We start from the raw sequence: 72,089 nt of genomic DNA, 5'->3' as shown, positions 1-72,089 counted from the left end.
TAGTCAATCATGTGTAAAAATGTTTATATAAATAGCCAACAGGTATAATAAAGGTACAATGATGAAAAATGCGACTTAACTGTTGATGTTATATTTCATACGTTGTCAAATTTTCGTGAACTGATGGGACTATTTTGCTTTCAAACATGCTGTGAAGCGTTCCACATTAGGGCAAATCTAAAAATCTAATTAACTATTTAATTAAAACTGCATATTTGTATTTAAGTATATGGTCTACCGGCACGTCGTCACAATCCTGATCTTATAGTTCAGAGCAAAGGCTAGTTAGAAAATAAATGACAAATTGAGGCACTTTACAAACCTTCCCAAACACAAAATATCTGTCTACCAAAAGGAAATATCTGCCAAGAAACAAAGCATGCAGACTAATCAAACAGACAAAGGTCTCAAAAATAAAGACAAAGGTCAAACATGCAAACTCCTTAAAATTTAAGGTCAAAATTGTTCTGGCCTTACCGTAATCTTTCAAAATTCAAAGAACTTCTCAGATGAAGCACAATCCCAGAATGCATCTCTCTTGCATCATGGAACTCATAGGGGGACGAATATGAAATAATTATCAAATTATGTGTCTTTTCATATTGTATGCCTACCTTGGAAAGTTACTAAAACACAATAAATATAAACACACGAATCGAAAATAGTGATAGTAGGATTTAGTGATGCAAACATTATTTCTTACAAGTAGATTGTCAAGTGATGAGACTGTTGAGGTTCATATCACTAAGAAAATATATTAAGAATATCATAAATATTAACCAAAACTACACCAGGAATCATATAAGAATATTGACCAACAGATACGTCCAGAATATAACAAGTGCATAATATTTTAACCAAAGGCGATGATGACTGCATTGTGAGGTACGTGATATGTAGATTTATATTGTGCCCTGACATCTTGTTCATAATTTAGACCGTACTTTTATATAATTGTCATTTGTAAACAACATAATTACTCAAATTTTAATATCAAGACCTCGCTTTATTTACGAACTAAGAATATTCTGTATGCAAACATTTGACATTTTGATATAATTTTCCACTAGAGATGACCCACATATATCAAATGTTAGGCATTCGTTCGCCTCATAGGTCACGTGGAAGTCAATACATAAATAGAGTTCATGTAAACAAAGTCTTCGTTCATGTTTCATATCAGCCTGTAGGAATCAGTAATTGGAGTTTGTAGTGGTGTTCAGATATAATTTTCGAGGAATTTTTGTAAACATCATTCACTGAATTACTAAAGTGCTCACTTGCTGGATTAACACATTATTTTGGGATTTTTGTAAATCCACTTAAATACATTTCTGGATTAAACAATTCTGTTACATTAAGACATTGAAGATTTTCATAATTAATTCGGAACATTCTATACATTTTAACTTAATTTACAACACTGTGTCTTTGGACTTTTCAGATTCTATTTTTGGGAAATACAGTTGTGTTGAAGTTTCCTTACATTACTGGTTTCACTTTCATTATGTTGCATAGTTAAAGACCATAGAGTCATAACAAAAGTATTACCTATCCTTACAGAAGCACACAAACCGCTCATCGAGATCATAGTGAAGTCTATGTAATTGTCAATCCCTGGTGTGTTGTCTGGGTATGTAAACAACTTATTTAAGCCATTGCAAGTTAAACGTTCTGAGAAAGATGAGGAACTTAAGGCTTTGAAACTTGCTGCTGGTGAGCTGGAGTATAAGCTGGAAAACATGGAGTAATATTCCAGCAGGAAAAGTATCAAGATTTACTAATTGCTTTTGACTCTAGGGTCGGAACGTAAGGATTTAAACACAAATGACCTAGTTTGCACTTTGCTCCATGATACACTCAAAATTGACTACGAATTTTATGATATCCGGCATTTTCAGGATGGAGAGAGAGTGACAAAGCTTCAATCATTTCAAAACAAGGCCTAAAATAAGAAATCCAAAGTAATTTATAGATTCAATGCTATAAAATGAAAGTCAATGTACTGTACCAAAGAAGAGTGTTGAAAGGCAGTGCAGATAAACTTTTTGTTACAGAGGACCTCACAAAAGCAATGCATTCTGTGGTAAAGAAATTGTAATAACTTAAGGTTGTAGATACGATTTAATCGTTTTGGACATATGATGATATAATTTTCTGGAATGACATTACTTCTGGCGAAAGACATGAAGTCAAAAGATCCAAAGATCTTTGCTCCTTCATCCGATATTTCAGCTGAGTATTGAGATAGTTAAGGAAGGCAAGATGATGCTGTAGCAGCATAATTTGTCACCCTTTTCAACTATTTCATCAACAAATATCTTAACCGCAATTGCTTTCGACAAATCCAAACAATGACCTAATTGCAGTTGACAATTATATCCTAATATGAAATTATAGTCTTAAGAGAGTGTGTTTCCCTTTGGTGTTGATTCTGTTACTCATCTGTCCGCCTCTCGTTTCTCTTCTTTGGTACTGCCTGTACCCTTGACTCCATGTTCTCCTTGCACTTCAGGAACTCTCTTCCACCTTCCTTCTGGTACTACGCCTCCACCCAAACTGCTTAAGTCACAATAGACCTCGCACGTGATCTCAAAGTGTCTTCCTTCTCTCCGAGTCTCGGGTGGCGCCTCTCTCTTCCACCAGGAAATCTTGCTCAGATGCCTTTTGTTCCAAAATCCAAACTAGAATTTCAAACAAATTCTTTCCGAATATGCTCTCGGAGTATGCTCTGGGAGTATATCTAATCGCTGAGAACTTCATTGCGAACTTCTACTTACGAGATACACATCTGTACTAATTTTCCAAAATCAATGCAGCTGAAATAACGTCTTAATTGCGCGGAAAACTCCGCCCTAAACTTGAATCTCTCGGATCCGATTAACTACGGCCCAATGTCTTTGAAAACAGTCATGGGGTAAATTCACACTTACCTGTTGTTCTCGAATTCCCGGTCGTGACATCCCCAACTGAATGCAGAACAAACAAAGGCGTCTCTACTCGGACGTAGAATTCTTTTTTAATTTACCATGAACAGGTCGTTGCGTAATGGTTACACAACAGACAGGCAGTTTCCTTGTTCATAATTCGGTCTATAGTCGTAATCTTACGTAACACATGCTAACATATCCATGTGTTTTGGCTACGAATTAACTATAAGAAAATATGTGCAAATTTTCCCAACGTGACACCGAAACACGCCGTCTAAATATCGATATATTTCTATACAGAAATCTACGACATAATTAATGAAGTAATTATTGATACTTCTTACTAATTGATGCATATATAATTATTATGTGAACATACACATCATAACCCAATGCAAGTAAAATAATGTAACATAATCTACTTAACTCAGTTATATATAAAATTCAGCCAGGATACCATCTTAAATTTCGAAGCTCTCAAATTCCAAATTCAAAGTTTTGTAATGGGTCATTCCGATCCCATGGAATACTCGGGGTAACTTTCCTTTGAATCCACTTCCATTCACCCAGGGTCCTTGTAACTAGAACAAGGCGGTTACATAATAATATCTCTCCGAATTCTCTAGTGCACTGCCGAATTGAATGAAATCTCCTACTAATGACCTGTAAGACCGAAAAAAGCCCTTTCCATCTTTTCTCCAATCTGCTTGCCACGACTCGAAGTAAACCCCGGCTTTTCACATTTGTCTTTGAGTTAACTAACATGTGGATGAAAAGCTAGTTTACAGTAGAAAATGGTTCCTAATATGTTTTGCATCATCAAGACTATGAAAACGCGGCAGAAATTGTATTTTATGAGGAACAGCTTGCCTCCTTTGAAATCATCAAAATTTCTTGAAAAACGTGTACGTATTGAAGATATTAAGGGTTACTTTATCGTTGTCTTTTAAAAATAATTTCCAGCAGGCAAACAGCGATTGGATTATGTTGGTTAAGTAGAAGCCTAACGTTAACAAAACCTGCATTAATTTTAGGCGAATCCATTTTATTATGGTGTCCGACACAATAATGACTGTGATTTGAACGGGATATCAAGGGCTTTTCCAGTGTCCATACCTTCTGGACTCCCAACCTAATTATAAATCATGATACGATCGTCATATCCTTTGGGAAATCAAGTAGATGGTTTAATCGTGCCCTTGTTTGTCATTATCTTGTTAAGATCATGCATTATCAACAAAGCTAGTGGTATTTTTATAAATTTGGAGAGCCTGTTCTCTTTCTGAGAGTCGAGAATCTGCTGTGGCATACTGGATCTACGCCTACTGGACTGTTAGTTTGCATTCTTTAATTTCGTCATTGGCTGCATTATAGTAGTTTTGTATTTAAACATTATATGCCCTCATTGTTACATTGTCACACTGATTATATATATTGCATATAGATGGTGTTGATGCGTATCAATTTTTGTCTTGACCACAATCCTAAAAACAAACTTTTAGTGAAGATATTTGTAACAAAATCTATCCCTAGGACAAACTCGAATCTACTTTAATAGTGCAAATTTCATTCAAATAATTGATATGTCAACTGATAGTCCTACGCCTCCTTCATACGCTTAACGTTTCATGGTTAAATTAGAAGAAAAAAAACTATTTTCTTGAAAACCAGAATCTTTGTTTAGTTAAGATTTTTTTAGCTGACATCTTTATGGTCCGCATCAGTGGCATAGATACCGCAGTCGAGGCCACTACAATGTGATAGAGGGGCCCGTTTAAGAGGGGGCATAAAATGGGGAGTGATATTCTTTTAATTTTCGCAAAGGCGGAGGGGGGGGTCTATATGTGATATTGTTGTCTCGAACCAATCAGAATAAAAACTACAACAATTTATTGATCGTTGTTTGGTGTTCATGGAATGAAATGTTCCGTTAATGCTATATCTGTTCATGTTCATGAATATACCTCTTAGAAATAAGAGCATTTAGAAAAGTTATGTCTTGACTATGTTGCTTCTTTGTCAATTTATAGCAATACAAAATAACGTACTCTTTCTACTTGTAATATATTTACTTGGGAAGAGATAATGATTTCTGATCTGTCTTATCAGAAACTTGATTCCTAAAGCTTGTGCGAGTCTAGAATTTGGAAGACCTCGTATTTGACTGAAATAGTTTATGTTTTTAAACCACAAGAAAGCGTAGTGGATGAGCTAACGAACATTCGTCAGCTGTACGAACAGCGTTTTCTAAAGTTTCCAACCTGTGTTTATCAAGATAGGTGTTAACCTCACTATGGACGTAATTCTTGTACTATTCAACGAATACGAGTTATCAGAGACTTTCATAATAATCACTAATTTTCTTGAATAAGCAACACTTTTCAAATAATTGCTCTTTTTCACTTGCAAATTAGGCATAGGTTTGTCCAGGTTTTTTTATTTCCTAAAGTTTTGTCGATAAGTCTCAAGTGCTAACTAATAACCCTTCAAGATGCATTCCTTAAACAGTTCATGAACAGCACTCAGCTGTACAAACTGGGAAGGGAAGATGTCACGAGCTTTCCCAAAACGTTGACTTTGTAATGAGAGGGTTAAGTGCTGTCTTGGCCATTTCAAATGTTTCAGGGAGTCTACCCGTTCCTGAATAGAATTTGAAATAAACTCCAAACTTAAATGGCATTGTAAAAGCTTTTTGGTTTCACTCATTATTCCTAAGATGTGAAATAATACATGGGACTTAAAGACTTTCGAGAAAAAATGGCTTTACAATTTCAAAACCAAAGTTGTCTGGAATATTTTAGAGAAATCACAAGGACAAGGCTCCAATTTTCTGCCATGACATTATGGTCTTAAACACGGTAAAAAACCAAAATAATTTGTAAAAGTCAACAAATATTTCCCTTAAATACGAAGTGGAAATGTAACGAATAACATACGACATTCCTAATCAAATTCAAATTAGTCCTAGACTTTCTAACTCGAGTCATAATGATTAAAGTTCTGAATAATGTTTGAATCTCACTATCAATCCAAGTCTTTATTTCAAAGAATCTTAATTTAAATGAGGTCTTTGTATTACCAGGAAATAAATAATTTGAATAAATTAATTTAGATCAAAATTAAATACTTGACACAACATTAAAACTGATTTATCCTTCAGATGTTATTGAAAGAACAAAAATCTTTCCCGTTATAAAGAATTTAAACTAATCTACCTGACCTAGGTCAAAAGTAGCATTTTCTATAATAAAATAAAATATTACCTAATGGACAATTCCATTACAGAAGGTTTCACATGTTTTCAAAATAAAATCTTGGTTATAATTAGAAGGCCTGTTATTTATAATAAAGAATATGGTAAACACAATGTCCTTTAAGATAATAATCCAAAGATATGTATCATAAAGTAGGAGAAAGGTAGACAATGTTATTTGCAAAAATGTCACTAATTTTGGACAGGACCAGTAATACAATTTTACTGTACCCAAATCATATAATCAATAAAAAAACCAGAAAAAAAATTTAACAGACGATGCAAATTAAATAAGGTTAACACATGCAAATAGCTATTGTGCATGGAGAGATAAATCGACTGTTGAATGGAATTTCTGTTATTCATCTAGATATATTCTGTCCAAATGACCTTAAGAATATAAGATTGAATAAATAAATATATATATATATATATATATATATATATATATATATATATATATATATATATATATATATATATATATATATATATATATATATATATATATATATAGATAGATAGATAGATAGATAGATAGATAGATAGATAAGATGGGCTGTACTTTTAAATGTAAGCGAAGTAATAACTAGGTGAAAAATGTTACAGTCATTAAAAACAGAATTACATACATATAGTTGTCTCTCTTTAACCAATGGCAAAGAAAAGGTGGAACTGCTACGCGAATACAATATGATACATCGAAGGTTTCTTGATTACGGAAAGACGCATTCTATTAAAAAAGATAAAGAAAGCAGGACGTGCTGCATTTACAATTTTCAAAAAAACTGCACAGACATGACACAACCACTTGCATGGTCGTCAGATTTGCCTAAGTCATACGATATTATTCTTGCAATAAATCATTAATATATATATTTGAAAACTCCGTGTAGAATTCGCAAAAAGTTAGTACAGCGTAGAACTTTTTCTTCCTTCGTTTATTCTTGAGGGAGTATCAATGGTGATTACAATTTTAAACACAAACAGGGGTTGCCATATGATCCTGACGTGTTTGATATTATTACAGTGATCAATAAGTCAACTATAATGAAGTTGGAAGTCAGAACAATTTTTGATTTGTAGCATGTAATTCTAAGTAATTTAAAACATTTATCACAAATTAATTTTCAGGCAAACTACTTCCCAAACTGTGCACCATTAGTATATTTGCTACGTAATTTCAGTATTGGTACCATGTGCCTGTTGTCTGCAATCACTGGGAACCCTGAAAGATGGAAATATTAAAATAATCATGGATATTGTTTAAAATTATAATTTATGTTCACGAGACTTTTAGTTCACCAGGCCGTAATGAGGCGTGAGTTTATGAAATTGCCCTGCGCCCGTCGTCATCTGTCGTTCGGCATCAGTCGTCCTCCTCTGGTCGTCAGTCGTCCATCGTTCATCGTCTGTCCGTCAATAAATGCTTGTTACCACTCTTGAGTACATATCTGTGATCCACTTTACATCAAAACTTGCAAGATGTATTTATATTAACGCAGTAAAATTAGGAATAGTTTGATAATGAGGCGCATGCTAATGAGGCGACATTGAATCTGATAGGCGGCATTTTTTACCCTCCTGGAAGCTACATTTTCTTACTGTGATCAAACTTGGATATATTTTTATATCTCCAAGGTTTCTGACAAATGCGATAATGAGAGATTAACGCATACTAATAGGACTACCTTGGGTCTGATTGGCTTAGTGTATTGCCCTTATGGGAATCATATTTCTTGAAATATGGGTTTACATTACAAAGATCATTGACGGGCTCGATAAAGCGTGAGAAAAACTCATTTTCTTGAAGTAATCTTACGTCTGATTAGCTTACGTTGTTAAGACTCAAACGGGTTGTACTTCTGATTTTGTTTCCATCACACATGAACTATATATTTGAATTTTCAAGATCTCGTACGACTTCAAAAATGAGCGAAATCCACTCATACTAACTGGGTGACTTTGAATCTGATTGACTGAGCTTGTTATCCCTAATGGAAGTCATATTTCTCATCTGATGTTTATTAAACGTGGACTGCATGCTTATATCATCAAGATCTTGGACACGTTTAAGAAGAATGAGGTAATCATGCATCTGATATTATTGCCATTCTTATCTGATTTTGATGAAACAATAAATATGGGCAGATAATGAATAACTTGGGTGGGTTGAACCATGAGTGAGGTCCACTGATATTGATGAAGTATTCTAGCATTTGATTGGATTTGCTTGTTACCATCCTATAAGCCATAACTGTGATCTGATTCTAATCAAATTCACAATATATGCTTATATCATCAGATCTTCGATAATATTTACATGATGAAAGATTCACGCAAATTATTGGGGGTGATCATGGATATAATTGACGGAAAGTTATTTCCACTCTAAAATCATAATTCCGATCCGATTTTGGGCTTAAATTATTACAATATATCGTGGAATAGTATGGCCAACATTTTCGCATATTAATGAGGTGATCTTCCAAATGATTGACATTTCACCACTTGAAAGAATTAATATATGATTCAAGTTTAACCAGACTTAGTAAATCATAATATCTCAATATGTTGGATAATTGTATTTTGGGAGCCAAGCTCTCTCTCTCTCTCTCTCTCTCTCTCTCTCTCTCTCTATATATATATATATATATATATATATATATATATATATATATATATATAAACTGGTGACGTGTTTTGACCAGACTTTAGTCAAACTCGGTAAACTGGCCTATGTCATCAAAATCTGGCTTGATTATTATTATGTGAAGAATTCTGGCATATTATTTGATTTGCCTTTATATCTGATTTGTATTTTTGTCAACTATCTAACTATGTCTGATCAGATATTTGATCAAACTTATTAAATAGTCTTATGTTATCAAGAATCTGGAATATTTGATTAGGTACACGATCTAAGATATTATTTAGACAATATTGTATTTCACTGGCTGAGTTCCTCGCCTCATCAGAGACCGAATTCTAATCGTTGTGTGCTCCATCTGAAGTTTGTATTTGTCATCGCATTAAACATATCCTATCATAAGCTAGATATGTGCATGATAAAAAGATACCTTGCATCTGATAGGCAGCTCTTGTTACTATTCTAGAACTAGTTTGTATATTTCTATGAAACTCAGTAAATTGTTTGATATATATTTCTATATTTCTCATCCAATTTCAATTAATGCACGGTAAATTATGAATGAAAGGTGAGTGATACCAGCAAACTTGGGCCTCTTGTTTTGATTGTAATGCTTGAATTGTGCGTGTTTGTTACCAGCTCGGATTTTTCTGGACAATTATGGTATTGTTTTATTACTCCTACAGAAGATAAGGGGACATATGTGTTGTTCTAGATTTTAGGCAAGGAGTGAAATGTTATGTATGGACCGTATTTGAGACTAGCTTAAAACTGGGCTTCAATCAAGTTAATTTTTTCTGGATTAGTTCTTTGAAACACCCAAAACTATGGAACACTGAATACGATTAGTGAATTGGATACTAGGAACAAAGTCAAAACAGCATCTTAGGCAAGTCATTATGATATAGGAAAATACATTTATATACATAGTCACCGCCAATTTCGACTACGTCAGTCCATTTTGACGTACACAAGTATCACTGGATACTGGATGTGGTGCCTCACACCCATTTTAGTTAACAAGAGGTATATTATATTTGTTGAATATCATGATGACGAAGATGTACATGTGGGATTATTATTGTAAAGTATATGTACGGCACTAGCTAATCTTTGTCTTTGATCAAGTTTTATGACGGCCTTATCAGTCATGAATCTATATTTAAATTTAAGACATGATAAGGCTAACCGGACGTCAAAACAATGCACAGTAACCAAAAGGCAGTGTCTGAGTTTTGTACATTTTAAATCATATCAAACGAATTTTTAAAAACAAATGCATAGTCTGTTGGTAGCATAGGGCAGTACTTTAGAGACAAGTTGAGAAATCGTATGATAACTAAGTTTTTTTCCCGACATTTTGCGACATTCTGGTGTCTAGATGTGAAATTGTATGTTACACAATGTCCATAGAATTGATACTATGGTTCACATGAGCAACAATTGATACTATGGTTCACATGAGCAACAATTGATACTATGGTTCACATGAGCAACAATTGATACTATGGTTCACATGAGCGACAATGATACTATGGTTTACATGAGCGACAATTGATACTATGGTTCACATGAGCGACAATTGATACTATGGTTCACATGAGTGACAATTGATAATATGGTTCACATGAGCAACAATTGATACTATGGTTCACATGAGCGACAATTGATACTATGGTTCACATGTGCGACAATTGATGATATGGTTCACATGAGCGACAATTGATACTATGGTTCACATGAGCAACAATTGATACTATGGTTCACATGTGCGACAATTGATGATATGGTTCACATGAGTGACAATTGATACTATGGTTCACATGAGCAACAATTGATACTATGGTTCACATGAGCGACAATTGATAATATGGTTCACATGACCGACAATTGATACTATGGTTCACATGAACATCAATTGATACTTTGGTTCACATGAGCGACAATTGATAATATGGTTCACATGAGCGACAATTGATACTATGGTTCACATGAGCGACAATTGATACTATGGTTCACAAGAGCGACAAGATGATATATCATTATGCTCAGTCGGTTTTTTTGAAGCCATTTGGTACGTTTATAACGTCAAGATAGGAAATCTGCTGTTTAAAAATGTCCACAGAATTGACCTTATAGTTCACGTGCCTGTCAATATAGGAAATCATATGTTAAAACATGATGTAGGTCGAGTGTGAACGTGTGTTTGTATATATATATATATATATATATATATATATATATATATATATATATATATATATATATATATATACATGGGGCAAAGTGACAAAGTGTGGTGAAAAGGCTGCAACGAGAAGGTTAGATTTTTTCATATAGGCCAAATTCCCCATGTGTATTTATATACTGACTAATGCAATTAATTTGTACAATGATTGGTAATCAAATGCTTATTATAGGTATATTAGTGTACTTGTAAATATGACGCACTTGTCAGCGAAGCTCGAGTAGGTAGAATAGGTCCGATATACTCTCCTACGTAAGAAGAGACTAATGGTTCCAAGAGCTGCTGTTATTCACTGGTTAACATGCTGGAATAGCAACGGAAAGTGTGCTGGTTCACATTCTACTATGGGATCAGTCAGACCGGACCGGCTATTCTGACAACACGTGACTCCAATTTATCGGGGTCTAAATTACCAACTTGTGTGAGGCTTTGCTACAAGGGTGTCTCATTAGGTAAGACACTTTATTCCATTTGCCCCGCAACTATTATTACCCACATTTACGAGGACTTATGTATCAGCTGAAATCCAATATGGAAGCTGACGACCTCATACTGGCTATGGCACCACACAAAATTATTTTAATTCATCTAAAGGTATCATATATTTTTAGAATTCATGATATTTTACAGATCGAATTAGTAATGTGAAGGTACACGGTCCCAGCCGATCTGTGTCATTGATACAGTTCCGTGACGGCGTTATCAGTCATAAATCTATATTTAAACCTAGGACATGATAACGGTTATGCGATTGCGGCATTATCACTAGTGTCTCAACATGGCGCAATACGCAAAAGGTAATGTCTCATTTTTGTACATATGAACTTACATGTAAAAAAAGTCTTTCGGGGTGGGGGTAGGGAGGGGGAAGAAGTGTATACTCTGATTATGTTGGTGTTATCCTTTCTATATTTCTTTCGTATATTCTTGTATCGATACTTACAATGTAGAATCAAAAGATTAACTCCTTAATCTGTGGTATATAAATGTCAATTTATGTAATGTTTTCATGTATATAGTGTGAATTTCTAAACGAAAATAGTATTCCAGTATGTTTGTGCATATAACAGTGTTTTGAATCCCGCTTGCTTTGCGATCTTGGTCGTGACACCTGTCGTCATTTCATTCGAACTTATTCAGTCCTTTTCTAAATGCCGTACGCTAAAGGAATTACAAAGGATGATTAACTTTAAATAGTCTACATAATCCAACTTGTTATTATAAAATTTGAATCTTCACCAGAACAAAGTAACCTATTATAGTAAGCGTCTATATTTTCTGTTTTACTTAAAGCCATGCACAAATGACTTTCTGCTGGATAAAATATTTCACAGAAGGATAAGGAACATTATTCAACAATACTATAAAAACTACAATAGTGCATTTTAAGTATCCAAGTAAGATGTTGACACTGCCTGTTTGACTGATTCATTATTAAGGTAGGAAGCTATATATTTGGATATCATTTGACACTTACCTATAGCCGTTATTACTAAGCCTATTATTTAAGATAATATATATATACATATATAATATATCATACATACGGTAAATATAACGTCAAAAAAAACAGAATATTACCGTTTAAATATGTGTGTGTGTTTGTGTGTGTGTGTGTGCGTGCGTGCGTGAGGGTGTGCGGAAGGGAGAGAGATGGTTTTAAAAGTTTGACTTACTATCATCATAAATACTAACAACCAAAATTATTTTCAACGTCAACACTATAAACCGATGCCACTTTAGAAAGTGCTTTATATTTAGCGAGAACAAAAAATAAAAGGAATAGTTGTTTTTCCTTATACATTACCTTATTACCTTTCCTTTCTTCCAGAATTTGGACTTCTGTGGGCTTTCAATGTATATTTCGTGTTGATTTATGCAGCAGGTGATATATATATATATATATATATATATATATATATATATATATATATATATATATATATATATATATATATAAAGAGAGAGAGACAGACAGACAGACAGATAGATAGAGAGTAATTAAATGTAAACGAAAACTAAAGTATCCAGTCGCTGGTCAGATGAGGTTCGTCTCGGGTTCGAATCCAGGCCAAGTCATACCAAAGACTTATATAATGGTACTTACAGCTGCCTCAGCATTAAGAGGTCAGTGTTAAGACTGGTCAGCCTGGTGTCAGGATAATGCGACTGGGTGGGACATCATGCCACATGTCTGCAGCATGATGCCATAGACCTAGATATCACAATACATTGCCACACTGCTGATATCGTAGCGATATGACTGAAACTTATTTAAAGCTACTTTAAAATCCTAATCTCAAAACACACACAGACACACACACACACACACACACACACATGATTTTATGAACGTGTTCACTTAACAAACAATGTGTTGTGCTGTGATTTCGACATTGTAGATTTAAAATTTCTTAGTATACATAGTGATTGAACCTCCTGATAAATGCCAACACAAGAGGTTCTTTTGGTTCATTTCTAAGCTGCTGACAACACCACGACTACCAGCTCACGTTCCCACCTACCCCAACAAGCAGAGTGTTTCGTTTATGACTTGAATAACTTGGTTATAAAACGTGATTCAACATAAATGGGAATTGAATTTACTTGTAAATGCTTACACTTGTAATACCACATCATTAATACCTTCTGATTTTGTTAACAGATGAGCGTGGAAGGAGATTATTCCTAAGCCAGGTAGTAAATATTTGTTACCTAAATTACTTTCAATTGTGTAAACTTGCAAGAAAGTTACATCATTTACCTCAGACCCACACTCCAAGAGTTGATATAGCCCTTGCGATTCTGATCCCAAGGACAAAGATGCAATGATGTTGCATGTGGTTTCTTGTCTTCTTCATAGTGTGATCTCACAAGTATATAAATATAATTTATAAGGGGGCTAATCTAATTCTATCTAACCATAATGTATAATGTTCTTAATTCAATAACATTTTGTTGTTAATTCTATATGAACATAATTTATAATGTAGCTAAATCTATATAAACAATACGTATCGGGAGTTAATCTATATTTCTTGTAGATTAAGAACAGTACAATATTTAATCTTTGTTCATAGTAAAGTATGAGAAAAGTAAGGTCGTTTTCCTCGTATAGGGTGCAAATATACGTGTGATTCACCTGTAAATTGAAATCATTGGGATCTCTTTTGCACTTGTACGATACTATTTCTGGCACACTTGAAATCTATAAATAGTACCATTTCTTCTCAGTGACTTTTCTGTACCATTATTATTATCTATTAATATAGAGCCAGACGATTTCTGGGACTCCTATAGAATTAAATATAGGACGGATCACTTTCTTGGTTGTGGTTGGGTGGGTTTTATTCTAGTGTAGCCCGTACTGTCATAATATTGACAACTTAACACTGCAATAAATGGAGGTAAAAGAATGCCGAAACCTGGGTATTATACAATCACCAAACGAAATGGAGACCAGGAGCAACGGATGTAATTGTTGTAGAAATTGCTTTACGAAGCAACTAGATTCAGGACGATCGAAAGGGTATTTTATCGTTTTATAACCATATAAGTATTGCATATTTATGTATATATGCGATGGAACCATTGCATACAGAAATTTCATTGCATGTTGAAACAAAAGTATAATACAAATATGAATAGGAAAATGTAGGGTAGATTCAAATTCTAATATTTTCATTTACACTCTATTTCCACTTTGGTTTTTGTGATCTGTTCAGGGTGTGCATGAATCTTTATGGTATAGTTGGTTTCTTCCGCACACCTGGAACATTCTAAAAGCTCACTATCAGTCTAAAATGTAGTGTTCGCGTTGCCTTATACATCACTTTATGTTTTGTTTTACCGACATTTTCTGCAGCTGGTTCTTGTGCTTGTTTTTCTACTGCATCCCGATTTTTCAGTTTCATATTTGATGGGTACTTTGTGCTGTAACATTCCCATGTGCGTACGTGTGTGTGTTTATGTGTGCTTGCGATGGTTCTGCTTCACAAGCACCTAACATTCAAATCATCCACCCCAAAGTGTTATAAAACCTTTGTTCTAAACATTCTAATAAAACCATTGTAATAGTTTATACTGTCAGTGTGCCAGTGTCGTTCTCTTATACCAGCTAGAAAGAGAATATTAATATTACTAAGAACATTCATAAATATTTCATATCCTAATACAAGTGTTACACATACTACTATATTTAATTTACAAGTGTTACACAACACAAACCGAAAGACAGTAATATTTTCAGCAGGAGTGTGTGCCAGGAATACGTTTTAGCACTATATGAGGCAAAGGGATCATACTATGCTAATAGTAAGTGTGTGACATAAGCAACAATAGTATCTATTGTAGTATTTTGTGACAAGACCTTGATTTAAAAACAAAATAACATCTCTAACGATGGATGTACAGAGAGTAACTTCAGTTACTATACTGTATGCATTACCAAACTGTGAATGTAGAATTTCGAAACATTTGGAACAATGAATAGGCTATTCAACACAAAGTCTACAAATGCGGGAGCAGACTGGAAGCAACAATGAAAAATGAGAAAAGTGAAATGTCTTCCAGACCCTTGATCGCATTCATTTTAGTCCTACCATCCTGACAATACTTAATCTAACGAAAACAGAAAACTCAGCAATACTCCATTGTATCAATGGATGGATCAGCCTTTTTCGTTCAAGTGTTGTAGCTGCCTATCACTGGATTTTCTTAAGAAATATTTCTTTTCAAAAAATTTAATTATTTCAGGGCATTAGTCAGGATCTATGAAACAATTTGATAAAAATACATTGATATATGTAAACGAAAGACTAACGAGCTCACACAACAGTTATATTGTTCTATATAAGCACCCCATGCCCTTCTCAGTACTGAGCTCTCCACTATGTAAGCAGCAGGGAAGTTTAACAGACCATCGTGAACAGACAAAATAAAGCTTCCTACGCGAACATTCTCCGTAGAAGCCTCGGATTTCACTTTTACAGCCTTCTACGGAAGCTAATTTTCATGCATTTCAGACCAAGTGCATCGGGTGGTCGCGCCGGTGTGTTAGTAAATATAGCGTCCAGGACAGGAAAAATAAATGAAGAAGAATTCTTCGGGATAGTATTTTTGTGTTAATTTTTTTGTTGCATGGTTGGGCTGCTTTTTCATGAATAAATTTGATCGAGACCGATTCGATACCGACTTCGTGGATCATGAAGATTTATCGTGATGAAACCGTGCGGTGTTGCCTGAGCGCGGCTAAACAAATTTTTGAATTTGTTTATGTCCATGTCGCCGTTACACCAGGTCTGATGAATATTTCTCAGCGTGTGCGTGTCTACGCCGTTGAATACCGATAAAATATTACAATTGTCCCTGATCACCTTGGGAATCTGCGTATACCGCTGTGTCACGTAAATCACATCGGTGTTCTTGTGTCTGCCACGCGAGAATATCCTAGCCGGGTTGGTTTGCTTGTCCAGCATAACATCATCGAATACAACAAGATTATTAACATCGCCGTCTAAATTTTCCACGGATGGAGCTTCATTGATGTCTGTGATGAATTCGATTGTGCCTTCGTCGGTATTGTCGCTGAATTCCTTTAGCACTTGATAACAGCGCTGATCGTCAACGGACGGTGCAACCAAATACAATTTATCCCATTTCAGCCATCGCATAATCAAATTTAGCAACAACTGCGTCTTGCCAGATCCCGACGGGCCAATAATTATCATTCTAATCGAATTTGGTAATACCGCGTTGTGTTTTATTTGCTCGCGTCGCTTCGTGGCTGAAAAATCAATTACATTCATGTTACTAGAATACATGGATCTATATTGTGTTAAGTGCCGCACGCACACAGCTACGTTAAATCCAACCGAAATCGTTACACGCAATAACAGAAACGCAATTGCAGGAGAATGCAAAGTTTGCAAGACACGCAAGTTCAGATTCGTAAAAAAAAAACTAGAAGAACCGGAGGAGACATTGCCGCCTCCATGAAAAATCTACCTGGGCTGCCCTGGGCGAAATATCCCGGAGAGAAGCATCTACCAGGGTACAATTACTGCGGACCCGGAACAAGACTCGATATAAGACTCGACGATAATAACCAACCAAAGCAAGGTGAAGATCCAGTAAACGCCATCGATAGCGCTTGTTACTACCACGATCTCGCGTATCGCAGCGGGGATTTACAACAAAGGCATCTCGCTGATATCAGGCTAATTCACGCACTAAACGCGATTCCTGACAAAAGTTTCAAAGAAAAATTGGCAACTTGGTTGATAAAAGGCGCAATGAAAGGTAAATTAGTACTCGGCGCTGGTAAATAATAATGGAGCAGATATATTATTCTCCGCGAGGATTCTGGCGAGGAAAATCAGCAATTGCCAAACTCGCTAAAGCCGCTAAAGTAAAACAATCCACCGCTGAATCGTGGTTATCGAAACAGGCAATTTGGCAAATATATCTTCCTCCGCCTAAGAAAATACCATATGCAAGTTTCACCGTCAGTGTCCCTAATGAGGTCCATCAGGCTGATCTTATGTTTCTTCCTTACGATACCGTCGACGGAGTCACATACAAATATGTTTTGACAGTCGTTGATATCGCTAGTAGGTATAAAGAAGCGGAGCCGTTATCGAATAAAACAGCAACAGAAATTGCCAAGGCATTTAGCGAAATTTATTCACGATCCCCGTTGACATGGCCAAATCTTCTTCAGGTTGATCCAGGTCGAGAATTTCTTGGCGCGGTTACTTCATTAATGAATAAAAATAATGTTAAAATCCGTCGCGGTATTGTAGGTGTTCATCACAATCAAGCTATCGTCGAAAGATTCAATAAAACGCTTGCAGAACGATTATTCGGATACCAGTACGCGCGTGAATTTATTCAGAATAATCGATCTCACGATTGGGTATCAAGATTGCCTCATGTGATTAACGCGTTAAATAACGAAGTAACTCGAACAATAGCAATGAAACCTGCAATTGCAATTACAAAATCGAATATACCTTTGAAGCGAGATTCCACGATTCAGCCTGTACTAGGTAGTGTCACAGTCAGGTATTTGTATAAGGAAGGCGAGGCCGAAGGAGGCAGAAAAAGAGCAACCGACCCAACCTGGAGCGTTACAACACATAAAATATCCGCCGTAACAAGATCGTCAGGAAGACCAGCTATTTATATCCTAGATTCGTTAGCGCCACAACGCGGATTTACCAAAGAAGAATTACAAATAGTACCCGAAGATACTCAACTACCGCCAGCGTCACTTATGTGATTTACTCGAATTCGTCCTAGTTGAGATAATTTTCTTACTCTCGACACGGCTAAATACACTAAATTTGACCAGGAAATTCTATCATCGACGATCCAAACTTGGCCATCTACGGTCAATCCCTGCGATGAGTGTATCGTTGTTGCGTATCCTAGTTTCCACGGTGATTTTTCTGCATTTATCGCGTCATTGACAAGAATAATATCAACAAAGATAATATCATTCAAGACCAAAATCTTTTCCTCTCCGCATGGCAAAATAATATTAATATTTTGTTTCCTGGTATTAGCGGGCCTGTAACATAATGGTACCTGCAGCGTTGGAAATTTCTCGCAATGCAGCTTGAATAACATTTCCTGAATAATATCACGAATAATTTTCCTACTAGCAACGATCAAATGATCGGGACGCCACAAATTTAGAAAATCGCTCATCGGAGTCTCGTCGATTATTCTTCTCATAACGTCACACTGAATCTTGTTAGGTTGTAATCGAATTAATTTTTTGAATTCGGTTAGTAAAATATCAGTCGATCTATAATCGGCGTCGATTTCTTCATAATAATCAACGAAGTTTCTGAGCCATTCGTGAGGCGATTCACCATCGATAGGATCAGGTTGGCCGTGATCTCCGCACATTATCACGGCGGTATTTTTCCCTTCCAGCCAAGTCAAGATCGATTTTAATATATCCAAATTCACTGTGCAAATCTCATCAAATATTATAATCTTATTGATATATTTATTTCCCATGCGAGCCGAATCCCATGATCCACCGCTGTATTTGAAATAACTGTGATACGTGCAAGAATTAACTCCGCGCTGCTTTATTTCTCGCGCTAATCTGTGAGTCGGAGTCAACACAATCATGTCAGAATTTGCAAATAAATTTATTGCTCGCGTTGTTTTACCGCTACCGCCAGGTCCATTTAGGTAAACGATTTTACTGCGTGAAATTGGGTCAAATGCAGATGCGGCTTTGGAAAAATCTTCAAATTTATCTCGATGAAATTTATCACAATCTTCAACATCGGCATCTTCGCAATAATCTAAAATATCTTCGTTTTTTATCCTCCAGGTTCCCCATGAACTACCATCGGTGATTAAATTTTCCAGCCTGCACTGGTATTTTTTATCGATATAAAATGAATCCGTCGCGACTCTTACCGCGATATCAGAAAATTTATTTATCATCGAGAGTAAATTTATACTTACATAAGCGAGCATCGATGATCGTAAATGCGTATATTGCGCTGATTCTCCGTCAAGGTAGCTAATCACGGTACCTAACTTTGCTCCATCAATCATAATATTCTCTCTATTACAAAATATTCCTCGTGATACCGTATCGGCGATTATAAAATCCATCTCGGCGTCGTTGATAAATAATCTAGCGTGCCGGTGTTTATGATCAACAGATCCACCTTGAGTAAATTTACCAATTATTTTTCTTCCTGTATCTTTTGCGTTGTCACAGTCCGTCGGCAACCACACATTAGTTTGTTTTCTGTAGGATATAATCGCCTCGCTCACTGTCAACGATACTAACATCGACGAATCTAGCATATATCTCAACAACACCGTAGGAACCCAACGGCGCTGAGAGAAATGCCTACCAAACCAAATATAGCAAATTTTATGCAAATTTTCAGCAAACTCGAATGACGTAACACAAGCGAATCCGGTTATGGCAAAATCAGGTAACGGCCCGTTAATCGCTACTCTTATCATCTCGCTGGTAGGATGGCCGAATTTAGCAAAATAATCTGCACAATCGCCATATCCGAGGAAACTTCCAGGATAACACGCGCTCATGTCAACGGAGATCATATCTTCGAAATTGTATTTGGTATTCCACAATCCGCCATGGCCGTATTCGATACAGCTAAGTTGAATATCAGCGAGGAATTCGTTCCTTGTAGGTTTCCACGAGTTTTTCTGTCTAGCGGCGTGAGCGGCCACAGACGGAATTGTAAAGCAATTTGTCAGTAATTGATCGGGATTCGACGAATATTTCACCGCGAGATTTTTCATCGACTCGTGTAATATTTCATCCCGGTAAATATCGCCGCATGGCAGAATAAATTGATCGTATCTTTCTTCGCTCGAGAATAACCATATCGATATTGGATCAGATGCGCTTAATTTTTTGATAAATCTAAACATAGCATCGGAATTATCTTTTGCGGCATCTATAGGATAAAATTTAACAATACGATCTCGTGGAAATATCATCACCGATTGCGACCACGCGTGGGAATTGTGATCGACAATCTCGATTGGCGCTCCTCGGGATCTATATGGCGATGAATATAATATTTCTCCCGATAGTGTTTTCACCGTAATAGGAAATTTAAGTTTTTTGCTCAACGCAGCCACATCATCCACCGATGCACCATCAGCGACGGTCTTCGCCCACGCGATAATTTTATCCAACCTCAACTGGGTCAGACCAGATCCACGTCGAGCGTTTTTCATATGTTCGATTACGCGCTCAGCCACACAATTTATCATCGGCGATTCTTTCATCGCGGGTAGATTTTTCACGTCAGGGTTGTTATTTAGCCGATAAATTCCATAAACGACTGCACTGGATGGATACGCCCTGGCATAATAAGGACCGTCGATTCCCAATAACAATCCGGGCTTAGAATTTTTATCGAGAATAACATTTTTCTTACCGCCACGCACTGGATCTCGTTTATCACGAATAATCCAAGTATCGTCGGGCATTTGTGCGATAAATTTTATTCCAAAGATAAATCGCTCTTCTTTGTGTTCGGTTTTTATGTGCTCGATTATTTTCTTGGCTCGTTCCAGATTCATCGTAGCATCGATGGAATTCGTTTTCCAAGTCGACCAAGTGTGAATCGCTCCATCGTCGAAAAATTCTCTCTTGGCCCGATCAACTTCAGGTATAATATATTCTGCCTCATCAAGATCAAATGCATCCATGATTATATTTTAGACAAATGTTTAAATTATAATAATGCATTGCAAATGGATACTAATCGGTTCAACAAATTTCTGTGATAAATCCTGCATAGGCGATTATTGCGGCGCTCATATACACGCGATTCGGCGTGGTAGTAAAGGACCACAACGTTGCTTAGTTTGTCAAGTTGGCACGCGAGGAAAAACTCGATTGTGTTTAGCCTGCGGAGGAAAAAATTATCGAGAATTGCGTCGGTATTATGAAAAAAGATCCTCGTCGGTTATAACATGTGAAGAAGATTATATTAATCGATTCAAGGCAAATAACGATTTAGACATATAATTATTATATATGAATCCAAAATCAGCAACTCCAGAAACAACAATGACATGCGAGTTTAAATCTCATCCTACGATCATGGGATACGAGGCATCATCGGATGGTATCGTCAGGCATATTAAAACAAAGAATCGTCTTGGTAAAGTTGATAGATTTGGATATCTCAGATTTACCATCAACAAAAACAAAAAACGAAGATGTACAAGCTATTGTAATCACAGATTTGTATTCGAGGTTTTCAACGGACCAATAGAAATCGGTCTCGTTATCGATCATATCGATGGAAATAAAGCTAATAATAAATTATTTAATCTTCGAGCAGTAACTCAGAGTGAAAATTGCAGATCCGGCAATACCGGCGGACCGCGAATAGCTAAGGCGGTTAAATCAATAAATAAAGAAACAAGCGAGGAACTTGCATTTACATCGATGAGGGCCGCTGCAAGATACTTCGGTATTAATATAGTCTCGGTGTGGCGAGTGGCAGAAAAAATTCAAAATGCAACATTCTCATATCTATTTGGCGAGTGGATCGAATTTTACTATATTCCGATAATATCAGACTCAGAAAGTGAAAACGAAGATTTCTAAAAATTAATTGAATATTACAAAAATTATATAATGGACGAAGAAAACGTAAACAACATCATCGAGGCCATCGAGAATTTAAAAAATAAAAACATAAATTTATCCTCAGATTTGGACGCGGGTAAAATCCGGTCCGAATTTGAGACGATTGTCCAAGGAAAGCTCGAGTACAGGTACACGCTACCATCAGAATACAAATTCATAAAGAAAATCCAGATTGCGATGTATCAATCACTTGCGACCGTCAGCTATAATCAAATCGAGGATTTCGTTAAATTATCGACGCTGGTAGAAAAAGTTAGGTCGAGATTGTCCGACGAGTATGAGTCAAGAAAAATTACAAGCTCGCGTGTCAGGCAGTTGAAAAAGCTGGTTGATGAAAGCAGAATCAAGGAATCCTCGATTTCTGATTCTAGAGTCAAGGAATCCTCGATTTCTGATTCTAGAGTCAAGGAATCCTCGATTTCTGATTCTAGAATTGGAATTGGATTCGAAGATTCTAAAGATTCTAAAGATTCTAAAGATTCTGAAGATTCTGAAGATTTCAGATATTATCAAAATTGGAATCGAAGATTTTGAAGATTCTGAAGATTCTTGATTCTTACCACAAAAAAAAAAAAAAATTTCTGATTTTATTATTTTTTTTTAATATTTTACTGAAATTGTACAATTTTCTTATTTCTGACTACCATTTACCCCAGCGGATTTGCTAAATTATATAAATTACTCAATTTAACGGGTATTTACCCCAGCAGATTTACGAAATTATATAAATTGCTCAATTTGACGGGCATTTACCCCATCAAAAACATAAAATTACACAAATTTCTTAATTTCTCTGATTTTTATTAATGTTTTTTTATTATTTACCGAAATAATTTATTTACTGAAATTGTACAATTTTCTTATTTCTGACTACCATTTACCCCAGCGGATTTGCTAAATTATATAAATTACTCAATTTGACGGGTATTTACCCCAACGGATTTACGAAATTATATAAATTACTCAATTTGACGGGTATTTACCCCATCAAAATTAAGAAATTTACTAATTTTGAAAAATTTCCTGGTTTTTATTTATTTTTTTGGCCATTTTTCTTTGGCGGACAGATTTACGATCTCACCAACAAATTGATACTCAGTGTTTCTCCGCGTATATCAAGCAAATGTCCATTTTGATCTGTTAGTTTGAAATTTATCCTCGACAATAATCGATTGTGGCATCGCAGGTAAAACGGATTTACTGGCTCTTTTATTATCAAAAAACCCGGAGATGCGCTAGGTGAAAACGAATATAAGATAAATCCCTGCTGTGCCTGCTCTGACACAGACGAATCCACGTTGTAGCTACCTTCGACGACATCCGCGTGAAGATAAATCGCGATAACCTCCGTTATGTTAACGATACCCGGCGAGATATGCCGCCCTTGCCCGGCAGGATCATTATTATGTTTGAGAATCGATTCTGATTGTATTTTTTTAGTCCACGCGGCATGTAATTTCGGAAATAAATCATCGATGGTATCAGTGACGGATTTTCTCATTTCATCAACATCATAATCGGGAAATTTGAAATTTAGTAGCGTTTCCTCGGTTAATCCAAATACTCTCATGAATTTTTTGTTTTTCTCCTGAATTTTTGATCAACTCGAATTTGCTAATAGGAAGAACATAATCGGCAATTGATATATCGTCGATCATCGCCCGAATGAACATACCGTGATAATATTCAACATCATTCGCGAGTTGATTTAAAATCTTCACGCGTTCGATAATTTCGCTGCATGAACCTGATTTATTTAAGATGCATTCATGAAAGGATTCCCGCAATAAATTTAATTGTAATTTATGTTCTTGAATAAATTCGTCGAGGGTTCTTCTTACCAAGATACCGTCTATGGGGGCTATTATCCTGTTAATATTGGTAGCGTCGAAGATTTTCACACCGGGGGGAATTTTAGGAAGAGGCAACCACGAGAGAATTCTTTCGTCCCTAAAAGTAAAAGCGAACATTACCAGGTTAAATTTGTGGTTATTCATGAGGTTGATGGCGCTGTGGATCAGAGGCTTGTGTTTGATATTTCCGTACCATCCTTCGTCGGTGGTAAAATCTGATTTTTTTGGCTCCGGTAGTTCTGGAGGAGCTTCTTCGTGCCAACCTGGAATAATAAAATCTGGTTTTTCTGGTTTTGCCAGAGGTGCGATTTCGGGCCAACCTAGAACTGTCCTAATCGATGACTGGTAAATATCAACGATATATGGCGATTTTACCTCGATTATCGACGACAATGTTGGATCGTGCGAGGATATTTTTATTCCTGGAGTAGCATCGCCGGTTATATTTGATATTCTACTGGTAAGTTCCTTATCTAGTTGCTCAATTTCGTAACTGCCTGTTGGTATGCCAACGACGATCCAATCGGGAGTTCCATCGAGGCGGTTTTTATTGGCAAAAACAAGCGAATTATTCGACGATAATCTACCGAATGATTTCGACCTAACATTGGGTCAGCTGTTATAGACGCGTAACTGTGACAGCGCAATTTCCTTGACGCTAATTGGTATTGGAAAATCGATACTAAATTCTGGCCTGGTTGAGCTTGCCGATATCAGTGTCGTTATCGGCGGTGTCGTGTTTGTCACGATTTGAGTTAGTTCCGACATTATTGATATTCATTTGTTCAATCTCGGAGTAGATATTTACCATCACGGAAAATTCCATATCGGATATAACGCCGTCGTTGAGACTCTCAGAAAGCAACGATGATAATTTCGAATACGCCTCGTTGACCTGGGATAGTTTACTCGTGTATAGAGACAATTTCTCATTCGTGCACGAGGATATTTTTTTCGCGATGATATTGAGAACACCAGCGATTGTTGTTGTCGACGAGATTATTATCATTGCTACGATTGGCGCGATTGTTGTTACCGCGGATAAGATTATTGCCGCACCGGCGACTACTGCACTCGCTGCGTACACAGCAACATCGATGGCAACTAATCTGCGCTGATATTTCTTTATTTTTACCTGATACTCGTCGAGGAGTTTTTTTAGCGAATCCTGCCATGAACGCGCCTGATTGTAACGGTAATCCGATGCGGTCATTTATTAGTATCTAACAATTACGGATTACCAACTTTGGCCAATCCCGATAAATATTCGAAAATTACAAAATAATTCACCGGTCCTATGTTGGTTCTATCTGGTGATTCTAGTTCGAATACTGTATAGCTATCTTCACTTAGCGAAATAATAAAAAATCCAGGGTAAAATTCATGGATTTTACGATTCTGTCCTGGTTGTACCTTAAATTTTATCTCGGAGATAATATATACTCGATATACGCCAGTAATTGGCGCGGTGAAAGTAAAACCTTCTCCAGGTTTCCAAGTATAATTGTATGTCCTAAACACAAATGGCACATGGCAGGGAAGATTTTTTGTTACCACCTGATCTGGCACGTGAAAACGCGCCAATTTTGGAAGATTCACTGACGATATTTTTGTGTTAATATCGTTAATTTTTGTGGTTGTTTCGCGATGATATGTTTCCAAATCCTCAATTTTCACTCTATACGGGATTATATCTAACTTTTGACGCGCCAAATCACGTACCACGTTAATTTCATCGTTAATTTTGGCAATATTCTCGTTGATTTTTTTCGTTTTCTCGTCGAGATCGTCGATTGATGCTTGATCGATTTTCTGACCCGCGATTTGACGTATCTCGGAAGTTTCCTTGTTAATTTTAGCAATATCCTCGTTGATTTTTTTCGTTTTCTCATCTATCGATTCACGTATCGCGTTAAACCCCTTGGTAAATTCGGGAGCAACAACATCGCTGAGTTTATTAATTTCCTCGCTGATTTTTTTGTCGAAATCGTCGATTGATGTTTTATCGATTTTCTGGCCCATTGCGGTATTTATTTTGGTAATTTCATCGTTGATTTTTCTTATTTTCTCGCTGAGATCGTTGTGTGTAGCGGAGGAGGTATCGATGAATTTTTTTATATCTTCCTCGATTTTTTTGCTGAGTTTATTTGATGCCTCCTCGAGTTTTTTAAGATCCCGAGTTAGATTGTTAAATCTTTTTGATACTTTGTCCTGAAGATCATCGTGTAATGTCTTATCAGCCTTTAGGAGCAACGTTGCTGATAGCTCGTTATTTTTTTGTTTCATATTCGCGATATCGGCCTTGGGTGGAAACTCCGTGATAATATCGGTAATATCAGCTATAGATTTTAATACCATCTCCGATTGACGAGTAAATTGACTGATATGATCATTATATTCGTCTCGCTTGATTATATCGGTTATTTTCACGTTGCTGGTTTGTAATCTTCCTTCGCGGCTCTGAAAAACAGCAACTTCGCCAGGATCTACCTCTGACAGCGATAGAAGATTATTAATATCACTCTTGGTTGCAAATTTTGATAGATCGACGTCAGTCACTTCTGCTTCCTTCTTCCTGTAGATAAATCTACCGTAAATATCAACCATGATATTTATCTACGGCGTATTTAAATACGATCTTGTGATACGGATCGGATGATTTTGAAATTGCATCGAGGACGTTAATTGATTCAGGACCGCATATCGGTGGATCCATTAACGTCTGCGTCGGAAGTGTCGAATACCAAATTGGAATATTTAACTTTGACACGTAATTGACGAATTCTTTTGGTGGCGCTAGTCCGTACGAGTCAAAATAAACAACTTCGCGTGGATTAATCGCGTAGGCGACCCAATGTGTGCCAGGTCCAGTATTTGAATCGAGATTTATTATTCCTGTCTCGGTAGGGTTCGGTTTTTCTGGTAGTTGATCCCGCATAAATACGCCTCTGAAAAATTTTATTTTTTTATTCTTTGCTTCGTTGAATAAATCTAAATTTGAGGCTGGTAGGCTAATTTCAGACCGGATCCGTACGGGGGTCGTCTTAGATAAAGGCCGGATCCGTACATGGGAGGTCGTCTTAGATAGAGGCCGCTTCCCTTTTTTTTACCGTATCGCCCTCCCATTACTTTATGCGCTAATTTAGCACCTGCGGCTCCAACCGCACCTAACCCTAACGCTTTTGCACCTGCTATTAACGCGGGAATAGCGGCTAGCAGAGGGAAAATTCCGCCCATTTTGACCATATCCCTGATGGCACCTATACTAAGATTCACATGAACGCCGGAATTCGCTGATTTTGCTTTGGTGAATCGTTCACGTTGATTTTTAGTTAGCGACAGTTTGTTAGGACCGCCCTGAATTTGATCATTTTTCAGGGTTAATTTCGTACCGCATCGCTTTGCTGTTGCTGTTTGGAGTTTTTTCATCTGACCCGGGGTCAGAGTTACGCTGACGTGTTCGTATGGCATATTAATAATCGTTTAATCTAAATTTAGAAATCTTCGATTTTGTTACATTTTCTCGACAGGAGCGTCTATAATTCTCATTCTTCCGCTGATTCCCTCCAAGATCATTGTTCTATCGCTGAGAATCACCGCAACTGCTTTATATAAATTATTTCCCGTGCGAATTCTGGCTTTGAAATGGATATCAACGACAGATTGCTTTACCAAATCGAGATGCTCCAGGAAAAATTAATAGATAGGATAAAATTTATTAAAATCCAGCTGCGATATTTGCAATCCGGTATCGATATTTTGATCGCGACCCATAAAACTTAGCAAGCGATGATACGCGCGGGCCGTTGAATAATTGGCAAAATCAATCGATATTTCCTCGGATGGTTCTTGTTGGCCATTTACTCTCAGAGACACATTTGTTGCGTGTATACTATCAAATATCATGTGGCTGTACATTTGATGATACCTTCGCGTGTGCAAAAAAGCGATAAAGATATGCCTAGGTGCAGAGGTACCTTGCTGCGATGCAATACGCCAGGTAAAATCACCATCAATATCGGTATTTGTGGAATCTGTTGTTGTTGTCAGCCATGACATGACAGATTTACCGCCTTGGTTCATAAATGACAATAATTTTTCTTCTTCGATTATTGATGGGGTTATCGCTGGCATCCACAAGGTAAATTTGAGTAATTTTACCTGGCCGCCATTATTCGCGGCATCATTGGCATGTGGCAAATTAGTAGCGGGATCAATAGTACATTGTCGCCAGATAGCATCATCGCTATTTCCTTTTCTGACAAACGTTACGGTATGTTTCGCTCCGTAGATAATTTTCCTGAAATGCCTACAAAATCCGAATATATGGGATAACGGAATAGCACAAGAGAATCTTCTGCGACCTCCTTCTAGCATAAGTTTTCGCGTGGCAAATCCGAGATTATAATCAGGATTAGTATTAATAATCATATCTTCGGCGTCAGCGTCAGCATTATTAGCGTGATTTCTCGGTCTCCTGACGGTATACTGGTTATGATCAGCGTTATTAGAATTATCTTTGGCGAACATCATACTAGGGCCAGCTGATCTAGTAAAATCATCCGAGTATCTAGCTAGGCCTATTATCGTTGTTGCTAAGTCAACATCATTAGTAATTGACTCAATCTCTCTTCCGTCGATCATGTAAGTGGCGTTTTTGAATAATGCCATAATGCCGTTGTTAACAAATCCGACCCTAAAATCTGCTGCATAGGCGGTATTATCCGTTTTAATAACTTCCCCGGTAACTTCAATATACGCCTCAGATGGAAGAAAATATCTTGTTGTATCGTGAACTTGAATTTCCAAGCGATTTCCAGTATTTGGTTCAACTGCATCGTATGAGAAATACTGGAAATCTCGCACGGATGTATCTCTACCTACAGGCTCGTCCATGTCGAACACTTCATTTGACACTTGTGCGAACATTTATTAATAAGAATTTCATCTAAAACGAAGACCGCTGCCTGATATGAAACTTGTATTCGCGACTTCCTGTGCTAGGTCATTTATTTTTTTATTTGCTGCGTCGTTTATAGCTTTACTGACTTCGGGGGGCATTTCGCTGGTACTAGGTAATTTGACGGGTTGTTTTTTACGCATTAAATTTGATATTTTGCTTTTGACAGCATCGAAGCCTTTAGTGGCCAAATTACCAATACCAGAAATGACAGTCTCCCCAATCTTTCCTATTGCTTTTGACGCGAATTGCTTAACTGTGGGTCCGATTTTAGGGACTACTCGCGTGACGATGCTTTTAACGATGTCACCGAGTCCATTGCCGTGAATGTATTTGTATACAGGCAATCGAGAGTTAACTATGCGGACCTGTCTAGGTCTGCGCTGATGTTTGTGAACAATCATGTTATTTCAATTGTGTTGTTTTAATCGATGAGTTCATCGACGAGTTCCTTGTAAATGTAGGAATCGATGACGCCACCGCGGAATAATCGCTGACAAATATCTGAGGCCTCGTTGATTATTTCACGAGAGTTATTTCCGGCTCGTTTTCCTCCGATTAATATTTCGAGGCGAGACACATCGTTGACGACGCTGTCAGGGCAAATGGTATATCCGCTTCCTGTCTTTGGGCTTAGTGATTTTTTTCTTTCTTCTCTTTCCTTATATTCTTCGACCTCCTTTAAAAAATTAAGATATCCGTGATCAAATTCATTTATATGCTTTCTTAAACTAGCAAAATAAACCATCGCCGGCCATATTGCCGGTGAGAACTTATTAAATTTCTTTTTCAGATACACTGATCTATTTATCGGAGAAGGATCCGCAGCAACTATCAATCTAGCATAATCGTCTTTGAGAAAATCAATACTATCTTCTTTAAAATAATAATCGGCAGTTACATGAGTTTCAGGTGTTTTGTGTAAAGATGCAATTTCTTCCTTAGTAAATTTTCGATCTTGGGGGGGTGGGTATTCTTCAGTTACCATTTGAACTTTTTCGTCACTAGGTTGATCTATTGGTTCCTGAGGTTGACTTCTTACTTTTGGTCTGGCCCCTAATTCTTGTGGTTGAATATCTTCTCCCAATTCCTGTGGTTGAATTTCTTCCTCCTGTGGTTGAATATCTTCTTTTAATTTTGTTTCTCTCTTCCGTGAAGTTTTAGCTTTTTCTTCCTTCTCCTGTTGTCTTCTTTCTTTCGCTTGTTGCTTTTCTTCTTTTACCCGCTGCTTTTCTTCCTTCGCTTGTTGCGCATTATAATTATATGTATCCTTTGCGGCTGTTAAAAATCTTCTGTAAAATGGATCCGTTTCTCTCGACTGTGGTTTTCCCGTGTAAACTTTATATAACATACTATACCAAATTTTACGGTTTGTGTATCTTTTTTTTCCTATTTCAGTCAGATATTCTCCTCGACCATCAAAATAATTTTCCGCAAATTTACCAAATTGATCTATATTACTATACAGCGTCGAGAGCGGCTGTGATATTATTTCCCATCCCGCCTCGGTGAAATTTTCTCTTAAATCCTCGATATTAAACTTCCCTTTTCCTACTCTAGGTTTTCCTACTCCAGTTCTTTACTTATTTTATAAACAATTGCAGGTTGCCTGCGTTGTTGTGCTAGTATTGCTAATCGCTCCGGTAATACTCGTGATTGTTCCTCAATACCTTTCAACATGGGAAAAATTCCACTTTTCATGATATCCTTGTCTCTTTTCTCACCATATACGACTCGCTCGGTTGTTTCGGTAACTGGTTTTAACCATTTTGACGATACCTCGGCAATTCCGAATTCTGTGTCTTCGTGTGTTCGGACATTTTTCTTAAATAATTGTTTTGCCGGAATAAGTTTCTTTAGTGCCGCTAATTGCTCTCGCGCTAATCTGGCAGAATGAGGCTCTCCAACTGTGCTAGTTTTCTGACTCATATTATTTTCAAATATATCATTTTAATGCGACGTAAAATCGGTAAAAGCAGCCCAACCATGCAACAAAAAAATTAACACAAAATATTATTCCCTTCATTTATTTTTCCTGTCCTGGACGCTATATTTACTAAATCACCGGCGCGACCACCCGATGCACTTGGTCTGAAATGCATGAAAATTAGCTTCCGTAGAAGGCTGTAAAAGTGAAATCCGAGGCTTCTACGGAGAATGTTCGCGTAGGAAGCTTTATTTTGTCTGTTCACGATGGTCTGTTAAACTTCCCTGCTGCTCTATGTACGTTAATCTGAAATACGTTCACATATAAAATCACTGTGAACCAAAAGTACTAATTGTGAGCTGAGTCCTTTCATGCCAATTTGTATTGTGGCCAATTGTGGTCAAACTATTTTATTTGCAACTTTACTCGTGAAGTCTTTTTGAATAGGATAGCACACAAGTTGTGAGGAAATGTGCGCTGTTGGTGTTCCACAGGGTACAAGTTTTGGGTCAAGTGCTCTTGAGATGCCAAATTTGAATTTATTATAGGAATTCTTCGATGCAATCAGACATTTACTGTAAAGCAAGGCATGAAACTTAAATATTAAATAACTTTTGAAATATAAACATTTTGATACATTGCATTCAATTTTAATTATAAAACGAAATTTAAAGCCAAATTAAAGTTTCAAATAAATTGTAAAAAGCAAACTGATTAATTTTAAGACTCTAGCACATCATCATAAATCAGGCCATTAGAACATTACCAAGCTCGGGAACATAGGAACATACACACATTCAACATTGGAACTTATTAGAATTACCACTGGAATTCAATTGGAACTTAATACATTTGGACTTGTCATAAAACGTTCAGTACTATTTCGGATTTAATTCACAATACTGCTGTTCCTTTTAATTTTCATTTTGTTTTTGATGGAAACAAATTATTTATTGACTTTTATCAACATAGGTGGTTTTCGTTCTTTTTTGTTACTTAATTTAAAACCATGTAGTCGTAGCACTCTATCATTAGACTGTTAAATGCGATCTTTTGGCAGTTTTTGTTTTCCTTGACATCTTCTGTTTCATGTGATTTTGGTTCTGTTTTTTGGGACAATATGAATATTGCATGAAATGGTTTTTAATACTTTTTTTTCTTTTCATATATACCGTAAGCCAGCTTTTATAAATAAATTGTTTAAAGATCAAAGTCAATTCAAACTATGTTGCCAACATTCTTAGTGTTCCTCATTGATACTTGATAATAAAGTAATTACTTGTAAAATCGAGTATAATGACTATTGCTTGCATTCACAACTAACTTTGTTTCTAATTTCATCTTCTAGGGCACCCATCATTTTTATGGGTCCAATCATACTACGCAGTCCAGTGTTGGGCATTTTGCAGGCTGTGAAAGTTATACGGAATACAACGGTCAGTAACAAAACATGACACACTGACAAATATGCATAGTTTACGGGAAAGTATATGTAAAACCATATGTAGACATACAAATATATATTGATCATTACAGATTGAAAGTAATTTAGATAACAAATTACGGTCATTCACTAGGTCAATACACAGCTGCCTGTAGACAGATATATATATGTGTGTCTGTGTGTGTGTGTATGTGTATGTGTATGTGTTTGTATGTATGTGTGTATAGCTTTATTTTCTTTTTGAAGAAAACAAGTTACACGAATTCATCCTCTCTCTCTCTCTCTGTCTCTCTGTCTCTCTCTCACACACTTAGTTATGTGGTCTGAATCTATGATAGTGGTACAGCAGACACATAAGGCTTGAAGAAAGGTATTGAGATCGGAGGAATAAAATGAATCTTATGGTCAGACAAAATTATAAATACAACATAAGACTGACTCCGGTCAACTGTAAATGTCGTTAGGTGTTTAATTACATCCTTTTTTTCATTTGGCCCATTTCCACATACTCACGTTCATTTTCATGAGGCTGGCTTTAAAATGTTGGTAGTTGTTTATTTTAAACAGTTGTGAAATTTAACTGTCAAACGTATATTTTATTATAATCAATTTATAATGAAAACTGAACCTCATAAAAAGATCTTTGTACACATTTTGCAAAAAGATTACGAATAGTAGTAAACTGCAAGATGTAGAGGACACACCATGATGTAAAGAACAATTATAGGTTTCCTTCCATTTAATGAGAACGCATTAATCCTAGCTGCCTTTTAATGAAACATACATATATTCTTTACAGCATACGTGCTACAATAGCAGAACGTTGTGTCATTACCATATATACCAGTTTAGAACGTAGCGTTATTAGCCATTAACAAAAATAGCAATGCCAATATTCAACGTTGTATGTACACTTTCTACACGAATAAAACAGTTTTCTATAATCGCATCAAAATCTCCTCTCCTTTCCTTGTTCGCACTTTATAGTATATCAAGACAATATCGTGTTTCCGATGCTACCAAGATGTGACTTTCCACACGATTGTATTAATTTTAAAAACTTCTACCCCACTAACATATTACCCTCAGCCATATTGCAACTCTTTCACCAAGATGTAACTCTGCAAATTGTTTTTGTCAAGATCCTTGTCTCACTGATATATAATCGTCCACCATTTAATCTTATAATTAAACCCTAGGCAAATAACGCTCATTTTTGGGGGTTAGTAGGAGCTGAGGAATTCCTGGATCATTCGCTTTCAGCATGCCTTTGAAAAACCCGAATTAGCTTTGATATAAGACGCAAACTTTTATGGGTTTAAAAAAAAACACAATGTATACATCCTTCAACATTTTTGTAAATACTATGAACTACTGGCGCTTAAAAAAAAATTATTTCAAATCATAGGACACTAAAACTCAAATTTTGAAGATAGAAATAGACGACAAGACGTCAACATTGAAAAAACACCACCATAGCTTCTTACCTAAATTTAAACTTCTTCTGTGAGCATGAGCCTGGTTATAAAGCCAATAAGCTTAATATTATTTTTAAACAGAAACTTTCCCAATTTTGATCTTCAGATAACATATCCCTGGCATACATGGCTGCTAATGTATCCTTATATTTTCATGAGCATTTGTTTCCATTCAGTGAGTTCAATCGCTCACCTTAGTCTTTTCCGTAATGCAATTGTAACACCAAACTGGTGACAAAGATTTGCGTTGAAATCAAATGAAACCTCTAGTTAACGTCCGATACAACATAAAACCGAAGAGATAATTCGCTATCACTGTAGCTTGACTCACGTCTGGAGATACTAGCCATTGTGAGTTGTAGTCGTGAATGCAACTGACTCAATCGGTACGACATCATGACCAGTTTCACGTAAGAAAAGCAAACCGGACTCTGTCAAGAAATCAGGATACATGCACCATAATAGGTAGACCGGTTTCCCTCAGATATTGTTAGAATTGAGAAGGGCATTTTCAAATGTTAAAATAATAGCCACAGGTCAAAGGAAAAGGTATAAAAACCGGAATATAATTAATCATTTATACGTAACCTTCCTCAGAAATAAATAACATTATTTTTTTAATTGATTAACAGAAGCTAACAAAAGAATAATGTTTAAGACATCTTTATTTAGATCCTGAAAGATCAGTTTCTTTACGAAAATCAATCAATTTTGGTGTCAGGACTGCAAGGCCAATAAACAGAACGGCAGAAATCTGAAATATGACTGGCAATCAGGTTAAATTCGAAACAGCAAAAAGAATATAAATTTTCTTTACTAAAAGATTTCTTGACTGAAAAATCTTCTTGTACATTATTCAAGCAAGCAGGAAATTGATTTATTATAAAAGAGTCAGTTCCATTAAAATATAGATGATACACTTGTATTTCAACAAAATGAATACAAATATATTTTGAAAAGTAGACAAAATATATATTATTGCGGAGGCTTCCTATGAACGACGTCTCTCCTTTGGTGACCTCCAATTGGGTTAGTGGGGTGAGGCGAAGTGTCCTTTGCTGGATATCGATGTACTGTCTTTCTCAGCAAGGTACGTCATCCTTTAGGGAGTATAAACACAATAAATGTATATTGTATTCGTTGTATCTATGAGTTTTCCCTAGTTTTAGAACATTTTCATCACAGAAATTAGCAAGACTTGTTTCCTTTTAACTAAAGACTTTTATGTTTTGTGGTATATCCATTTGAAGTATATTTCCTATTAAACGCTTCTAGATCTAACTGTAATATAATTTATTGGACACCATTTCATGTCAGTTTCTTAATAAACATTAATTCTTAGCAATAATCGAACAAAAGCAGACATATTTCTCTTCCAGCCCTCCTTCATTTAGAAAATAATCTGGAGTGTTATTCCATAGAAACAGGTACATTCAATCTCTCTCTCTCTCTCTCTCTCAGTATATATATATATATATATATATATATATATATATATATATATATATATATATATATATATATATATATATATATATATACATACATACATAGATACATAGATACTTGCATCTCTATTCATTAGATAAACATACTTTCTACAATTCTGGCAAGACGAGAACTAAAACAATAGTGTTCACAATATATTTGTCTCTAAAATAATTGCTGTTAACTTTAAGAAGACATCTATAAAATAAGTTCTGACACTTTCTTTAAATCTCAGGAAACATTTGCTTTTGTAATTTCACTCTGTTAATCTAACCATTGCCTTTATTCACCTTAAATGCGTTGCCAAATATATATATATATATATATATATATATATATATATATATATATATATATATATATATATATATATATATATATATATATATATATATATATATATATTGCAGTGTTTCATATACTTCGGGTTCTGCACGAGCGATCTCCGGAACATGGGCCAGGTTGTATGCACGATGTGATTGGAAAATTGAAAAGTAAATATAATCTCATCATCATTATCATCATCGTCATTATTATTATTTGTACGCCTAATATTTAGCGTACACAATGGTAATGACGTTTTCTATCGCAAGTTTTATCTTAGGATAACAATAAAGTATAGTGAAGAACCGGTTTATCTTAAACCTTGGAAACGGCAGACCATTTTACTTGCAACAAATTTCGCAGAAACATGAAGATATTCAGCCATAAAGATATTCATCTTTATGTCCACTTTGCAGAAAGAGAGCTACTCGTGTGTGTACTTAGATGTATATGTTCATATCTGTATCGAAACGTATATCACAAGAGTTTCAGTGATTTGAGAAAGATTCCATCTGCCACCAACATGCCAGCAGCGCTCTTATGCTTGTTTCTTTCACCCTCTCGGGTAAACTTGTATAAACTTTAAATAATATTTCAATTTTCAAAAGTCGTAAATGTGAACCCGGGTCTTATTGAAAATGGCTGAAAGTAATAATGGCGGAATGTCTCCAGCTTAAAATTATTAAACGGAAAGCTTGATATAGACTATGTATTAAGATGCTTTTATTTTCCATTTCAATTGAAGTAGCACCGGAACAATTACCAACCACTTGAAACGTATGCACAAACCTCTTAAACGTGACCACATGGTCTCTGGGAAATGACTACTAACTCAACAGCTAATGACCGCATTTCGTCATCGGCGGTATCCATAATGTCCAAAGATGCAACAATCAACTGACAAACTAGACGTCCTCTGGACCCTCATTGGGGGGTGGGGGTGGGATTCAAAAACTATTGAACAACTAAATGTCTTTTCTAAGCCCCATGAAGGCCAAAGCTTCCAAATATGTTTCGTCAGCTATGCAGTTATATTAGTGAGGAATCCCCATCCGCTGACACTAGAGCCAAGCAACTAACTAATGCTCAGATTATTATGTTTGCAATGTTGTTAATACCACGCTAGTTTTAGTTTTCAGTATTGTTCATGCACATTGAAAGACAGGATTAAGACAAATATGTAATGTAAATGTTCTCTTGTAATTTCTAGTTGAATGAATTTGCACCTCTCTCCGTTCAATCTATGATGGAATAATCTGATACGGTTAACTTTTTGTATACCATTTTAACTTACAAATTATATTTTGGGAAATATACGTGCTTTAAAAGATTCAAATACACTGATTAAGAAAGCTGTATTCAGGCCTTAACCTTAATATCATTAATAAATATATAATCATTAGAACATTAGAGCAATGTCCATATTCCGTAATACAGCTCGTCTTCCTGCATTTCTTCTGTCAAAATTCTAGTTGATTCTTAGCAGAGATGTAAACAGTGTTGTCACGCAATTTGAATTATTGGAAAATATTTTCGCATTTAATTATGAAGACCGTTTCCCTGGCAATTTCGTGAATGAAGATGTATGACATTTTGCTGCAAAGTACTGCTTCTGGCATGCATGTAAAGCAGTCACACATAAAAGGATGAGCTTCGTGTTCCAGTGGTTGTTAAAACCTTTAAATCTTGATAAATGTTACGTCCTTATTCCTAGGTAGCTGTACACGGTTTTCTTATTTTAAAAAAGGTTGTGCTATTGTCAACCATAGTAGTAGTACTAGTAGTAGCAACAGTAGCAGGGGTAATGCTGTTACTAACTACTGTCGGTATTTTATTGTTTGTTTACATTTAAATATATATATATATATATATATATATATATATATATATATATATATATATATATATATATATATATATATATATATATATATATATACATACATACGTACATACATACATACATACATACAGTGTGGTTTGGATTGTTCGTTTTAGCGGCACTGTTAAAATATTATTGGCTTGATACAGGGAGATGCAGATGTAATTCTTATATTTATTATAGCATATTTCAACTCGCATCACTCCAAGAGATGTACCTGTACGGGGCATGTTGTCTACCATCATGAAAGATACCAAAACAGTAAGTTAGGATTAGCTTTACTAATTTGTGTTCATGTGTTACAGTGATTCCTGATTATGGTACTTAATGGTAGCTAACTCAGTGTACCATTTTATCAGCAATGCATCTTTATTATAAGGAATGGTATTTAAAACATTCGGATGTAATATTTACAATCTTGTATGTAGGTCTATGAAGAACACATTATTTGACATTGCGAATTTGCATAATGATAGAATCTGACCAATAGAAAATCTACACTGATGAGAATTGAACTAAGTTACACTGACAGAAATCGCTTTAGCCACTTAAATGGGGCCCTGAATCAATGGATGAGTCCCAATGGTGTATTGATAGATGTGCTGTGAGAGACGCTTTTACCTGATAAACGGAATCATGATATTGTATGTCTTCATATAAATAACACCTTCTTTATACAGACTCCCACCTCAGGGACTAAAACGTAGCCTCTTTCCGTCAGAACTTATGAATGCATTTGTAAAACAGACGTTAGAATCGATACTTTTATTACGTTGCTAATGCAAACAGATATTTATGAACCATCTTCACCTTTACTAAATCAACAATAATTTGCACAGTGAACCTTTATCTCTTCAAATGTACTTTGGACTTTGTATCAGCCACAGTCTCTGTTGTGCGAGAATCCGTATGTAAATCATGTACATTGTACTCTCTTTCTGAATGAAGAGTTTATTTTATCAAAATTGAATCTAACGATATTTGAATATAATGAAGCGTTCGCTAGTATGAATCATTGATTTCATTTAAACAATGTACGCTTATTATCACGAAAGTGGCATATATTTGCTCAGAGCCTCTAAGAGTTTATAAGTTAAAATGAATATGTTCTTTCCGGGCTATTTCTGCATACATATGCTAAGGTTCCTGTTAACGACTTTGTATTACTCATCAGATCTCTTCGGATGACTGAATGTAAAACGTCTAAGACAATTATGATTTCTCTGTCCAGAAGAAAAGATAAAAAACATGTACCTTGATATTCTATGTACACATAACATTAAAAACTTCACCTTCACAAGAGAGGGTTAAAATAAAAAGAAGTCATTTTTCATTTCAGATCCGTCGTCATGTAGAAATCTAAATCCACAGTTTGATAGTACTTCTCTCTCTCTCTCTCTTTCTCTCTCTCTCTCTCTCCATCTCTCTCTCTCTCTCTCTCTCTCTCTCTCTCTCTCTCTCCATCTCCCTCTCTCTCTCTCTCTCTCTCTCTCTGGGTTTTAAAATCGTATAAACAACTTTTAAAACAGTCACAGACATATGAATAACTGGTATTTTCCAATTATCCAGATAAAATCATCAGAAAGCTATTATATATTTCTCTAGGAGCTTTTACCCCTACACCTTTCAGTCTATCCGTTCACCTTTATCAACTCTATAACATAGACATTTATTATTAGATTTCAAAAAAGACAAATATAGCTTCCTCTAAATAGTAAATCCGACGAGGATTATATTGCGCAGATTCGAAACATATTTCTCACGTTTGTAGCCCTTTATGGTCTTAGCATTGGAATTGCTAATGCATAACCTTGGAAACATTCTGTCCTCAAAATTTATCCTAATATAATTTTAACTAAATTTGCACTGAAACCTCATCTTGACTAGAGCATGGACGAAGTCAGTGATCAGTACGCTTGCGCAAGTATTTGTCAGAGTTATGGGCCTTGGTCCTCGCAGCATAGGCATTGCTAGTGCATAACCTTGTAAGCGTTGTATGCTTACATTTATAAATAGATTAAAACCAACAGTACAGTGAAGCTTTATCTTAATAGTTGTTTAACATATATTTCTTCTAGTTCTGGCCCTTTATATCATACCATTGCCATAGCTAATGGAAAACATTGCGAACATTCTAGCATCTGTACGTTTTCTTTGATATGGAAAGAACTTGCAGTGAAACTTCGTCTCAGCAAGAGTTCAGATTAGTTAAACTATATGCGTATTTATATCATTTATTGTCCCTGATTGACTTAAATAACAACTCTCAAACTCATGTAAACCTTCATTCGATCCTTTTGTTTTATTTCAAATTCACGAAGAAATTTCATCTTTAAAAGAGATCGAATAAATGGTGACAGTACTTTAAGAACATTGTATATATTTCCAGCTCATCGCAAGCCAGAAAGCGCATGCGAATTACTTGTGAATAGGTTGGCATTAACAATATTTTGTCAGATTCCAACCGAATTAACTGTGAAGCTTCGCCAGAATAAGGTTTCTGATTAATTTGATGATAAGTATATTTGTACCACTTCTTACAGAGTTATCGCTTTGATATACTTTGAGTGGTTTTTTAGTTTTCTTCTCCTGTTTTCATAGAGAACGTTGAATATTAAATTGGACATCCTGGTATGTCCCTCTTCCGTTTGTCTAGTCTTCAGTGCATGAAAATAAGGTATATCAAATTACCTGTGCATGCAGGTATCTGCAGGACAACAAACAAACGATTCTTATATTGCAAGGTAGACGAAGGTCTTTAAAATAAACATTATATCAATGCATAGTGGATACTTTTACTAAGAAAGTAACTATTCCCTTACTTGCACATAATTTTACATAAAGTATATGAATGAAGTCACAGTATTTGTGTGCAGTTTCGTGAGATGTTTTCGTATACAGAACAAGTTTAAGATTTTTCCAGTTCTAAATAATATAGCTATGTTGTTAGTTGTCTTTAAAATAAGCAGAGTGAACTTCACACTAACATGTCATCATGATCATCATCAGTCTCATAACCTAGTGTTGTCGTTGATGCACTGTGCTGCTGAACATCTGACACTAACATGTGCTCACATAAAATAAGATATGACCTCATTGTATGTATTATCTTCAGATGTCTATGCCCATCTGTTCGGGAACAACATTCGTGTTGGACCCTGTTTAACACATGATAGAGGTAAACGATCTCTCTCTCTCTCTCTCTCTCTCTCTCTCTCTCTCTCTCTCTCATGCTTTAATCAAGTTTCCAAAATGGCTCACACATGTTCCGTGGGAAATGCCAAATATAAATGTAGCATGATATCAAATTAAAGTTTGATAATATTTACTTACACTCAGATAAATTTTTGCCCATTTCTTCTCAAAATTCGTAATGATTTCGTCTGGCTACTCTAATTACATTATGAAGGTAGTGTAATGGGAGGCAATGCCAGATGTTCTTAAACACGTGTATGAATAATACTTACTTTCGCCTTAATATAATTCTTGAATGTTTTCTATATGTTTTCATTTATTTAAATCTAGACTTTCTCTAGGGCATCTGGAAGTGTGGATTTGTGTTTTTTCATTTTCCATTCAATCGCATTTTCAGACACACGTGTGGGGGACGGTATTCCTTATAAAATATTAACTTTCTTGAACGAATGTTTTGGAGAAACAAGCAATAGGTATCGTTCTAAAATATTAAAATATATTTTAAGAATGTAATGATCGGTACATATATGTTTCTTTTCGCTCACGTGTATGTTACGTAACCTCAAAACATAACAAACCTTATTATATACTAATTGGTATTTCCATTAACATTGTCATAATCATGATGCATTTCTTAATACTGTCCTGCTTCATACTAAAAGACACGTGTGTCTAAAAATAACATCGTGTGCTAGAAACTAGTTTTATAATAAACAAACAACGTAAGCTCGTGTAGCAAAAACCGGAGCTTTCTTTTTGTTGGATTCATCTGTGGATGAACTAAGCACGTTCTTTCGTTGGTCCAAATGAACTTAGAGAAGATAATATTGACATTGCGGATGAGTTCACTGAGTCACAAAAGAATGTTACCACCGAGTAAGACTGAAAGTGATATCTGATATGTCCAGCGATAGATTCATGAGCGCAAAGGTGATAACATGCAATACTGAAAATCTCATTCTGATCATTTAATCACGTATGTATTATATCTGTTCACATCGATTGGCAAATTGTATGGTTCAGACGATAAATCGCTTCCTCCAGAATAAAAAACCACATAATAAAGATTATCCCGTCTCTTCCAGTGAATCCCTATCTACGAGTCAGTAGAGTCACTAAATTTGAAAACAAGATTGAATTACATGTCCAACAGAAATGACATTATTCCAAAGGAGTATTTACTAAACACAACAATTAAATGTTCTGTGATGTTCCAGAACAAACACGTTTTACTTCTGAGCCTTCTTGTAAAGTTCATGTAAATAATTTAACAATTTTCACACCTATCAATGACAGAACGAAAACACATCTGTAGTTCCGTTAAGGTCATTTTAGAATTTACATAGATCATAAATGCAGTCCATCCAAACTAGAAAAGTAGAATCAAGTTGGATCGACATTAGAACAAAATCCCTTCATTAAGGGCCTACTGGAAAACAAGCTCAACTGAAAGGTTGTTTCAAGGTCCATTTATTCACAACATGACCCTAAATGCAAATTTTAAGCAGACCAAACGAGATTTATTTTTTAAACGAAATACCGAGTGTAACTAAGTTTAACGGTTGATGGGCAGTGATATGTGCACATGAAAAATATTACTGTGTTTATTGAACTATGGTTGTGAATTTATTTTAGGATTCAGCCTTAGGTAGAAAAGCCTAATGAGTAGCTAATAAATATGTTACTACATTTGTATGGGAAAATATGAACTCGTTTTTTTTCTGCTAATCAATACTGTACTCCTAATGTCATTCAAATGTTCCTATACAAATGCAGCAACCTATACTTTATGTCACGATATTAGCATATGGAAAACTCTCAAAATTTGTGCGGGTTAGTATATGTTTTCTATATTGTTCTTTGTCTAATGAATACGGTCGTTAACCATTCTGGGGAACCTTATTAAATTAGAACTAATTCTCAACAAAATATATAATACGGTATTTGCGTGTGACGGAATTTAATATTTACACCTAATTTCATAAATAAGACCATACATGTCTGTCCAATTTCAATTAATTAAATATTATAACAATATGAAAATATATGATCCAAATTCAAAGTAAAACAGAAACGCCGTCATTTCAAAATAAAAACACAAATGATATAAAACAAATTGAAAGTCTATTATATTCACACTATATAGGTAAAAACAGCTAATTCTTTGTAATAATATAATACATACATTTAGTATGACACAAGTACAATAAGAAAAGGGTGGGAAAAACTATTATTATATTCCTTTACAATTTGACACCATCATCTACCCTAATTGTGCACGGTCTCGACTGAACAATGTCGCGAAATTGATTCCGAGAAGGCCGGCAAGAAAGGAGTGACCAATGACATTAAATCAAGGATCTTTATTGAAGGTTTGGATAACAATTCTCGTAGGTTTTACCAAGTGGAAGAATTTGTGTCTGCTGCTTAAGTAAATCTCGGCTTCCTTTGTACTAATTACCCACTTGGAATGTCAGCTGTCATTAGTTCCGAAGACAGTCTATTCAAGACTGAAATGGAAAGAAACAAGAATATACAGTCCTGATATTCAGTGAGACACTTTACGGATAACGGAATATCTGAAAACACGATTGACTTACGACAAAAGGTCTATAATAAGATATTGTTCTCTGATGTGATGATTATTTCATAGGAATATTAGATAGCTGTGAATACATTGAACTTTCAATTGCAGCATAAAGTGTTCGTGCCCTTATCGGCATTATCGTTATTTATAAATCAGTTAGTCAAGGAATGATAGAAGATACAATTATTTTAGTACACTATTATGATCTGGTGATTTAAAAGAGATGTATGTGTGAACGTAATATCACTGTGAGTGTTGGGTTCTTTACATCATTTATGCCAACATCATTAATATTATATTTTTAGCTGACTGATGCCTGACTGGCTTAAACCTTATTGTAAGACAAAGGCTGGATCGAATGGGTCATGTCACATATATGGCCATATAATAATTTAAGACGGTAACGGAAATGTGTTTTTTTTCTAGAAGAAAATTAAAATTTGAATGTATATCAAATAACTTGTTTTCTGATAAACTTAAACTTTCTAATCAAAATAACAACAAAGGCATTCCTTTTATGCCTCAATAATCTAATCCCATGTTGCTAAATTAATTCTAAAGAAACGTGATCCTTAGAATGTCCAAGTAACGTCACCTCTTCTCGAATGGTAATATGAAAATAGAGACCCAACATTGCCAATTTTCAATAGGATAATAGGTAAATACTTTTCAAATTTTGGATAAATAACTGGGTCATTATTTCTCATCTTAGAACGAAGACATAATGCCTGATAAATCGATTAGATATTGATTCCCCCGGTCGTTTTTTCGATAGCAACAACTGGACAAAAAAAGAGAGTGAGGAAGTGATACAATCGGTATCCTCAAAACTCTCCGTCTTAAATGATTTGTTTTCGAACATATAATCTGAACAACTAACATACCCTCAGTATAAAGGATATCGTGCCTCAAGAGTGTTTTATTCGTATAAAAATCAATTTGCTGCACTAGGAACTAGATTACATTTTCTCTCATTCAAATATAGAAAATAACAAGCACCAGAGGACAAAGTCATTTACATCATGGAATTTTATGACTTTGAAAATCTGGAATAATATTTACTGTGAAATGCAGATAACTTTATTTAGGCACTGAAGTTGGATTTTAAAATGCCTTTTATTTAAAAGCTTCACCCTGAATACAGTCAATGTCTATCATTAATTGCAATAGTTTAGCATCAGAAATATGTTGTCCAATGGAATTAGAGGACTATACGCTTTTCACAAGACACCGAGTAAAAATGTACATTATACTTAGGTTACCTTGTGGAGGCATTAAACGATAAAAATCCACAGGAAAGGAAATACTATTTCTAATGAACTTTCAAATTCATAGAACATCATTAAGATAAATTACAATGGGTTGCTGTTTTTAATTGTTGTTTAAGATACAATAGATCATTTTCTGAAACACATTCAATTCAGATAGAGGTAATTACCATAGTGTGTGAAAAATGCACACACAAAGAAAATACACTGTGGAAATTATATAAATTGTCATTGCGGAAAATATAATAAATGTTCACGTCATACAACATCAGGTAGTCAGACCAAAATAGTGTAGAGGATAGTCAATACAACTTGTGAAGTTGTCAATCATCGTAAATGAAATAGAAACTATGTAAATTTGACTTCCTGAATATTATAGTTTTGTGTCATTTTCAGAATGTCCTTTTTGAAAAACACATAATGTCCTCAGGCAAAAATGATTCTATGTCTATTCTATGTTTTACATGCAAGAATAGATTTTATTGTGGGACGGCATTTTTCAGCAAGTGTGCATACGTGTTTGACCATATGTTTGTGACATGTGACGTTTTCTTATGATTTTAAAACTGCATTAAACCTTTTGAACTTTTAACACCACACTTATTCAATCTTCGATAGATAAAGAGAATTGAATTTTCGTACTGGTGCCTATGTTGACAGGTCACCTTACCAAGTAATGACGTTTAGTTAAGTTCTTCTTATCGACACTTCCAACTATTTAAGTAATCTCTACCATTCAGGAACAAGTATTTTACAGCAAAGAATATTTTATTTTCTTCTACTGGAAAAGCAATTGGCGATCTATAATCTTAAAAGAAATATCCTCTGAAACAGCCAAATTTGTGGAGATATAGTTCTGTGGTTTAGTGTATTGTGCCAAAGTTTTGTTTCTATTAGTGTTTTTTGATTATATCTTTTGCTTTCTAGACCAAAACTATTCTCTAACTCATAATAAGAGGAATCTGCAGAAAAGACGATTCTGAACTAACAATTCCCTAACGAAATAGTTGTTTTGATACCATGGGATTTAAACTAGTGATTATGCGTAAACCTGTGGCAATAAGTTTGGCATTTGCTTAAAATTCACATGTTTTGTATGGCCTAAATAGTACGGATAAAATCGTACTATTTTGTAAATATTGATTTTCTCCGCTGGAGTTTCACTCTCTGCAGTTTATCTTCAACTTGTCCTTTTCTTCTCACCTCCATGCCGCTTCAATATATCACTTCCATAAGTCATTTTAAACTCCCGTCCTCGTTTTCATGTTTTTTAATCAATTCTCGCAAAATAGTGATTTCCGTCTCTAAATTATGGAAGCCGTTGTGAAATTCTGCTAACCAGTAACACATTGGAAAAACCTGTGTGTTTGTCTGCCTCTAGGATATCTGTAAATCTAGTGTGAGGATGAGTGTTATTTTGATATCTCCGGTATTGAACTTCTAACGGTTCGGAGGGTGTCGACCCTTTCAGCTCATGAGGGAGAGTGCTCCGAATAGGATTTTCTTCCCGTTAGTGAATTGCTGCTGTCTTGGTGCGTGGGTGTTATGCAATTGTGAGTATATAGATGTCTTCCAAATTTGATATACGAACGAAAGAGTAATAAGTCATAGTCCATTTTCTTTAATTCGTATGAGTCATGGACAAGATTTTCTGCGAAACAATGCAAGCATTATAATGATCCTACAGGGACAGCTATAGACGAAATGTATGTCATTTAAAAATGTATGATATTTGTACTCTAAGTAATGCAATTCCTCAAAAATGTTAGATACGAAAGGACTGGCAAATTTGTGAAATAATTTAAGGACTTTGATTGAATATTCGAAACAAATCCCTATAGATTTTTCATAGTGAAAACATATTATTTCCTGTTTACTAGTTACCATTTCACTTTAAACAAAGAATATCAACGTTAATAACATATTTCATAATAAAATATTCAAACATATCAATAAGAGAAATAATATAACATTTTTGAAACTATAATTTGCATTTAGAAAATAAATCTGCCCCTATGCCTGTTACTCAAATCAGTATTACCACGTCAAAAGTTTCGAGCTTATATCACTTTGTTCTTCTTCTTCCTCCTCTTCTTCTCGCTTGCCTGGATGAACAGGACTCTATATAATCTATAAGTATGTGCCACATTTGTTTAAAACAATGACTAATAATGAAAATCCGAACCTAACCAAACATCTTGATTCAAGTGTTATCTTTCTGAGAACAAAATTCCACATTAATCAATGACGTCATTGGCACAACAGTGACGTATTCCTGCATTGATAGTTTAAAAACGTCCACCTCAAGTCTAGTTATTGTTGATAGCTTCTAATCAGCCTGGTGCAACATGAGAAATGAATACAAATTATTTATATTTTTTCTATATCTTCAAAGTTCCATTAAAATTTTTAAAGTAGGTCGCATCATTACACACTGATCAAGCGTGTGAACCGCTTAAAAGTAGACGTGAGATTAATACGCTATATTCAATATATTTGAACTGTTGTTTGTCAGTCCTTCTTTCCGATTATTCCTAATCAATAGTTAGACACTCTGTATGATCGAATTCAATTTGGAAAGATTGTTATTTGCCATGTGATTATATGTAAAGAGAGTATTATCTTTCAACACCCTGCCGTCAGTGTGAAACATGTAAGAAAATTTGTATTGAAACATGTAAGTATTTGGTTGACAACGTCAATAGTTTTCGAGTTCCTGTTGACTGATAAAAGGGATACATTTTAGATCCGGCTGCATTTCCACTTCGGTGCATGATAAATACTTGGCTACAGGAATATAGATGTTCCAACAGGGACTAATGCCACTCGCTGATGGTATGTGGCGTCACAGAACATTATGTAATGGATCTACCTTTACCCTCTGCATCGGAAAACGTTATCCTATAGTGTTGTTTGGTGCAATAAGGTGAATTTAACTTCCTGCCGTGCACCAATTTACACGAATCAACACCATAGGAATGCAATTCACTTTAGCGATTGTAATAGTATAGTAATATATTTTATAAAGCAAATGCACTATAATAAAAGAATATAAGAAAATATTTCATAATGAATAATGATACAATCAATTTATATAATTATTATAAACAGTTTTGAGTTTGCTTTAGCCTTCATTCAGTTGGGCAACATACCACCGCTTCTAGACAACCACATGGACTGTCAGTGGGAGATCATCAACCATTACACCAGTAAGTAATGTATATTATCAAAATATCAATACAACTTTACTTTACAAGCGAAACATACATGCCTCTTGTAACTGAATAGTTTAGCTGCTAAATATATTTGTTTTAAATTCGCTTTTAACAACACAATTTAAGAACGGTTTCAACATGAAATAATATCTCCTCAGAAATTCTAAATTAAAAATTATAAGCATATGCAACTAGACTAATTCCCATTTCGTTCCTTTACTTCTCTTTCTGTTACGTGTTTAGGATCTTTTAAACAGTAACAAGAAAATAGTGAAGACAACATTCTTTTTAAAATATAACAGATAATGTAGTGCCCATTAAAAATAAGTTAAAACTGAATCAAATAATTTACGGCTTTGAGAATCCAAGCGAAAAATAATCCAAATATAATCCAAGAATTAAAAATAGAGTCCTGGTAGTAAAAGCTCTAATTCAATTGAGTTCGACTCCCGATGAAATCCCAAATGAAAGGCGATGACGTATGCTGTGATGAGCGTAGTATTGATGCGTCAAACGTTCTCTGTTGAATTACAGAAAATAATATACCAGTATATGCATTCCTAAAATTTCGATAACTGTCTTTGTCCAAGAATAATTTAGAACACAAATACTTCCAGGGAATAATAATCTCTTAGAATCCATTTTCAAGAAAACGTAAACAGTTCAATTCAAACTGGTCACAACAAAAATCGCTTTGACGTCTAAATTGTTTAGGCAAGAATAAAATTATTTCTACAAACATCAATAATAATTCTGGCTTGATGTAAAGTAGTTTGACAATGAAAAGCTGTTAGACTGAATCACAAAGTAGTTCGACACTGGAAAGTGTTTAGATGAATCGCAAAGTAGTTTGATAATAGAAAGCCGTTTGATTGAGTCTCAAGATAGTTTGTCATTGGTAGCTAAGAACAAAATAGGTTTACATCCTGCAACGATTTATTTTCTTCCAGCAATTATTGATGCCAACGGACAAGGTTGCAGCTGTATCCACGGTATGGTAGACACACACACACATACACACACACACGCACACACACACACACACACACACACACACACACACACACAGAGAAATATACAAATATGAACATCATGTTATTGCTCTACTCACTGCGCCTTCTTGATTGTTTGGGTACATTTAGTGTATTGCGTTGTTTCGTGCAAATTCATTATTATCATGATGGTTAATAGCACCTGATTGTGACATTACAGATATCTCAAACATTAATATTTTTGTCATTAACTATGTTTTGTGCTTATGATTTCCTCATAATGGAAGCTGTTTGTATTGTTGTTGGAACTATTGATGTCGTTGGTGATATAGTCTTTATAGTTTGACTTGTTTAATTTACGACCTAGTGGATGAGGAAAAGAAAGCGAAACCAGACAACCATTCATTTCCTTCGATATTAGAAATACATGTTTAACTTATTTTCACGACTATATAGAGTTTGTCATTAGGAAGAAATGCATATCCTAAAATTATAATATAATACATAATTCAAAATGTATTACAGGTTTTCCTGAGCTATCACAATGCAAGCATGTGCATGTGAAACAAAGTTTATTGTTGTTGTTATTATTATTGTTATTGTTTTTCCTGTTTTTGATATTGGAACTCTAATTTTCATATCATAGTGATATAACGTATATCAAGAGTGGGTTCGAATCCGTGATGGTTAGATGCATAACCACATTGTACTGACAGACGCCTGGATCCGTAGGCTATAGACTGCTCAGGTGGCCTTAAGGGGTTATAGCGTCCATCTCCAATGCGTCCTGCTAGTAAAACAATTGTAATAGCAGATGCCTCGATTGGCGCTCAGCATCATTAGAGCAGTGATCAGACTGGTTGGGATGGCGTCAGGATCGTGTGACTAGGTGGCACGTGATGCTACATGTCTGCGGCATGATGCCCACTTGCAGGTATTGGTGCGATATGAATAAAACAATTTGAGCTACGTTAAAACTCCAAACCATACACACAACAGTATGCTATATACATGTGTAATATACTCCTTGACCACTAGGCTATTGACATGTTCAATACATGCCAATATAGCTTTGCTCAACCGATCACAGGTGCTTCATACAGTATTTGCATTTTATAGTTGTTCTGAAGTTGAAAATTTGAAGAATTTTACAGTAGCACAGAAGTAATGAATAGGGACACCCTAGCGTCAATGGGACTTACCATTAAAAACCACCCTGGGACACTCTAGCGTCAATGGAAATTTAACATTAACCACCCTGGGACAATATAGCGTCAAGGGAATTTAACATGGGAATAAATCGTGGGACTGTCTAGCGTCAAGGGGAATTTAACAGATGGAAATTGAGCATGGTGGGTCTGTATAGCGTCAAGGGGAATTGAACATGGTGGGATTGTCTAGGGACGATGATGGTAGAGGGTCAAACACAACAGAGACAGAGACATACATACACTAGCACAAGCGTGAGATTTATATATAAAGCATTACCAAGACCTGAAATCTTGCTGGGGTGTTCAAAAATTTGCATAATTGTAATGATGCTATAAATAGCTATAATCAAGGAAATGCTCAACGACAAAATGGATGTGACTAAAAGTAAGGCTAAAATGACGAAATTTTCCCAGAATTTAAAGGAAAATAAACATATCCCCGAAAATTAGGTTACAATGGTTTAGACTAAAATGGATAAAATTAGTAACTACTTACAATATCAACTTGTGTGACGATCGTGGATAAACACACATGTATCTATTTATAGCTATAATCAGCTAAAATTCATATGAAATCCCACTATCTATTTATACTACAACTTGTGGGTTATTCCTTTGGAAAAGTTTTTGAAAGCACCTAAGCCCTCACCTGCAATGACCAACTCTGCCAAACACCTACACCCCACCCCCACTCCCAACACTACAAAACCCATTTAACCCGTTATTTTATGGCATCAGTGTGTGATTTAGGAAACATCAAGACACAAAATGATGGATGAATAGACTGACTATTGTTTACCGACTTGCATGCCTAAAGAGCGTGCGTGAAGGAAAACATCCTTCCATTTCAATTCTAACTAAAACATGATCCAGAGGGATAGAGAGAGGTGAAAGAGCACAATTTCATAAAGTGTGAGTAAAAACAAAACACGCCATCCTTATTATACAATGTCAAGACCAAGAGACACTTACGTTTTCTTTCTGGTCTATTGTCTTTTAGAAGGTAGTATGAAATTTCACATCAGGGCCAACGCATCGGCTCACATTGTCAATTTTTCCATTTCCATGTCTTTACTGGCACAAGTTTTTCATCATCTTCAATTTCTTCTTCTTCTGAATCCCTCTTCTCTGTTTCGTCTTGTTTTTGTTTCTTCTCTTTTCTCGTAGGGCACTCTGAATTCCAGTGTCCTTTCTCCTGACAACGATATTAGGTATCTTGACTTTTGTCTCTCTTTCTTAGACGAAGCAGGTATTCTGGAGACAAATACCCATTTACCTGTGCAGATATAGCAAACTTCATTAGCACTTACACACTTTCGTATGACTCTCATCAAATCAACGACCAAAAGAGTAAGTTTTGTTACCACTTTCGCATGTGAATTATGCTTTCGTATGACTTTTAGCAAATATTTGACCAGCAGGTTGATCTGTGCTGACTCTTCCATCTTCTTGATCGTTTGAGAGTGGAATGAATACTCTGACGCTAAGACACTGTACCTATATACAGGGACCTGCTGCGTATGAAACCTAGTCAAATGTAATTTTGCAATAAGATGAAACGATTTCATTGAGGAAGTAAAAGGCAATGATGTACCGTATCGCCTCACACAAAACCTGAAGTGTTAGTTCAAATCCGTGTCAGCGATTTCGAAGACTACATAACTGAGCTTTAATCAATGCTCTCCATTTATGCCACAAAACCACGAGTCCTGATTCACGCCAAAAGAACTTTCGTTCGGTCCATAAAAAATAGTATCACATCTGAGAAACGCAAAAACAAACTTCCAGAAAACTGAGAACGACGGCTTACACCTACAACGTAAATGTATGAGTTCAAGTAGTGCGTAAAGACCCAGTAAAACATGGCCATTCTCGTCACTGTCTGAATAGCTACTCAAGTCAATTCGAAGCGAACGCGGTAAGAAAATATGTATAGCCAATGAAATGGCTTACAACGGGTGATGCATTGTTTTGTTCTAGGACTGTGTGGCATAATAATCCCTATGTTCTTGCGTTGTTACCATTACAGTGCAGACAGACTGAAATGTGAACTTACAAGCCCTTGTTGTGTGTGTTGTACCATTTCTTCTTACCACATCAAAATACAGAGCGTCACAGTATTGGTTCGCGTTTTCAAGCTGACCATTTTGTTATATCTCACTTAAACATTTTAACATAAACACTCACACTCACATCGGTAGAGTCAGAACAGACGTGTTACAATATTGAGGGGCATGTTATCTTTTTTTTCTTCAAACTAATAAATTTGGGGTTTGTATGAAGTAAAGAACCGAAAGTACAGTGAAACTAAAGGATGATGACCCAATCTGTCTGTCTATTGATGTGTGCATTTACTTAAGAAGAAATATTACCTCTAAAACACAAAGAGATACGGCAAGCATGATTACATTAAACACAACGATGTTTTCCTTCACACCCGTGTAATTTAGAGTTTCAATCGTCTTTGAAGACAAACTTGGTCTCCTTTGTAGGGCTTGAAATAATAAAAAAACTGAAAAATCTTAAGCACTTTGCTATAGATAATTTCATCAACAGACCAAACAACATAAATACCGTTACAACAATAGAAAGCCTTAAATCTTCTATCAAAAAGAAATGCATCAAAAAAATTAAAGATTAACGATAACTAACCAATGAAAGCGAATTTAACAAAGGCAATGACATGTGAAGAAATGCCTCTCACTTTGGAAAGGTAGGCGAATGTACTCTGTCATGCACTATCAACTTGAAAAAAATTATAAACAGAGAGAAACCTGAATTCAAAATTCAGTTGTTTTTTTCTTCAAAATTGTTTCGTTTCTTTTTTCTTTTTTTGGAACAAATCTAAACACTAATATAGAGTGGAAAAGGGAAAATGCACATACAAGCTTTGATATTTCTGAAAAAAGGAGGGGATATTCCTAACGTTCATAACCACCTATATATGCTTGGACTTGTCTGTGACTTATCCACAAAACAAGATGTACATATTTCTGGTCAAGCTGCAAGTGTGTGCGTGTTTTGGAAAAGGATAAAAATCGGATATACAATTTTCTCGTGACACTTATAAAGTGAAGAGTCTGTGCAAGTGTCAAAAGCCAAAGTCATATAAGTTTTGTATTTTGTACGGCTTATAAAGGTTTCCACTTTAGAAAATGTGAAGTATCACAAGTTATTATCCCAAACAGAAGTGGAACATAGGGGCTTGCAAGAAAGAAAATAACCCAGACAGTTGGTGTCATCAAGAGTGCTAGAGACGGTACCCGAACTTGCTTGCTTGCTTACTTGAATTAAAGTGATTTTCGCTCTAATGGAGCATGTATCACTGGTTTAATAACGCACCGCGTGATTTTTAATTACTCCTGGGGAAGGAAAGAGAGCGTGTGTGTGTGTGTGTGTGTGTGTGTGTGTCCGTACGTTGTGTAGATCGTATATTTGGTTGTTTTTTTCTTCTTCCTCCCGAGTGTGAATAGTATATTTGGGGTTTGTATGCGTTAGCGACATTGTGTGGAAAGTATATTTGGGGTGTCTATACGTTCATGTACGTTTGTGTGGATAGTATATTTGGGGTTTGTACGAGTTAGCGACGTTGTGTGGACAGTATATTTGGGGTTTATATTCGTTCGCGTACGTTTGTGTGGATAGTATATTTGGGGTTTGTACGCGTTAGCGACGTTGTGTGGATAGTATATTTGGTGTTTGTATGCATTAGCGACGTTGTGTGGAAAGTATATTTGGGGTTTGTATGCGTTCGTGTACGTTTGTGTGGATAGCATATTTGGGGATTGTACGAGTTAGCGACGTTGTGTGCATAGTATATGTGGGGTTTATATGCGTTTGCGTACGTTTGTGTGGATAGTATATTTGGGTTTGTATGCGTTAGCAACTTTGTGTGGATAGTATATTTGGGGTTTGCATGCGTTAGCGACGTTGTGTGGATAGTATATTTGGGGTTTGTATGCGTTCGCGTACGTTTGTGTGGATAGCATATTTGGGGTTTGTATGCGTTAGCAACTTTGTGTGGATAGTATATTTGGGGTTTGTATGCGTTTGCGACGTTTGTGTGGATAGTATATTTGGGGTTTGTATGCGTTCGCGCAAGTTTGTATGGATCGTATATTTGGGTTTGTATACGTTAGCGACGTTGTGTGGATAATATATTTGGGGTTTGTACGCGTTAGCGACGTTGTGTGGATAGTATATTTGGGGATTGTATGCGTTCGCGTACGTATGTGTGGATAGCATATTTGGGGTTTGTATGCGTTAGCGACGTTGTGTAGATAGTATATTTGGGGTTTGCATGCGTTCGCTTAAGTTTGTATGGATAGTATATTTGGGGTTTATATACGTTAGCGACGTTGTGTGGATAGTATATTTGGGGTTTGTATGCGTTCCCGTACTTTTGTGTGGATAGCATATTTGGGGTTTGTGTACGTTAGAGACGTTGTGTGGATAGTATATTTGGGGTTTGTATGCGTTAGCAACGTTGTATGGATATTATATTTGGGGTTTGTATGAGTTCGTGTACGTTTGTATCGATAGTATATTTGGGGTTTGTATGCGTTCGCGTACGTTTGTGTGGATAGTATATTTGGGGTTTGTACGCGTTAGCGACGTTGTGTGGATAGTATATTTGGGGATTGTATGCGTTCGCGTACGTATGTGTGGATAGCATATTTGGGGTTTGTATGCGTTAGCGACGTTGTGTGGAAAGTATATTTGGGGTTTGTACGCGTTAGCGACGTTGTGTGGATAGTATACTTGGGGTTTGTATGCGTTCGCGTACGTTTATATGGATAGTATATTTGGGGTTTGTATGCATTAGCGACGTTGTGTAGATAGTATATTTGGGGTTTGCATGCGTTCGCTTAAGTTTGTATGGATAGTATATTTGGGGTTTATATACGTTAGCGACGTTGTGTGGATAGTATATTTGGGGTTTGTATGCGTTCCCGTACTTTTGTGTGGATAGTATATTTGGGGTTTGTACGCGTTAGCGACGTTGTGTGGATAGTATATTTGGGGTTTGTATGCTTTAGGGACGTTGTGTGGATAGTATATTTGGGGTTTGTATGCGTTCGCGTACGTTTGTGTAGATAGTATATTTGAGGTTTGTATGCGTTAGAGACGTTGTGTGGATAGTATATTTGGGGTTTGTATGCGTTCGCGTACCTTTGTGTGAATAGCATATTTGTGGTTTGTATGCGTTAGCGACGTTGTGTGAATAGTATATTTGGGGTTTGCATGCGTTCGCGTACGTTTCTATGGATAGTATATTTGGGGTTTGTACGCGTTAGCGTACGTTTGTGCGGATACTATATTTCAATTTTGGTTTTATTCTTCGATCTGTTGTGTGTGTGTCTGTGTGTGTGTATGTGTTAGTGTAAGAACGTCTGGAGAATATATTTGTTGGGTTTTTCCTCTTCCCTGTGTGAATAGTATATTTGGGTTTGTTTTTTCTTCTTCCCTCTGTGGTGTGCGTGTGTGTGTGTGTGTGTGTGTGAGTGTGTGTGTGTGTGTATTGGTCTCTGTTTGTCCCTATAAAACTCCCTTTATCCCTATCAAATACATTCTACCTACCTACCTACAGTAGCGCGTATTCAGGTCAGCCACTTGCAACACTTTTGCCATTTATACCCTAGTTTCCAGTACAGTGACGTCACTGACGCTGGAAATTTGGATACTATAAATATGGACTTGGGGTTTTCCACAGGTTATAGCTATAAATATGTGCTAGAGTTCATAAACAGGAACGTCACTCAAGCTGAGGCTATAAATAGATAGTGGGATTTCATATGAATTTTAGCTGATTATAGCCATAAATAAATACATGGGTGTTTATCCACGATCGTCACACAAGTTGATATTGTAAGTAGTTACTAATCTTATCCATTTTAGTCTAAACCATAGTAACTTAATTTTCGGGGATAAGTTTATTTTCCTTTAAATTCTGGGAAAATTTCGTCATTTTAGCGTTACTTTTAGTCACATCCATTTTGTCGTTGAGCATTTCCTTGATTATAGCTATTTATAGCATCATTACAATTATGCAAATTTTTGAACACCCCAGCAAGATTTCAGGTCTTAGTAATGCTTTATATATAAATCTCACGCTTGTGCTAGTGTACGTATGTCTCTGCCTCTGTTGTGTTTGACCCTCTACCATCATTGTCCCTAGACAATCCCACCATGTTCAATTCCCCTTGACGCTATACAGACCCACCATGCTCAATTTCCATATGTTAAATTCCTCTTGACGCTAGACAGTCCCACGATTTATTCCCATGTTAAATTCCCTTGACGCTATATTGTCCCAGGTTTTTTCGTCCATGTTAAATTTACATAGACGCTAGAGTGTTCCAGGGTGGTTAATGTTAAATTTCCATTGACGCTAGAGTGTCCCAGGGTGGTTTTTAATGGTAAGTCCCATTGACGCTAGGGTGTCCCTATTCACTACTCACAGACATGAAATTAAATTGCACGTAAATCACGGCACATAACATATTCGTTCCTAATAGTTAAGAAACTGTCTGAGCACAAAACGTAGACTCAAACTGAAACTCAAACATACTGATATCTATCGATATATTTCAAACTTCACATGTTGCAGAGATACGAACACGAATATGTCCAACTATTGCTTACTATACTCTCATTTGACGAATTTTAATTCTAATCATAACGTCAAATTTTATGCTCAGAGAGCTTCGTAACTATACGCCCTGGACACGTTCGAATTACGTATTGTAATACGCCAAAGGGGTTTATATATCAATCGAATCACTATCGTGAATCCTGCTAGAAGGCGCTTGTTTTCCTGATTCCCAATGACCTCTCTGCAACTAATATCCTAAACTGGAAATTCCAACGCGCCCAGACTATAAAAAATGTTTCTCACATTGCAAACGTTTTGTTCTAAATTAAACCTAAAATCAAATTCCAAACAGGTCTGCGATAAAGTAAAATCTATTAACCATTGGAGGCTACCACCAATCAAGAAAAGGCCAATATGCTTGCTAGTCCGTTTCCGACATAGCAACGACAAGAACATTCAAAAAATTTCCAAGACCAAAGGAATACGGCAGAAAACACCCTTCACCTATTTCAAGAGAGGAATCCAAGATTCGGACTTAAAACAGCGGAATAACCTTACACGGATGTGAAATAGCGTTAGGGTAAAAGAAAGAAACATCACCTGGAAAAGATTAAATTGAGTATATAATATAGAAAAATCCCCCCAGCAACGTTAACTACAACAACCATTATTAAACTACTCAACCATTGTCCTCACCAATAATATATGTAAACTTATGGAAACTATACTCTCAAACATATTAAAATATCACCTCGTAAGCAAAAATCTGCTTGCTATCAGAAAACCAATATGGCTTTCGTAACAAGCATCCCACCACCGACCAAATACTACGATTAGAAACGGACATTAAACTAACATTCACCTCCATGAGAAAAACAACCGGAAACCACATAGCGGTCTTTCCTGACCTAAAAAATTATTTTGACCTAGTCAAACTCAGCTTCGTTATTAGTTTACGCATATTTAGCTGAATGGCACACTTTCAGCAGGTCGTAAAATTATGATGACGATATTCGTCCATCGGTGTCGATGAGGACCATTTAATGTCATCGATTCACTGGGGGTGGGTCCGGAGATGGCTGATGAGTCCGATCCGGGCCCGGAAAAGTCTGTTGCAGTGGGGACGTGGATGTGCAGGTTGCTGGCCGGGGGTTGCGGAACTGATGTTCCTGGATTTGCGTAGATCACGTTTTTCAGCTGAGTCCATCGGTCTTTTCTGCTCAGACGCTTCCGCACCAGCGTTGACTTGACTGCTCCAAGCAGATCGGTTAGCATCGGCACTCTCCCAGGTATTAGGATCAATGCCTAGGTTCTTCAGCGAAGCCTTGAGGGTGTCCTTGTATCTCTTTTTTGACCACCGTGAGATCTTTGCCTTGTTGTACCTCTCCATAAAAGACCTTCTTAGGTATGCGTTCCACCGTCATGCGGACAACATGGCCAGCCCATCGGAGTTGTGCCTTGCACAACATGGTGTGGATGTTTGTCATGCCGGCCTTAGTGAGCACCTCTGTGTTTGGTACCTTGTCCTGCCATCTGATTTTCAGTAGTTTCACGGAGCTCATATGGAAGTGGTTCAGTTTTTTAACATGGCGGCTATACATAGTCCATGTCTCGCAAGTATAGAGGAGGGTGGGGAGAATAACCGCTGCGAAGACTTTGAGTTTGGTGGAAAGATTCATGCCTCTCCTATCCCAGACAATTGAGCGGAGTCTACCAAATGCTATGCTGGCTTTGGCAATCCTAGTGTTGACCTCATCGTCTATGTCGACTGCTTGTGAGAGGGTGCTGCCGAGGTATTTGAACCTGTCTACATCTTCGAGCTTATGGCCATTGACAATGATGCATGGTTCCAGGTAATCTTCTCCAGGAACTGGCTGATGCAGAACCTCGAACTTGATGGTAGAGATGCTGAGTCCGAAGTTGGAGAACGCTGTGGAAAAAAGGGCCATGCTCTGTTGCATATCAGCCTCCGTGCTGGAGTTGTGGGCACAGTCATCTGCAAACAGCAGGTCGCGAATGTTCTCAACTTGGACTTTGGTTTTGGCTTGGAGCCTCCTCAGGTTGAACAACTTCCCACCCAGACGATATCTAAGACCTACTCCAACATGGCTGTCCTTGAAAGCATCCATCAACATTGCGGAGGACATGAGGCTGAAGAGAGTGGGGGCTAAGACGCATCCTTATTTCACACCATTCGTAACTGCAAAGGGTTTGGAATAGTTACCCTGGTCCTGAACTCTGGCAAGCATGACAACATGAAACTGTCTCGCCATTTCAATGAAGACTTCTGGACATCCAAATTTGGCCATGATCTTCCAAAGACCTTCCCGGCTGACAGTGTCGAATGCTTTAGTCAGGTCCACGAAGGTGGTGTATAGCTGGACATTTTGTTCAAGACATTTTTCTTGCAACTGCCTGGCAGCAAATATCATGTCGATGGTGCATCTCTCCTTTCTGAAGACACACTGGCTTTCTGGCAGTAGGCCATGATCAAGGTGTTCTGTGAGTCTTTTCAGCAGTATCCTGGCGAGGACCTTGCCAGCGATGCAGAGTTGAGAGATTCCTCTATGGTTGTGGCAGGACTGGCGACTGTCTTTGCATTTGTAAAGGTGGACGATGGATGCATCTTTGAATTCCTGGGGTATGCGTTTCATCTTCCACATGCCACAGAACATCTCTGTTAGTCTTCCCACTAACTTAGGCCCACCAGACTTGTAGATCTCAGCTAGGACGGAGTCTGCTCCTGGAGCTTTTCCACTAGACAGGAGCTCAATGGCCTTATGAGTTTCCAGCACTGTTGGAGGGTCAGCCGACCTATATTTGATCTCCACCTGTGGTAGACGGTTGATTGCTTCATCGTTGATGGAAGATGGTCTGTTGAAGTTACCGTCAAAGTGTTACACCCAGCGATCCAGTATCTTCTTCATCTCGGTTATGAGAGTGCTGCCATCGGAGCTCAAGAGTGGGCCTGCGCCTGCTGTTACTGGGTCATAAACATCACGAAGAGCACTATACAAGTTCCTCATGTCTTGTCTGTCGGCAAAGGACTGGATATCATCAGCCATTCGGATCAGCCATGTATCCTGCATCTCGCGTAGTTTCTTCTCCACAGCTTGGCGGACTATGCTGAAGGCATCTTTCTTTACAGAGGACTTGGGGTCGATGTTGTATGGACAATGGTGATGATGTTTCTCCTCTAGCAGGGACTGTATTTCTTCACAGTGTTCGTCGAACCAGTCTTGGTGCTTTCGCGCAGTGACGCCAAAGGCTTCAGACGTAGATGTTTGAAGGTCATCCAGCAAAAACTATAAAATTATAACCAGAATAGGAAACACCCTCTCCAAAGAATTCAAATTGAAAATGGACCACCACAAGGGAGCGTACTCAGTCCAATACTCTGTAACATAATTGAAGCCGAGTGGACTTTGGATTAAATTAGTAACACAAACAATGTGTGTGAATGACGAGACGTGTATTGTATGATAAGATGATCGCACGAAACAATAAATGAAATAATCTATGTAATTTCCTACTCTCTCACGCACCCATCACACACATTCACAAAAGTAAGACATATCGGTATATATGTATATAATGATAATGACGAGGACTGAGATGATCACAACACAATGCCGAAATTCCAATGATAATGATTATGTCGGTTCATATAACCGATATACTATATAAAATGACAAACAAAAATGTCAGTTCCGACCCACGCCGGGTGCACTCCAGGTCAAATTCTCTACTTTGAACAACAGCAAAAAACATAATATCACAATTCCACATTGGCTCAACTTTCCAGATTCATATATGTTCAACTTAACCCTGAACCAGTTTCGTCTGGCTAAACTACTATCCCTCCAGTTTCATTTTGGCGTAACAACGCCTTACACCAGTCTCATTCAGATTCAGTCTGGCACAACAACACCTTCAACCAGTTTCAGTATGGCGCAACAACACATTCCACCAGCTTAAGTGTGGCGCAACAACACCTTGCACTAGTTTCAGTCTGGCGCAACAACACCTCCCACCAGTTTCCGTCTTATTCACCTACACTTCCCACTCCACCAGTTTCAGCTACAAATAAATGAAACATGTTACTCTACAAATGCATATGGTGCATTACATTATATCAGTGTCCCTAATGGTTTATATAAGCGAACACAAATACATTAAACCCACAATCTACCTGCGACATTCTACTCCGAGTCCTACACGTGAAAAGGAATAAATTCTAACACAGAATTGTTTGTTAACCGTGGTTATTTTATTAATCGAAGCTTTATCAAATTTACGATAACAATAAAATATGTATGTCACGAACACACTCAAAAACATAAATATACAAGGGAATTATTTAACAGTTGTCACCCACCCCTATGGCTATAGTTTTGTGGATCCAAACCGACACTCCGTGACAAGATCCAAGCGATAATGTACCGCTTGTAGTAAAACCTTACTATTTGTACCATAAAAAAACAAGACGTTCAAGACCCAAGGCTAAAGCACCCATGCATGTCGCGAAAAATAGGCATCACGCTACGAGCGACCTACAGCGAGATATAGTCATTTAGTAACTATATCTCAAGGTTATAAACTAAGCTACTCTAGTTAATTCTGTACGCGTCCGCAAAAACCAACTATACATTGTCCTCGTTTAATGCAAAACCGAATTATTTTCTTGCCTTATTCCGTGACATACTCCTCAGCCTTATGATTAACGACCTTTCCCTTAATCTAGCCTACATTAGATTTAATATCTCACAATTCGACGACGACAGCGGCATCTGGAGAGCAGGAAACCCCGTCAGCACACCATTCGTTACAGAAATACAACAATGTTTAGATAACGTAGGGAGATTGGCAGATAAATGGGGGTTTAAAATGTCACAGAAGCAAACTGTAGCAATAATATTTACCCCAAAACGAAATAACTAATTAGCCTACCCTAACCTCTATCTACAAAACCAACTGATCAAATATGTCAAGGTTGTAACATTCCTAGGATTGTATTTCGGTAGCCACCTAACATAGGAACACCATATATATACATTATTATTCCAAACTGCAATAAAGACTTAAAACCTCTTAAGAAATCTCAAAGGTACCACATGAGAATCCAACCAAGAAACCTTCCTTACCATCTATAAAGCCCATGTAAGATCCAAATTAGACTACGGTTGTCAAGTGTGTACACTCCTCAAAACAACCACTCCTAAACAAACTAGATGCCATTTTTTAAAAAAAAAGCTTTAATCGTTTGCTCAAGCAGACTCCCCTCCACCACATCGGACGAGCTTCAAGTCCTCGTTGGGGAAATACCGCTAAAACTGAGACGACAAAAAATGCTACTCAGATACTCCATTCGATTAGCTAATCATCCATACACGCATCCCACTAAATTTCCATTTGCAGATGTAACATTACGTTTAGCCACAAACTAGTTCCAAACATACCTTGTGGCAAAGTAATCCTAGAACTTAGGAAACAACTTCCAATACTTGAACAACATGAAGTACACACCAAACCACCTGACCAAACCCCTTGGACAAAAACCAAACAAAGGGTAAACACCATGGCCACAGAATACGGAAACAAATTGGAACAAGAAAATAAACTAAAATCAATAATCGCAAATGACATACAAGACACCTATCCTGGTTTCACTTAAATATACACAGACGGGTCTAAAACAGCTGAGCCACCCAGAACGGCTGCTGCAATAGGAATCCCTACATTTAACAACCAAACAAGAATCAGGATACCAGGCCATTGCCCCATATATATTACTGAATTATGGACAATTATTGAATCACTTCATTGGATCAAAAACAAAAATATCCAAAAAGCAGTCATTATTAGCGACTCCCTTTGTATAATAAATTCAATTAAAAACCGAAACACTAAATCAATACAGCTGTTCCGTGACGGGGCCTTCCATATGCTCAAAGAATAATCCACAAGAGATCAAATAGTTGAGTTCATGTTGGTGCCATCACATATAGGAATCCCTGGCAATGAACAGGCTGATAAAGTGGCAAAATGTACGATAGGAGACCCCAACCCAACCACACTTAGATATAGCATCACAGAAGCTCAATGCTTCATAAAAACCTATATTAATCAAAAATGGCAGAAACACTGGACTTACACCCATAAAGCTGGAAACTTCATCCATCCCAGCAACAGTTAATAGGTCCATTAAACCACCCAAATGTAACAGTGTTGACCAAAACGTAACTAACTGAATAATGATAGGTAAAACCAAATTAACAGGCAGTTTTTGCAAATGCATAGGCCCCAAACCTGTAAACATAAACTGTTACCACTGCCACACAGTAGAAGACCTGCAACATGCATTTAATGATTGCACTAAACTACAAATAGCAAGAACCAATTTCCAAAAAGCACGAAAAATAATTTGATCCCCTTAAACCTTTTCAGAAATACTAGACTTGCAAAACCCTAACATACAATTAGCATTCCATAATATATTAAAACTCCTAGAAAAAAACGAACATAAAAATAGGATAAAACGGGCCCCAAACAACCTTGTCAGGTAGTTAGCAAAAGACGGTCGACTTTGACACGTATAACGAGACCTGAATTTTCAGCAAACAAACCCGTCTCCAATTACCAAATATCACATAACCTCCTCCACTAAACATATATTCATACAAAATCCGATTACTCTAATTAAAAATCTGAAAACAACCATAACTAGCAGTCGGGCTAACAAACCTAAAATTAGGGGAAAAAACAAAGGAAATAAATTCAGATATCCTTGACCCGTCCCAGCGACCCGAGTAATTCGGCAAAGACATATGTCTTATTAAAATAGAATTAGCCTGACACAAAATTACAACACATAAAAAAGCAAACCAGAATAATGTTAGTAAACAGGCTAATAAACTTAAAAACTACGGACTAAATAAATCAGATGTCTTTCACATGTCAAAGAGACCCGATCTTTCGGCAAAGATATCTATCTTAATAAAACAAAACTTAATCTGGTAATAAAAAATTAGCTCCATCAATAAAACCATGGCAATATAAACCAAACAACCCTAAAACCCACACATACAGGAACAATAAAATCCAATAGCCCTCAATCTTAATTTATTTATTTAACTATTTTAATTTTTTAAAAAATATATCTCCATGTGCGTGTTCAGTCTGAGCCTCCGCCTCGGATGCGGGACGTCATGAGTTCGATCCCCGGCCGAGTCATACCAAAGACTTACAAAAATGGTACTAACAGGTGCTTCGCTTGGCGCTCAGCATTAAGAGGTTAGTGATAGGACTGGTCGGCCTGGTGTCAGGATAATGTGACTGGGTAGGACATCATGCTACATGTCTGAGGCACGATGCCCCAGTGCTAGACATCACTTTAAACTGTCACACAACAGACATCGTAGCGAGATGACTGTAAAATTGTTAAAGCTACGTTACAAATCCAAATCACACACACACACACATACACATACTTGCATGTTCTACAAACCTATTACAGGACAGAATATTTTTCCAAATTCAGTTTAAACAAATTGAACATAAATTTAAAAAATTCCTGCACAGCGGAACCTTAGATCAACCTGGAAATAACGGACAGCAGCCTTCCGTCCCGCACTTCTCCTCCCTTGCCACGGACATACACCAATTATCAGCAAGCAATGCGCGCATAAATGTTTCCAAATAAACACATGAGCGAGTGAGTACAATTCCCACTCATCCCATCAAGTGAAACAGATTATTATTTATAAAACATGGAAGTGTGTTGGGTCCATTCCCACTCACGTCAGACTTCCATTCAGGTCGTTAGGGGCCTATATGGACCAACGCCTTGAGGCTAAATTAACAGTGATCTTTGAGTACATACATGCCTGGGGGATGAGGCACAGATTCCTTTCCCACAGGAACAATTAACAGCCTGCAGTGCGGTCACAAATCTGAGGTACGTGTACTTAATGTGCGAAACCTCGTTAATTAAATAAGAGATAGAATGCATGACCAACAATATAAAAACAACACAATTGCCTGTCAACCTCATGGTTTCTCCTCATCACATTTCCTCATCATAGCGCCAGCATTTCACGCCGGCCAACATCAGATACAGGTAACTGCTTTCTCTACGCTACTTTAGGTCAGCCAAATTACGATTTTCAGCCTCATTTCGCCTGTAGCCATATTTACCATTATAACAACAACAATCGGCTCCTCCAAGTCACGTATTAATCCCTTCTCAGTTGTTCCATTATACACTTAACCAATCCCCAATCATGCGTACTGAACATTGATTCGCACAATCAATCCACAAAATCAGATTGTAATAGAGACTACTGAGGTCAGGGACACGTATGCGGCACTGACCTAAGCTCACTAAAACAAAACCATGCTATTATAAACTCTTACAACACGGCACTCTGTGACGTTTGCTCCTGGCAATTTGCTAATCATTCGGGCTGATGACCATATCCCCAGCACCAACTTCCCAGAATCAAATAATCTAACAAGTAATTATATATATATATATATATATATATATATATATATATATATATATATATATATATATATATATATATATATATATATATATATATATATATATGTTTCGTGGATGAAAACAATCTTCGTTTTTATAAAGATAGTAACGCTGGTTTTCTTTTCATTCAATTACAGAACCTATGAGTGTTCACACCACACTGCATCATACAGGTTCCACGCCAAAAACCATGAGCCCAACACCAACTCTTCCTAGTGCGTACTATTTCAAAATCTTATCAATTTCGGAATATCTTAATGTTAATCGATCAAGGAAAATATTATAAAGGCATGGTACCGAGACACCGACTGGGCGTCTCTGATTCATTAATACAGGAATGGGTCAGGGTAGTTCACTCAAACGTTGACATTTACTACTTCCATATTACTGACAATGAATACCCCAATTATAATTTTGATATTCGTTGATTTTAGTGAGAAATATATTATCTAAATTAGCTCTCTGTTCTCGACTATTACATTACATCAGTCATTTCCTTCAAGACATTTCATTTATAACGGTCAAGCAAATATGACCCAGAAAGCAAAGAAAATTACTATTTTGGGGGCCTTTAGTGTATGCATGTATCTGCTTCACGCCATTTTCCCATCAGCATCTATCATATCAGTTCAGATAAATGTTCAATAAATGAAGACCTTACTACTCTTAATACTCGTATTAACACTCCATTTCAGTTTAATATATACTATTATTAAAACTTAGTTTCGCTTTTCATTGCATTGAGCCTTCCCACAATATAAACATTACCGATGACAATGAAAGATTTGTGCTAAAAGACAGAGGAAGATACAGCATTATCCGGTGAGACATACAGACTCTAAACCATTTTGCTATGTTATCTCTTATACGATATTGTTATTTTAATAGTGTTGGTCCACTACACATGTAGGAAAGCATCTACCATTGGTACTTTGTTACATGGAATTAAGCAAGCGAATTCGTTGGCAGGAAACTGTCATCCGGAAACGTCTGATCACATGGCACCAGAAGCTTTGGTAATAAGTATGTGCAACGTTTCTGGTCATTTGGATTCCTGGAAAAGAGGTCCAAGTGTAAGTTATTTGCACTTCTAACATAGAAAACAACATGTACGTATATTCTTTTTCTTTGTGAAAGAAAGCAATGCAACAAATTCTGCCATATTGCATGAAACAATCTATGATTTAAAATAACTCCAAGGACAAACAAATATTGCCTCTGAGTATCAGAAAAGATGTTATTTAATTGTGGCACATATTCTCGGGAATATAACCGTACCTCTGTAATTTGGCTTCTCTCCACCCCCACAAGCATGTAATGCCTCTTGATGTATATCTTTTAACTTTGTACTACTTTTAAACAACATATAAAGCACTGAATGCAGTATCACTTCATTCGCAAAAACAAACTTATTGACCGTATTAAGAACACAATGTATCGTCCATATTAAAGCGAGAACTTCTGGCTAGTATTAAAATTAAAATTTCTGGTCCGTTTTGAAAAGAAAACTTAGAATTTCTAAATTGCAAGATAGCTGACCAGTACCAAGGTAGACTATTACATATAAAGCTGATCATCTTGAAGACCATGCTCATAGACGATATTTTCTTTTCCCACGTTAATACCGGATATATTTTATCGTGTGGTATCACAAATCGTATATTTTAATGAGTAAGAAAAGAAAGATTTGTTTTACTCCAAAATTGCTTCAAGATTAAACTAACTCTTCGAAAATTACTCTCACCCCATTCCCTTTATTTAAATTCACCTCGCTTGTGATGCCTCACCATATTTTAATAACTTTGGAGTATGCGCATTTGTTAAAAGCGCTGTTTTAAGGATTTCTTAGATTCTTTAGATTACTTGTTTGATTATGGGATTATTTGTTGTCCTTGTGGTAAATGTGATGCAGTTTTATGGGTGAAATGTGGCTTCAAACCATGATCTGACTGGCCTAATGTGGCTAAGTACAAACGGTTTCTTTTATATGGGGAGTTGTATAGTTTTACGGCGTGGAATGCCAAGGGTACGTTACGAAACGTTAATCAAGAAAAACCACTCAGATGTGCGGTTGATAGACAGTTTGGAAGCTATGAGATATGTACTCTTGCTTTACTTAGAGCAAAATTATTATAGAATGAACACGTTGGAACCTTATAGTTTACAACAGTATTTGTATAGAAGTCTTTGGAATTAAGGGGGAAACATATGGCTTCTAGCGGAATCTCGCCATGGTTTGACATCTAATCGGTCAAGTAAAACCACTGATATTTTCACGTGGGTAAACTATATCTTTATAACTTCACATGTAAGGATATATGATTTCCCATTATGCTACGCGACGGTTGATTGTTTGTGCCTACAAAAGGTGTACCTTAGAGAGGAACAAACGAGTACCTTGCGAGCTAGAAAAAAAATAAATTGAAATTGCATTCCATTTCAGAAAATTCATCTTTGAAAATAATTTGACCAACGATGAACGCGTCTCTTTGAAGTTATTTACCCTTATTTCCTTGACAGCAGCGAATCGGATTTGCTTTGTTTGCATATATTGACAAACAGTTCACAAAATGTCACAAACATAATGTACTGTGACAAAATTAGGTCATGTTAATCCTACCGTTTTCTTAGGTCAGGTATATTTATGTTGTAACAATCCAGGATATATATTTCACATGTGAAATTAAAAGAATTTTAAAAATATGAAAACTATTTTGTCACTACGCCTATATATTTCACATTTAAATATATAATACAATATTTTTCATTACCAAGGTGATGTCAGTGTGTGAGAAAATCCCTCTATACACGCCCGTCGCCACATTCTTTAATGGAAAATATTCAAATCATGGAGGACTTGCCGGAATATTCGTCGGTTGTCTGCTAGACGGTTTTAAGGTGATCAACTGTTTTATATATGATTTGAAATACATACATATTAAAGCCAAATGCAATGTACTATGAACTACAGACTTAGCACGGAATCGGAATATAACGACTTCGACCCTGGACATAATCATTCGCTTAGTTTTTTGTATAGCCGACTGACTATCTTTCACACAAAAAATCTCTTACTTTCTTTTCTTATGTTGGAACCTTGAAACAGCGAAGTATAAATTGTTTTGAAAGTTCATTTCCACTCTTCTAAATCTGAAGGATTTTGAGTTAAACGTATACATGTTCAAACTGTCTTAGAGTTTCTGAGACGTGGGAACAGTTTTAATTCTCCTGTTACTTTTGTGATAGTATGATCGCACCAGTTATTGCTTGTTCGCAGACAATCGCCATCTTCTGTAGAACTTTAAAAATAAATATTTATAATTTTGTAGAACTGGCCCTTTTCTGTATGTATGAATAATACCGACGTTAACAGCATCGTTCTTGCATCAAATTTACTAGTTCTTGTTGTCGAATAGACATGTTTATACCTGCTTTTGCTGACCAAGAGAAGTCTTCAAACCACTGACACTCTTGCACTAACGGAGCTGTATTTCTTGTCATTTCCATTTAATATTGATTATTGTAGAATCGGAAACAATTCTTTCATTTCACCGCAAGGTTTCTTCTCGCCATAGAAATTATTGGTCAGTCTCAATGTTATTGTTAAATAGCCGGATCGGCAAATCTTATAGTTCATTATAAAAGTGAACGCTCATTATCTACAGTGAATCTGCTTTTAACCTTTAAAACCTCAAACAAGAAATATTCTTTTCGTCATAAAATCATAGACGATTCTACAATTTTGTCTAACGACATTGTCATAATATTAATTTGTTCACGATATTGTCGTGTTATTGAATTTTAGACATTTCATGATTAAGATTATTTTATATTAAACTTTTAGTTTCACGAGATTGTGATGATTGACATTGATTTTGTTACGACATTATTATTTGATTTAGATTGTTCACGACATTGTCATGATTGTGATATTTTACGACATTGTCTTAATTTGGAAAATTATTTTCTTTCTTCAGATGATAGTTCAGGAGTGCGACAAGAACATTACCCTGTCGCACTTAGTGATTGGGGGCCACTTCCAGCTGGATCCGGTGAATTACTCAATCGTTATGTAAAAATGTTGAAATAAACTGAAAACAAATGTCCTAAAGGTACATTTGACAAGAATGCAGCTTAACAGTTTGTGTTATATTTCATATGTTGCTATATTTGCTTGTAATGACGAGACCATTCTGTTTTCAAACAATCCATTAAGCGTTCCAAATGGGACCACACTAACTAAATCATGTTCAAATATGTATATATGTCTTTTAGTATTGAAATTAGCGGCACGCCATCGGAATCATGACTACATAGATCAGAGCAAAGGCAAGTTAAAAATAGCGAATTCAAAACACATTTCCGAAAATTCCCACAAATGCATAAACCCTCAAACAAAGAGTAATCAAATTATAAGTAAGGCATGAAAAAGAAAGATAAAGGCAAAACAGGCACAATCCTTAAAATCCAAGTTCCAAATTGTTCAGTTCATGCTGCAATCTTCCAAAATCAAAGAACGTTTCAGGCAAAACACGATCTGATACTGTACAATAACAGAATTATATGTTTGTACCACACAGTGAAATACTGTTATGTTTTCACTACAAAATAACATAATGCAATGTTGTATATATACACATCAACATACACATGTTTGCGCTACACAATAACATATTGTTATGTTTGCACTTTACAATAAAATGTTGCCATTTTTGCACTACATAATAAAATATTGCTACGTTTGCACTAGACAATCGCATACAGTATAACATACTAATACGTTTGCACTACACAATGGCATGATATTGTTTTCACCACGCAATAACATACTGCAATGTCTGCACTACACATTAACATACTAATATGTTTGTTACTACACAGTAAAATACTATTATGTTTGCACTACGCAATAACATACTGCAATGTCTGCACTACACATTAACATACTTATATTTTTATTATTACACAATGACATACTATTATGTTTGCACTACGACGCAATAACATACTGCAATGTCTGCACTACACATTAACATACTAATATGTTTGTTACTACACAATAACATACTATTATGTTTGCACTACACAGTAACATACTGTAATGTCTTCACAACACAATAACATATTAACATGTTTGCACTAAACAATAAAATGCTATTGTGTTTGCATTACACAATCACATATTCCTATGTTTGTACAAAATAATAACATAGAGTATGACTTACTGCTATGTTTGCACTAAACAATGGCATACTACCGTGTTTACATTTTGACCATTTAAACACTTATTTAGGAGATTTGTTGGCAAATGTTATGGTTCAGACTATAAACGTACTCTCTAAAAACCAACCAAAAATAGCACAAAAAAGTTAATCCCATCTTACAAGTCAGTTCAGTGATTAATTTGAAAACCAAATGCTCTTATGATACGTGTTCAGGCTTGAACAAACCGTAACACAAGAACGAGTGAAAACAACAAGGTTTGAAAAATGTAACAAATAATTTATTTCCCTACAAAAATTAAAAATGGAAGACAAAATACTTACGGTTTCAACAATCAAATCCAAAAATAATCAAAATACAATTTTCAAGAAACGTTCTTGTTCAAGACTTCTGTATGAATACAATAATATTTCCAGAGAAACGAATTAATCTTTTATTAAACAAATCTGAAGAAAAAATAAGAAATAACTCAAAAACTCAATATTGATCACAACAAAGAAAACAACTTGACATCAAGTGTTTAAAACCGCAGACTCTGAGATCTCTCTCTCAATAAACATCACTATTAATACTAAGTATTTCGCAATTTTGGAAATGCCTAATTGCGAAACAGGATCACGTGATCATGTTTACATGTAGAAGTCAAATATTTTGTGTATGTTCTTGATAGGATTGATTGATTGATCGATTTAGTTTAAACGGCTCATCAGCACTGTTAGGCTATTTAGCGCCAAATAAAATGTTATATGTATAATCTTTTAAAAATTATAAAAAGTCTCATATCGACCAGCGATATACAAAACTAATAGTTGAAATTAAAGAGATAAGATGGTAACGGTGAAAAATAAAGCTTCACGATCAACGGGGGATGTAAATGGTGTATGTTGATGAAGAATGATGAAAAGGTATTAAAAAAGGGACCGTATATATACTGCATAAAACTGCACAAGGTGATTGCATAAAAGCTAGAGTTTAGAGTAAATATTCACCGCTTTCAGGAACTCTATAATACGAGTGCTGTTTGTAGTATCAAAAGGTTCCTTCATAGTATGCACATTGTAATACTGATCGCGCGTAGTTTGCAGGTCAAAACACTCTATCATAAAGTGCCTAACAGTGAATGGTTCATTGCAAGAAACGCACTCTGGTGGGTATTTTTAACAAGTATGCTATTTCATTCTCTGCAAGTTTGTCTTCAACCTGTCCTTCTTCCCTTTTTATTGCCACTTCCATACATCTTGTTTAGCCACCGTCCTCTTTCTCTTATGCCGAATCGGACTTTGCAAACCACTGATTTTCAGATTATGATCGTATTTGTGAAAGTATGTTGATGAGTAACACTGAGAAAAGCACGTATGGTCGTCTGCCTCTGTGCCTGCTCTAAATTCAAATGAGAGTGAGGGAATATTTTTGATGTCCCCTATACTGAACTTCTAACGGTTGGGGAAGTGTCAATTTATTCAATTGATGAATGAGAATACTCACAATACGATTGTCTTCCCGTTAGTGGGTGGATTTCCACACTCGTGGTGAATGGGAGACTAGAAACTGGGCGGTAGTTCCTTACATCGTTATGGTCTAGTGTTGGTTTCTTCAGCAGAGGCTTTAGAACGAATTTAAACTAATCTTCCTG

At 36.2% G+C, this 72,089-nt stretch overlaps 1 protein-coding gene across 1 annotated transcript; it reads left to right on the top strand.

Annotated features, from left to right (window-relative positions):
- The first annotated feature begins 11,819 nt into the window (after positions 1 to 11,819).
- On the top strand, positions 11,820 to 69,371 carry LOC149791071 (uncharacterized). The gene is made up of 15 exons (XM_089971459.1): positions 11,820 to 11,878; positions 12,913 to 12,966; positions 13,747 to 13,778; positions 32,355 to 32,442; positions 35,308 to 35,355; positions 35,827 to 35,910; positions 37,806 to 37,883; positions 38,962 to 39,000; positions 40,738 to 40,800; positions 47,801 to 47,881; positions 48,838 to 48,879; positions 65,371 to 65,448; positions 66,122 to 66,306; positions 68,009 to 68,131; positions 69,211 to 69,371. The coding sequence occupies exons 1-15, from the start codon at positions 11,860 to 11,862 to the stop codon at positions 69,307 to 69,309; spliced, it is 1,113 nt and encodes a 370-aa protein (XP_089827585.1). The 5' UTR covers positions 11,820 to 11,859; the 3' UTR covers positions 69,310 to 69,371.
- The last annotated feature ends 2,718 nt before the right edge of the window (positions 69,372 to 72,089 follow it).

Source organism: Sinohyriopsis cumingii, chromosome 10 (assembly GCF_028554795.1).
Source record: "Sinohyriopsis cumingii isolate HCF-2022 chromosome 10, ASM2855479v2, whole genome shotgun sequence".
Classification (NCBI taxonomy): Eukaryota; Metazoa; Mollusca; class Bivalvia; order Unionida; family Unionidae; genus Sinohyriopsis; species Sinohyriopsis cumingii.
This window is presented reverse-complemented; position numbering and strand designations above follow the sequence as displayed.

Excerpts from the sequence above, each read along its gene's own strand:
- LOC149791071 (XM_089971459.1), top strand. Across the intron at positions 48,880-65,370 it reads AGGTTGCAGCTGTATCCACG|AACCTATGAGTGTTCACACC; the intron begins GTATGGTAGACA and ends ATTCAATTACAG. Across the intron at positions 68,132-69,210 it reads GTCTGCTAGACGGTTTTAAG|ATGATAGTTCAGGAGTGCGA; the intron begins GTGATCAACTGT and ends TTCTTTCTTCAG.